Source organism: Eleginops maclovinus, chromosome 2, assembly GCF_036324505.1.
Source record: "Eleginops maclovinus isolate JMC-PN-2008 ecotype Puerto Natales chromosome 2, JC_Emac_rtc_rv5, whole genome shotgun sequence".
Classification (NCBI taxonomy): Eukaryota; Metazoa; Chordata; class Actinopteri; order Perciformes; family Eleginopidae; genus Eleginops; species Eleginops maclovinus.
In genome coordinates this window covers 13,311,972-13,372,919 of record NC_086350.1, presented here as the reverse complement: position 1 = coordinate 13,372,919, position 60,948 = coordinate 13,311,972, and the positions used below count along the sequence as shown (strand labels likewise).

The 60,948-nt window shown below is 40.1% G+C and overlaps 1 protein-coding gene across 6 annotated transcripts; it reads left to right on the top strand.

Moving 5' to 3' along the window:
* Positions 1-368: 368 nt before the first annotated feature.
* Positions 369-59,401, top strand: mef2aa (myocyte enhancer factor 2aa). 6 transcript variants are annotated; one of them, XM_063899160.1, is made up of 11 exons: positions 3,220-3,365; positions 5,824-5,952; positions 20,275-20,488; positions 27,638-27,841; positions 41,911-42,045; positions 43,455-43,668; positions 52,152-52,336; positions 53,739-53,762; positions 55,174-55,303; positions 55,461-55,584; positions 55,780-59,401. In XM_063899160.1, exons 3-11 carry the CDS (start codon positions 20,435-20,437, stop codon positions 56,114-56,116), a joined length of 1,407 nt encoding a protein of 468 aa, XP_063755230.1. In that variant the 5' UTR covers positions 3,220-3,365; positions 5,824-5,952; positions 20,275-20,434; the 3' UTR covers positions 56,117-59,401. The 6 variants fall into 6 exon arrangements, with proteins under 6 accessions (XP_063755220.1, XP_063755230.1, XP_063755214.1 ...); XM_063899150.1 differs by lacking the exons at positions 3,220-3,365; positions 5,824-5,952 and adding an exon at positions 369-607; XM_063899144.1 differs by lacking the exon at positions 5,824-5,952.
* The last annotated feature ends 1,547 nt before the right edge of the window (positions 59,402-60,948 follow it).

Genomic DNA, 60,948 nt, shown 5'->3' with positions numbered 1-60,948 from the left:
TTTTTCCACATGGTTTAAAAAACAAACAACCTCACATGGACATCTAATAAATGTAGTTAAAAATATTTTAAAACATGCCAATTCCAAGAAGAACCACACATAAATATTTAGGTATTATTTCTTTAAAACTTTTTGCTATTTTGTAGAAAATTACACTTTTACATTCCTCCAGGCCGTCTGTGGGAGGAAGGAAAAATCTTCAACACCTTCTGGAGTTATGACTGACAGCTGTGGCTGGTCCAGAGAGCCCTGAGCCAAGCCCTGTCACATAACGCATGCCCGACATGTCTATGTCCATCTGGGGTCCTACCTTTCAAACCACTGCCCCCCCCCCCCCCTGCTCTCTGCCTGCAGAGAGACCAGGGGACAAGAGGAGGAACAGCGTGTGAAGACGGCCTCTTAGGGCTCTGAGGGAAGCATCCAAAGCCAGCTGGTCTGGCTTTGAGGTAAATCAATGGGCAGAGGGAAACAAAGGCAGCAGAAAGAAGAGGAAGTGTTGTAGACAGAAAGAAGGGAAAACATAAAGATAGCCAAAACTTGTAGGGTGGAGAAGTGGCGATTGGAACAGCAGGTTCTGTGAAGGTGTTTGTGCAACAACGTCAAACAGGTGAGACACAGGTGTCAGGACAGACTTGTGCATGATGTAAATGTGATGCCAACTAACACTGATGTAATTGTAGGAGAGACTCAGTTAAAAAACAACTGAATTTAAAGCAAAATTGTATCTCTTGTATGATTGTGGATTTGATAAATGTTCTTACTCTACAAATTATGTTATTTTTGTATTCTTGCTGACATTGTTGTTATTTGGTGCTCTCATCACTTTGGGAAGATGGGAGGAATGAATGTTGACAGAAAAGTTCAGCTAAAAGAGATGCTGAGAACAATTTGGATCCACCCTGTTGTCTGTTGACAACAGCCTGAACTCACTAACAAAGGTTGCACAGCAGAAACTTTACTGATTGAAAACACTCCAAGAAACCAGCTGGGGGCTACTTCTTTACTTGTCGTGACTGTCATTTCATGCAATGCAGGGGAAAGAGCAGAATAAAACACAAAACAGTTGTTATATTAAAATAATTTTCATCTTACAGTATTCAACATTTTTTGGTTCATTTTTGGTAGTTCATTTCTACCGCACTTTTAGGTGACAAGGGTTTTTTTTTTGCCAAGGAATTTAATTTGAGCCCTTCCCATTTAATGGAGGAAATTCATTCGCCATAATTGTAACACAATATAATTACCATATACATTACATATAGGATTTTGAAAATGATATTCTCAATGAAAGGTTGCTAAATCTTTAATATTTTACTTGTGAAGACATCATAAACTACAACTTACATACATAGGCAACACATCTTTATTATGTGGTACTTTAAATGGGCATGCATGTGTGATGCATACAGGACTTTAGTAGATTTACTTGTAATGTTCAGTTATCTTCAGGAGATTATTAAGTGAGTCTTATGACTCAACTAGTTAAAAACTAAAACACTTTAAAACCAAACGCTGGTGTTTTTTTTCCTTTCTTTTGGAACCTGAGTTTAAAAAGAAGAACATACGTGGAGGCTTAGGCAAACTGCAGGAAGAGTCATTTAACCTGAACCTTGCATTGCAAAGAGCCATGGGCAGAGTCTTGCAGACTAAATGTGAAAAAATGTGGTTGTGAATTGGGCATTTCATAAGTATTGAGGTTAAAGTCATTAAGGACAGTTGAGACTCCTTGGCCTAGAGCCCTGAGGAAACAGTTGATATGAGGAAGACCAGACACAGCTTTTTCCTCTGGGACTATGACTAACTGGTGAAAAAGGTAGCACAATACACTAGGGGCCAGACTATACTAGACTAATACAAATGAGCTACACACAACAGCAGCCATGCTTGTGAAAACCCTGTCCCTTCATTAGTGAGCATGCGATAAAACAGGATGCCATTAGAGGAGGATGTCAAAAATAATCACACACTTTTTTTTATTTAGCTGGACAAATCATGGATTCTGTTTACAGGGACACTAGATTGCTTTGAATTGTATTTCTAAATAACAGTAAGAAATGTGGGTATACTTCACTAAAAAATAAAAGTCCTGCATTTAAAATGTTACTCCAGTAAACCTAAGAATTATCTGCAAACTGTACTTGAACTATCAAAAACAAAAAACCCATAATGAAGACATATAACTGAGAGAATGTATTGTCGTTCATAATATGTTTTGATCATTATTGCTTATCAGTAGTATATTTGTAGACATTTATTTGTATATGAATATACACAACCTTAATCTTCAGTAACTAGTCATTAGAGAAGAGTAAAATATGTCCCTATAAAATGGAGGTATAAAGTATTTTAAAAACTATGTATTTGAGTGTGTGTGATGTTTTACTTTCCAACACTGCTTTCCCCCCCCCCCCCAGTTGAAAAAGGTAGCCATATTAACTGGATTTGGCTTAAAACTGCTACATTTCTTTATGTTATGTGCCCATGTATATAGTTTCTCTCCTTAAACCTCGCCACACTTTGGCTAATGACTTAATAAATACATATTTAAAACAGTAGATGATAATTGTGCTCAATTTATATCGCACCTGCTTCCAAACGCCAGTAAAAACAGCCGCACACCACACCTCCTGTGATCCTGCTCGTACACGTGACATGCCCATATACGAGTCCACCAGGTCCCTCCTCCTCCTCCTCTAATTGGCTGATCAACAGACGCTGCCCATTCCCATTGGCTGCAGGGAGTGCCCTTTACACCAAATTCCATTGCTGTTGTCTTAGAGATATGACGTCAAATGTACCGAATGTGATGAGGCCAAGCCGAGTAACTTGGGAAAATAGTCAAAATATAAAGCCGTTCTTGAAGAAAAACAGATTTTACTTCAGTAATTATGTTCTCTCATTTAGAAAGTTGTACATTTGTTAGTGTCCTTAAGCTGGTCTGTTTTATGCTTTAACTGACTAACTTTAAAGACCGAGTAAGACAACATTCAAACAACAGCAATAACATTGAAAAAAAAATCATTAGTTAAGACAGTTATTATCAGAAAGTTACAACACAATACGTGTGAAACAACATTTAGTGGATTTACAGACACTTTTAATACTTTTTCTAACGTTTTGCGGCTGTTTGTGCGTGTGAGTGCGTGTGTGTGTTTGTGTGTGAGAGAGAGAGAGAGGGAGAGAGGGAGGCAGTTCGTCAGAAAAGGGGAGGAGTCTCTCGCTGACAAGAGGGAGACAGGCTTTTCTGAGTTTGTCAGCTCCCCCTAAAATAGCAGTCAGCGTGTAAATGTGAACTGAAATTACGTTTATCCACTGGAGCCACCGATATAGAGTGTCTATACACGGCGACTGACTTGGGAGTAAAGGTGAGTAACGGAAATAGAAACAATGTTGCGGAGTGTGGCGGCGATACAGTAAGTGAGAGTAGAAAAGCGCAAGAGGGAGACGTAGAGAGGATTTGGGAAACGGAGACGAGAACTGTAGATATCTAGTTGTCTGTTTATCTGTCTGCCCCTGGGTACGCACATAATTCAACATTCACACTTTAAAACCAGTGTCGTGTCACTTAAAATCAGTCATGTTGAATCATCAGTAAGGTTTTGATGCCGTGAATCGTCCATGTGTGTGTTTAAAGGGTGCAGCCAGACGCGCGCTGATGATATCAGTCATTGCGAGAAACTTTTACAGGATTCAACGTCAACAACATTGCGCCAGGAACAAGTCTTTCTGTAGGTGCTTATTCGTGTACTAAGAGTCTTAAAACACTCAGTGGCAGTTAATCCTGGGATCGAAAGTTTGAAATGTCAAACTGTAGTTTGTAAAACAGGCGCATCGCTTGGGAAACAGTAATCAATGTGTATATAATAACACAGTTGAGCCATGACAACAACAGCAGACAGTTAACAGTGAATAACCCGATAGAAGTGCTGTTCTGATACAACGTTTTGCTAGGTTTGAATATAATTACAACTTTAAAAAAAAAAAACATACTTGACGACGGCAGCGTACTTACTTTAAAATACAGATAATTATTTTTGGTGTTTGCTTTTTGGCGCTAAAGCATGCCAGTTTTGATAATGAGCCTAATTGTGGTACTGAAATCTAGATGGTGCAGGTCACTAGTGCACGGTGACATGACTAGACATGCTAAATGCAATACATGTTGTTATAGGTGTTGTCTGTATATTTGCAGCAGAAACTGTGTCTGTTACACACTCAATTCAACAAGAGGACACTTTTTGCAAAACACAAGTAGCTGAATTACAGCAAGCCTAAACTCAGTTTATTTTGGCACTTTAACATGAACTACAGTAATTGAGGTCCTTGTACCTCATGGTATATTTCCTGATGATAAGTAGAGCACTTTTAGGTTAGTCATTACTTCATTTAGGAGAGGTTGTGGGTGTTAAAGCTAACATGTTTAGAGGTAATTGTTGTATTCAAAGACCTCTTTAAGATCCTACTTTTTTATTATTTAAAGTGATTGTATTTCACATACATATTTTGATCAGTTTGGTAGATGAGCTTGTGTGAGAGGATCTTAGCTGTCTGGTGGTTCTTTGAATCTGTGTGACATTAACCCCATGCCAGAGTGGGCAATGGCCAACAGTAACCTGACCTTCTCAAATTATTTTTCTAGTCTATACCTACACCGGCACATCTCATTAATATTGTAAAGAAGGAATAGATATGTATTTAGTTGTAGCAGAATATACCATGAGCTGAAATTGTGCTCTATTAAATCCTCCTTACAACTAAATATATTAGATCTTGCTTGGTTGAAATCCATCATATTTTGTAAATCAGCAAATTCCTACTACGTATAAGTATCCTTAGAAGCTATCTATTTGTTGTATTGTTTTCTCTAATATTACTAAACCTTAACATTTAAATTCTTAACGTATGTCCCCTCAGTTACCAGAATGGACCAATGACACGTTTTTTTTTATTGTTTAAGTATTTCTTTAGGGACATGAGTTGTTGCAGCAGTATTGAAACATACTTTTTCACTGTCCATTTAATGTTACTGCTGTACTTACGGCGTGTGCATTACCATACCAGCTGGTTGCCAGTGATTTCTAAAGCAAAGCAGTAAAGCACCCTTCAATCTGCAGTCATTAGCTTGTGTGCTGCCCCAGGCCTCGCCAGTAATGGGCCTTGTTGCTCATGATCCACATCACGTGAGCTCTTATGTCTAATGTGTGGATGAGGGATCCTTTCAACGCTGCTGAAATGAATATCATTTTAACAATTTATATTGTGTATTAGTCAAAGGAACGCATATGATGTCTGTGAAGGCACAGATAGAGCTATCACAAATATCTCCCTCATGCATGTGGTGAACTAACCTCAGAGACCCCATATGTTTTACCTTTTCCATTACGCAAAACACACACATGGTTGGATAATATGCCCGTTAGATTCCAGCCTGTGTCATTTAGTTGTAGTAAATAAAATAGATATTCCACGATTACTTCCACTGTTGAATGTTTTAGCCTTGTTACATGTTATGTTTGTGTGCCCCTGCATGTCTCTGCAAATGTGAGTAAGTGCGTGTTAGCGTCTTCACACAAGTTGTCAGTAGAAAGGGAGAAATGAGAGGTGGTGACGGTGTGAGGAACGGGCAGCTGCAGCATCTTTTACTGCACTCCTCATCCCACTTCAATCTCAGTGTCTCAGCTTCTCCTTCCAGGAGAAATGTGGAGTGTGTGGGCGAGTCGGATCTGCAATTAACGCTGGTTGTCAGAAAGAGAATGCTGGCGTTTACACGATGCCTCTGAATCACTGAGTGAAAGTCTTTCTCCTCCACTCTCCTCCTCCCAGGACATTTTTTTCCAAGGAGGATAAAAACACCAACAAGCTGAAAGCCAAGGATGTACTGAGGGAAAAATACGAGGCAGAAGCTGAGCATTCTTGGTCCAATAAAGAGGATAGTGTTTCTTTGATTGTTCGGTAAGCCAAGATATTTGGTTATACTGCAACTCTAGCTTTGAAAATATAGCAATTGTAGTCACAGTTGTTTTAGATTTGGTTTCTATATGTAAAAAGGTTTTGGCTAATTTTAAATATATATTTTTTACATTGAAGTGGCATTAAAACTGGGCTGGTTGTTATTTAAATGCTTTAAAGTTCAAATCTTAAAGATTCTTTCTTTGGTGACACCTATGGTGGTAAGCAGTAATTACAGGTTATATTTTATATCTTACTTCTTGTATCTTGATGTTTGTTCGTCCATAGTTACCGTTTACTCGCAACGCTAGCAGAGCCTGGAAAAAAAAACGTTGCTCACACAGTGAGTTCCAGAGTGTTGCGTTAGCTCCATTTATCCTATTTGCCGGACTCGCCACTGCATTGCACTATATGATGAAAACGTGTCACTAACTGTGCAGATTATGATTTTTCTCAGGAAGGTCGCAGACACACCTGGTTCGTAATGCAATAAGTGTTAGGGTTTTTATTGGAGGGCAAGAGGCTTAATCACCATTCTGTCACGTTGTGCCTCAACAGAAATATATTTAAATGAAAATCGTTAAAACAATTTTTTAAGTAGATGTCTGGCAAAGACTGTGTACATTAAGTCATGTTTTGGTTGTTGAAATTGGCTACAATAAGGGACTGAAACATCAGAAAGTTTGCTGACAAATGCATTGGATGATTGAAGACACCTTTTTTCTCTCAAATTAATAACTAGTTGATTAAAAAACTGCAGTTTTTTAAATATATTTTTAAAGACAACTTTAAAGATTGGAAAATCTCAAAAACAGTGTAACTATTCTGTGTCTCTTTGACCAACAAAAGCTCCTTAGTAATATGATTCATTGTTTATTGGAGCGCTCTCATCAATATGGAGATTCCAGCGTTTTCCTGTGAGACCTGGAGGTTGGATGCAGAATCTTGAGCCTGGCAGATAATGTGTTAGAGTGCAGTTAACTGTGTACCGTCCCCTGTACTGAAGACTCAAGAGAAAAGGCTTTTACAAAGAAATACTTGGCTGTTGGTGTACAGAAAACCAACTATCAGACATGTTTTATTTAAAACAAAAACTATACATCATTTGATTTCAATTTAAGAGTTTTACAAAATATATATAAATATTTTATTCTTTGTACGTTAGGCCTATGCTTTATAGATCACTGTTTGCCTTTGGATAGCACTGTGTGTGTGTGTGTGTGTGTGTGTGTGTGTGTGTGTGTGTGTGTGTGTGTGTGTGTGTGTGTGTGTGTGTGTGTGTGTGTGTGTGTGTGTGTGTGTGTGTGTGTGTGTGTGTTGCCTGTTTTACACAAGATCTTCATGTGCTGTGATCATGAGTCTTTGTTCCGGGTGGGAACCAGCCCTCGGGTGTCAGACAACGTCATCTTGCTAAATCCTACTTGTCGTTTGACATGGAGGGGTTAATTCAAAGTTAATGGAATATTCATTTAAACTTTAAAATACAGTGCAAATAATGTAATAGTTTTAAAATATAATTGTGTAAAATGTTGTACTCAAAGGATATTAGGAATAGTAGTAAATCACTTGGTAATCACTTAACTAATTAATTAACATTTTTTACTTTCCAAATATTTATAACGGATAAAAGCAGTTAATGCAATAGAAAATATGGCTATTAGATTTCACAACTGAATATTGGTGTCTGTCAGAATAATCTCCAGTGTTGTTTAAGCCCTCTAATAGCCTGAGGTAAGCTCAGAGGGTGAATGTGTTACTCACTGAGGCACTGTTTGTATAGCAAGACAGAGAGCAGTGACCTTTCAACTGTCCTGCCCTTGACTGAGACCTCTGCTGGTAAGCCACCCTGTTTGGCTCACTCAGCACATGTGCTGCTGAGCAGGGCAGAGCAGCTTAAGTCCGCACCGTCTTTTCCTGTCACTGCTGCTCTTCCAAATCAGGTCTGACTGGAGGTCTCTTCACCTCTTCAACCTGGACCACACAGGAGAAGCAGCAGGAAGTTCGTAAAGCAGAGCAGTTCTCTAAAGCCGCTGCTGGTCTGCTTTCGCCACTATTATCCTAGTCTCTCTCTCACTGCACTGGTGAATGACTGCGACTTTCAATACAAGCAATAGAATAATCATTCTGGTTTATTTTATTCTAATTATTTATTTTTAGTCTATATTTGTGAAGAACAGTACATCATTTCTTCTGATTTACATTGGCCGCTGACTTCTGTGTTTAGTTTTGACAGGACTTATTCTCTAATGAGCAGAAATGGCACATGCACACTATGTGGTTTGGGCAGGATAGACTGTGGAAGCATGCAGTGGAGAAAAGGTGATGACGACTTTGAAAAATTAAGTCATGTAGCACCTTTCTGAGATGCCTCATCTTGCCTCTGGCTTTTAGAGTGCAAGAGCAACCACAGCATTGCACTGTGCACCATCTCAAAACACATACAGGGCAGATAACTTGAATGTGTGTCCTGTGGTCTGGTAAGTCACACATTTTAGGTTTGTTATTGTTGTCTACATGAAATAGACATGTGTCTGCATGAAACAAAATTATAGTGATTGACTGTGATGCTTAATACTGTAGTGATTTTATAGTAAAACGTGTAAGAAGCAAAACTGATAGTTGAAAGGAAGTTAAGAAAGACATCTCTTTGCTGAGTTGCTTTTTAACTGAATTTTAATGAGACTCTGAAAAAAAACATAAATCAAAGGAATATATTATAATCTAATTTACTAGATCAAAAGATCTCCCATGATTGCTAATATACCCCACTGTATTGAATTCCTGATGTTCTACTGTAGATCTTAAAAAGCATCGCTCACTTGAGATTTAACTTCTCAGGCATTGTATACAGTCGATTAAGTAGAAGCATCAGGAACAAACAATCGAATTATGTGCAAAGTAAACTTTCTTCAAAGTCTGGTAAGCTCTGTGTGATGAAACTGTTTACACTGTCGTTACCAAGCACTAAAATAGGCGTTTGGAACATTTAATGTAGCCTCATTTTTACTGCCCATTATAGGAAGACGTGTAGTCAATAGAAAAAGTGTTTATCAATGGCTGGTGTAGTAAATACAGCTGTGAGACCTTGGGTGTCATATCTCCTACTACCAGCACGGAGACTAAAAGTCCAGTAGCTGCTGGAAGGAAGATCTCCTGCAGCTGGGCGGCCCTGTGGCCCCCCGAGCCGCAGGAAGGAGGTCTGGTCTGCAATATCGTTGTTTTTCTGTTTGTCTGAGAAGTCTGAACAAGGACAGCTGGGGGGGATGTGATTCCTCCCATTATTCTGCAGCACACAGCAGCCATATGAACAGGGAAGGGAAGTGACCCAGCCCCCTCCCCTCTCTGGAAGCTGCCCCGGCCCACCGCAGGGCTGTGACTTGCAGTTCAAAGTTGTCTTCCTCTCTGCTGTTAGGGCTTAGCTCTGGCAGCATGATAGCGCCTCATGCGAGTTATCTGGTAGCTGGAGCACAAGTTTTCAAACTATTTTACATAACACCAAGGTGCAGTTTGTCGGTTTTATTTTGTATATGCAGCTTTAGGATGACTTTTTGAATTTGCGCCCTTTAGGGGAATTGTAGGCCTGGTCAGGTATCACTTTTACAAGCCATGCTGTCATCTTCATGCTTGTGCACTTCAAACAGCATAATAAACATTGCTCTTCTTTACCCTTCAAATGGTCACACTCCCAAAATCTCTGGCAATCGATGTTTTCAAATGTTATTTTTTTATATTCAGTCATTTAAAATAACAACGGCATCATAGAAGCACCTCCAGTCTCCATATCCCCGCTCTCTGTAGTGTGACTGTGATTGTGAGTGAGGTGTTGAGTCTGCCCGCTGTTTGTGCGTCTGCCCGTCTGTCCTCTCCCTTTCTCCCAGTCCACTTTCCATCTGTGTGCTGTGGGCTGCAAATGTAGTAGAAAATGGTGTAGTGTTTCCACCAGTGATCTGTGGCCAGCCTGTATTCATGTCAGACTTTGTTGTTCTTGATTTTGTTTCCCTCCGCCCCGCAACCTCTGTTGCTGATCAAACTGCCAGAGGTCTTCACGATGTATATAAGGGTTGAGATGGAGTAGGGGGGCTCCATCACGAGTCACTGGCTCTGGGACTCACCACCAGAGGCTATGAGCAAACAGTTTGACTGAGAAGGTTCCTTGAGAGGCATGCAGCAGAAGGGCCTGGGGTCGCTCTCCTCTCTCTCTGTCTTTCTCTTTCCTCTCTTTCTCTCTCCTGTCTGACTCTCTCTCTCTATCACACTGTTTGCACAGTGTTCATGTGACAGCTAGAACACATCATCTGATTCGGGAGAAACTCTGGGCTATAGCTGCAGAAATGCCCCTTCGATTATTTGCTCAATGCTGTTCATTGTTGTCAATACCTTTTTGAAATTGGAAAGACAAGCGAAAGAAATGTATCAGATTGAAGTCAGTTTTCCAACTTCTATCAGTGATAAAGATATTGTGCACATTTTGGGTCCCATCCACCCTGTAAAACCAAAGGGTTTTCAGGAACAGTCTGCTACTGAAAACACTGATTAAAAACATCATGATTCAACTTGTTGAAATTGAAAACAGTTTCCAGTGTGACAGTAAAGAAACCCAAAAACATTACAACACGTTTTTTTTTAATACTTTCTAGCCAGTATGTGTCAGACAGTATTTTCAGAAATGAATCAGTATTAGTTATTTTAAATGCTTTACATGAAATGAAATGTATGAAAAACAGGTAGGTGTGCGATCAGTAATAGAGTAATTCTATAAAATGAATTTGTAAAAAAAAAAAAAAAAAATCAATGCTACTTCAGCAGGCCCCTTTCCCTGTTGTTATGACTCATGGCCATCCTCACTGCTCAGATTGCATAAACCTTTTATGTAATGGAACACTGTGGGAAAGAGGCATCGAGTGGAAGATAAAAATGGGGGGAGAAAATCAAATATTTATTCCGATCTTTTTAAATGTTTTTCCATTAAAAGTAGACATTCTGTGAGGGCTGACAGTAACTGTAATCCTAAACAATAGTGACTACATGGATGTGCACCAACAACTGTTTTCCTTCCATAGTGCTCAATATTTGTTTAGTGAAATCTGCCTGCTGATCATCAAGCACTGGGGAAGAGTTGAATATCTGGAATCTCGGAGTCTAATCTACATCCACAATGTTTTCAAAGATGTGTTGAGATCGGTTAAATGTGCTGCTGCTGAGACACATTATGCATGACGTCCCTAATATCCTTACACTGTGGATTCCCCCTGGAGGAAGATCTTGGTTCATCTTTGCTGTTTACCATTTCTGAGTGCGGTTTGTGCAACATCAAAAGGCTGCCATGGCACTTAACTCAGCTTGCAGGCTTCCTGGGAGGGGGGGGGAGGACTAATGCTCCCTATGGTGTTGGCATTACTATTGTTCCCTTGCGAGAAGTCCATCTGATGATAGACAACCATGCAAATGGACACATGCCATCGCATCACATCAGACCACAGCGCCACACTGTAACGCAATGCAAATGTATAAACCTCTAGGACCATGCACGCATTTGTTTTATTTCTGTGTGTGTGTGTGTGTGTGTTTGTGTGTGAGTCTCTGTTAGAAAAGCAGAAGTTCAAAAATCCTCTTTTAGATATTTGCTCCATGAGTTTACAGCAAATTATCTCATGAAACAAAAGTAATGAAATAATGAAACTTGAGATTCAGATTTGTAACATATCCCCCATAAGGAGCACTGATGCTGCACCATGTCAAGACATTGACTTGTTAAATTGACATACTGTCATAAGGAATGCAAGTGATGGAGGGCTTTTGCTCAGAGACATAGTTTGTTAAACCAATGGCTTTAATAGGAAGTGAGTAGCTATCTATTAGTTTGTCAATTGGGTTTTACGAATATAGCATGACACGCTGAATATTGGCTGATTAGAAGTTATTGCTCAGGTTGAGAAGGTTAACTCAATAGAGGAGTTTCTCAATTTGCTGCTATGGGAAATATTGGAGCCTTGTTAGTTTGAAGTCTAATAGCACACTAGATTGTGATTATCTTGTCTCGCCTTGACATCTGTTTCAAAGTTTCAACGTTTCTGAGGCACAGAGCTAAGCATTCAAGCTTTCAAGCCTTTTACAACAGTTTATTTTTTTTCTGAAGCTGTTTATTATTTTGTTCAGTCTGAGTCTAAGGCTTAATACAACATTTTTCTTTCAACCCATTTTCCAAGTTGCAACTTTTCCTAATCCCGGGAACTAAAAATGACATATGCTTTTGCTCTTTTGTGCGAAATACAAAAGGAATTGAACCCAATAAGTTGATTCTAAAACAATGCAAACCAATATAAATAATATGCTGTGAAATTTATGTGATGGAGGAAATATGTCATTTCTGGCTCCAACCATTTTGGATTAGAAACAAGATATGAAACTGTTAAAAAATAATGTATCACCTTGGGATCACCGATATATCTTTTCATCCAAATAGATGAAGAATCTTTAATAATTGTTGAAATACCTTCAGAACTTAAGTGTTGTTAAACAACCTACAGGTCTGCACAGATTGCTGGGTAATTATTTTTGGAAATGTTTGGATGCTTAGCTCTGTTGCTCAAATGTAACAGTAATACTAGAGGCTCAAACTACGGCAAGTTTGGCACTATAACTGTACCGTAATACTGCAACATGATTTTTTTAGTTGTCAAGCACATTCATTTTTAATGAGAGACAATTCATCACCCTATCCTTGCATTAAGGAAGTTCTCATCATATTCTTTGTTCTTAAAAGTTTTACTCAAATATGCATCAAGGGATTTACCTTCAGCAGGAGAGTAGCTTTTCGACATGAAATGGATATAACTGTTAGGAGAGGGTCATCTCTTTATCCTTGAGAAACTGAGAATCCATTCATTGGCTGGGCTCGAGAACCTGACTGACGCAAATGGATCATTGGGAATAGAAGTGTCCCAGCAGTAATTATGTTACAACGCCGCTGCCGCACACTACCACTGAGGTGGGATGGGATGGGCGCGGGTGCTTCTTTTAGTCTTGTTTCCCTTACATCTTTCCACATAGTTAACACAGTCATACTGTCCTCTCTCTGTCTGACTCTCCCTCACTTCCTCTCTTGTTTTCTTTCTGTACACACACCAGCTATCAAACCCAAACACACACACAAGAGACGTGCCGTGGAAAGTTTCTGACTAACGTTTATCCAGCTCTGTTGAGCAGAATATCTCCTCCCTCTGTTGGGTGGCTGTTAAAGTAATGGAAAAGTTAGGAGCTGATCATGTCACCTATTTGTCACTTTTGTCATGGATTCCCGCTGCCTGTGCCCCGAAGCTAAAGCAAAAGAGTATGTTTCATTTTTCTTCCTGGTATCCAGGGCTCTGTGGCACTAAGTCAGTTAAAAAAGAGACATGAAATTAATGTAATGTCAATGGCGTTTTTTCTCGTGAAACCCCAAGGCACTTAGTCAAAGTCACCTTGCATAGTCCTCCTGACAGTACTGTGAGAGTGAGATGGAGGATGTCTGTCTGGTAATGCTGTCAGCACATGGTGTCCTTTGGTTATTGGTTGTTATATTCACTCATTGTCATTCAGACTTTTTAGATTGGATACATGTCTCAGGTATTTATCTGAAGAGCTACATCATTTCTATTCAATAGCCTGTGATGTGGCCCACAGTAAAACATTTTCTCAGTGAGAGTGGGTCCATCCTGAGGGGTTTTCTTTCCTTTTGATGTCATTTTGGAGGTGATAAGTAGCTTTCTGTCTCCTGGTCCCCGTCTTACAGCACCATCCCCCAGCCCAAGCAAGGTGCTAGCAGCATGGAGGATTGTTTGAACTTGCATCGATCCAATGTGGGATTACAGCTGGGTCATTGGAGAGTTGGGCTGAGCCACCAGTCATCAGGGCAGATTAACCACTCGCTGTCTGCTTGGCTGCAGTTTGGGTGCAGGCTCTCACTGCTGTCTTTGTCACTGTCCCCACTGTGCAGGTCACTGTCTCCTTTTGAACAATGCATTTTTTTATATACCTCAATTGAGTTAGGCTCAGACTGATTTAATATTCAGAGGAAAAATATTGTTTAATGAAATAACAGCAAAGATGCTTGACAACCTTCTTACATGGCTTTAAATCAGTAAGCAGTTTATGAATCATTTGCCAGTCTTTATTTTATAATCCTAACATTTTGGCCTGCAGGTTTTTCTTTTGTGCGCACCACGTGTACGTGTTAGATTTTCCTTCAACACCTGCAGGGTATTCCTATCATAACCATTTTACCCATTTCTCTAAATGGTTTTTCAATTGTTCTCTGGTATGAAACGTGTCACCCCAAGCAATGCTTTCAAAGAAAGGGGTAGAGCTGTAGAAAGTCCATATTTTGCAGACTGCCCCACCTCTATCTACATTTCTCAAAGCCTCCTTTTTCACTTTTCTGTTCGCATGCCCTTGCAATAGGTCTTATTAATTATATCTCATTAGTTGCCTTGGAAACTGAGGTGAGGGAATGTATAACATGAGTTCAAAGAAAGAGAGAAAGAAAGCAAGAAATCATAGGAAAATGCCTGAAAAGAGAAAGAAAGAAAGAAGAAGAAAGAAGGGGGAGGGTTGAAACGAGGGTATGGAGAAAGTGGTTGTTGAGGGATCAGCCGTGTGTCAGATTAGCATCAGGAGACATTAACACTAGTGATGCTGCTGGGGCCACAATCCTGCCTTTCACTGCTGGAAAGGGAGATAAGCGCGCTCTCACAAAAGGGAAGAGGGAGAGAGAGTGAGAGGGCTGGCTTGCCTCCATTCCCCTCAGGCCAACAGCCCCATTTACAGGTACAGCACCTCCTGATGAAAGCGAGAACAAAGAGGTGGATGTTCATTTCCTACTGCGCTGGTGTCAAGGATCCATTGAAACAAATCGGTAAAACTGTGGATTTAGGGCCGCTCCGCTTTATGTCTCCAGTCCGCCAGAAGCTAATCACAACTGAGCCAGTGTGTTGACACTTTGAGTTTGATACACTTAAGAACGTTGTCATGGATTATTATACAGAATCCCCATATCAATGCACATCAGATTACTGCGCGAAGCTGTTGCATTCTATCTGAAATGTAGTTCTGTCAAAATCATGTTGTTTTATGCATATGTACTAGTATTGTGAGGGCTGTGATTCATTCTTATGTAACCGGTGGAGTGTTTGAATAACAAGGAAAGGTCTCTGCCTACTAATTGTAAAGCGAGTGGCTGAGAGCGCGCACGTCGTCCAGTCTGTGTAATGATCCTTCCAGTAAACATAATAAGCACACAGAGTGAAGCCACAGGAGATGAGCCTCTGTTGTTGTTTAGTCTCAGACTCACAGTCAGAACCGTAATAACGGGTAGGATCAGAGGGGAAGGGTGTCCCCAAGGTGGTCCCTCCCTTTCTTCCTCCTCTCCATCTACGACCGGCTCCCTCTGACTCCCCCGCAGAGGGCATGTAGAGGGGTCCTGAATAACAGGAAGTGGAGGGGCAGGAAGTTGAGTCTTGTCTGCCACGGCCTGTGGTAGGATACTGAGGCTAATGCTGCCTTACACAGGAAACACAACTGTCACGGCTATGCTCGAGACCGGCCTTTGTCCATTATCTTCAAAGAAGTGGAGGCATGATTTTTCCATATAGAGGATACTTTATGGGTAACACCAGTATGAATGAACTCTTGAATAAGCTTTAATGAATTCATTCAAGATGTAGATTACAATGGTGAAGAAGGTGATGTGTTTGTATTAACCTACATTACAAACATGCACAAGAACACTGGCCTTATTTTTGTTCATTAGACATACTCTGCAACATACATCTTCTACGTAATCTTATGGTAGCTTTTATATAGGACAACAGTTGAGGGAGTAATGCCTCAACTTTGTGTGGAGTGAACTCAGCCTCACAAGTAGCGAGGGAGGAGGATGTGCTGGATCCAGTAATTACTCTGGGAATTGAGCATGTTTTATTGATTGTGAAAGGGCCAGGCCTGTCACCAACACTCCCAGTGTCTCCATGGTCTGTCTTTAGGGAGGAGGGGGTAGACTGGACCACCTGTCACTTGACCAGTCTTACACCTCGTCAGGGAGGATCAAATCAGCTCTGGTCAGAAACGGTCATAATGCTTCATACAGCGTGCATATGTATTTAACAGAAGCTACAGTAAGGCATGTTCTGTTAGACATGTCATATTGACTTTGTGTCAAGCTGTGGTCGTTCCTATGGCGAACAAATACGCATTGATTTATGTGATACAAATGGATAGTAAGCAACTTTGAGAAGTGCTTGACTGGTTAATATCAAAGTGGTCCAGGTGATCATATCAAGGTCTTTTAAAAGAGATGCAAAGAGATGCTGAAAAAAAGGGCTGCTTTGTGTATGTACACACTAGTGTTTGAACAGATTCCCCCTTGACACCAATCCCAATCCCATACATGTGTTGTTTAGAAGGTTTATGACATTTTTACATCAAATATTCCCCTAGTATGATTACACGGGGCTCCATCCGTTTTTCCAGATCAAAATCAATGTGCAGCTCATCCATCAATTGTTTTTTTATGTGAGTCTCTGAAGGGTTTGTGCTAAGAAGTTGTAACGTTGGTTATGTTTCTTGAGCTTTCTTAAAGATGTAATAGATGTTTTGCTTAATCTAGTGTAAGCATGTTAGTTTACTGCTGTAAATTATTGCTGTGCATAACTCTGTACACTGTCAATGACTGAAGCTGTTTTTTATGCCTATCATTATGAGCCAAATTATATGATTTATTGGCTGTACAAATCTACTGAGGTAGCTCGCCCCTGCTACCAGGCTCAGTTGTCCCCTTTTATTTTCTCTTGTCTCGGCACCAGCAAAAAGCCTTGGCTTTAATAATATTAATAATAATAGATTTCATTTATATGGCGCTTTTCAAGGGACCCGAGGCCGCTTTACATGAGGTAAGGTAAAACAACAAAACAAACAAACAAAGTAAGTTTATGTTTGTTTTTTAAAATATTTTTTAGTAAATTCCCTTCTCGTGAACTCCACAATTCAAGAATACATTCCACATATTATAACAATTTAATACAAATGATAAAAAAGACAGGTCAACCTCACTGTGTCAAAAGTAAGGAACAGAAGCGGAGATTGTGACTATATTTACAATTTGGTCAGGTATTGAATTGGTGACACTCATCGTGGAGATCTTAAACCGTAGTGGTTGTATGCATCTTCTGTGTTGCTAAGATCAAGATGTGTTTGAAGCATTCACATTTCAAAATGTCTATCTTCGCAGCCAAGCATGTTTTTTAACACATTTGGACCCCAAGGTACTTGTTTGTTTCCACCCCGTTCTTCTCCTTGGATGTGGGCTTCCTGTTCCTCTCATAGTCCACCACAAGCTCATAGGTTTTGCTAATATTGAGCTTCAGGTGATTTTCGTTGCACCATGTGACAAAGCTCTCTATCAGTCCTCTGTATTCCTCTGTAAAAAAATAGTCTCTAAGTGAAGACAGCATTTTTCTCTCTGGAATTATACATATCAAAAAGTGATAACTCTCCTTTTGCCAAAAATACACTTAACACATTTTATTACATTTCTTAAAAGTCTACACTGTATACATTTGAAAAGTCTGGACAGTCAAACTGAAACTTGACTTGTTGGCAGTGGCATACAACTCAAGGCGGTAATTGTAGCTATGTTTATCTCTTCGTCTCTGCTTCTTACACATGTACGTGCGTGCGCACACACACACACACACACACAAAGCACATGACTCTGTCCCCTCCTAACACTCGAGAAGTCAGAGTGTCACGCACAAACATGTACTCTGCTACAGTGCAGGCATTGTTCTGCTTTGTAATCTGACCATCTTCTGACATGTCTATCTGGGTAATGGGGCCGGCTGAACATTTTCCACTTAGTTCTAAAGATCTAAATGTCTTTATTTGAAGTAACGTGGAGTATGTTGTGAAATGATCAACTGCAGCATTAGATGGAGTGATCATTCATATCCCGCAAATGAGTTTGTTTTTTAGCAAGACTTTCTAGCTATCTACGCACTTTTGATGAATGTGGACACGAAGTTGGGAGTGCGGCACACCTGCAGTCGTCATTTTGGATCTGTGTAAGAAAAATGTCATCACACAGTGTATTATGTTTCTAGGCTTGAACTGTCCTGCTGTGACAGCTTCTCAGCTTACAGAGATGGAAGGATGTGTTTATACATGCGTATGTGTGAGTTTGTGATTTTTTCCAAACTGTAGTTTCACACTTTGGTTACATAGATAAACACATTCACATACAGAATTTACTGTGGTTAATTCAGACCAGCCTCAACAGATGATTACAGATAAGGCCAGCTCAGATAAGCTCCTCTAAACCATAGCCAAAACTGTAAGAAGGCACACAAATAAAACTGTAGAATACTGTAAAGTATTGCATTGAAATTCAAAGGCAACAAACTTTCTCCGACTATCAATAACAGCAGAGTGTATAAACTGTCTTAACAACAACTGATCACATACAGTACACACACAAACATAAAGCAAGAATAATATTATCTCCCTTCCTCTACTACTACTCTATAAAATACACAACAGTGGTCAATTGTCGGTCAAAAGTTTATTAAATGCCTACTTAGACTTTTTTTAAACTTAATTGTAAACCAAAACGTGGTTATTTCACTGTCATGTAATCTGGTGTTATAAATCTCCATTATTTAAAATGAAAGAAAGAAAAAATCTCAAATTGCTGGAGAATTTCGGATTGCGGTCATTAAATTACATATTTAAATATACACAGTTAATTCACCAGAATAAATCCCATTTCAGTAAATAATCTATGTTTTAGTATTATTAAAAAACAATAAAAAGTTATGAAATTATCACTTTTTGCACTGTTATTCTGTTCAGTTTAGCTCAGGTAGGTCATAGTTGAACACCCCCGATCTCCCTCTTCCTCGAAACTCATTATCAGTTTGTGTGCGTGTGTATGTGTGATATAGTGAATGAACAAGAACATAGTCACTCTCCATGGCCTGTTGTGATGTGGTTTGGGGAAATTCTTTGTGCGGGTTCAGGCAATTTCTTTCCTGGCTCAGACAGCCGTGCGTGGGTAGTTAGCGAGGTGATCTCAGTCAGGTTTGCCTACAGCGGAGCCCCGATTCAGACAGCCAGACACCATAATGCCAGTCCATCTGTAACCCACAATGACTGTGTGCCACTGGAACTGGTCATTTTCATTTTCACTGCCAATTCGGCCCCTGGCGTCCTCTCCTCACAACTGCTGACTGCATGTAATGGTCTGAGTTGTTAACCTTTCCACATTCTTTTTCATAGGGGAAATGTAGTTGTTTAGACATTTTATATTTGCTGGGTGTAAGTGATGGATGCCCCTCTAGGGAGTGGGCTATATCTCTTCTTTCAGACAGGACAGAGTTTATATTTTCTCTGGGGAACAGTGCGATCTGAACCACTGGCCAGGTTACATGCTCATGTGGGAATATAAGCCCCACCCCCTATGACTTCTACAGCTCAGGAGATTGCAGCAACTGCCACCCCAGACTAGGTGCTCTCTCGATCATCTTAGACCAAAGCTGGCATCAGGATGGGTCAGCACAGACAGAGCAACGAAATGTTGTTCTGTTTCTGCAGACAGGAAAATATAGACAAACTAGCTCTCCTAAGGTGGACATATCTTTTATAAAACTCTATCAAAACATGTCTCTACAATAAAATTGAAGCAGCCTGCAGCAGTTTAGGTTTTCTTAGCAGAGAGAATGAACACAAAGGGTATACATGTTTCGATGCCAACTCTGTAGAAGCGCTTTGTAGGTTTGTTTGAATTAAAGTGTCGGATAAATTAAATGTTATATAAAAAATATATATATATGAAATCAGTAATGTGGAAATAATTGGTTACGTGGCAAAAAGCAAATAATATAACAGCTAGAACAATCGCGTAAATTCAGAAATTACATAGCCTTTCGAATGACCGAATTACTCATCGTTAATGGTTCCAACCAGCGGTATTTTAATCTGTCATAGGCTCCATTGCCATTACTGTGAAACTATTGTGAATGTGTAAAAACACATTAGAGTTCAGTGCACCTAGTCAGTGACTGTTGTGTAGCTGCTGCCATGTAAGTGTGAGGTTGTCTTTCATTGACTTCAGCTGTGGTTCAACAGCAGCAGCAGATAAGGGTACACCATGTGGGTCTCATACTTTCTGAATGTGCTTGAGAACAGAAAGCAGAGCCCTCCGGTGCTTTGAAGTGCTTAAGGACACATTACTGAGTGTCAAATTAACTTTGTGCCCCCCTCTCTCTCTCTCTCTCTCTTTCTGTCTCCTTGCAGATTGTGGTGCAGCCTGTTGAGGCTTTGCGAAGGCAGAAGAAAGAGTGTTGTGTATACAAGAAGAGAGACCGTTGCACAATGTGCTAAAAGAGAAGCAGAAGAAATCGTGTTGTTTTTCTGATATTGTTGAGGTGTCAGAGAGACCGGAAAGGACACAGCCATGGGGCGGAAGAAGATACAGATTGCCAGGATCATGGATGAGAGGAACAGGCAGGTAAGTGTCAGAATCCATCTATCCATCTATCCATACATCTATGTATTTATATTAGGTGCAGATCGCAAGTTTTATCACTATTCAATATTAAAATGATTGTTTGGACTACAATAGGCTTGCGAGGAAGGTCCTAAAGATGATGAGGTGTATCAATGTTTTCACTTTGCATTGATGTAATTGTATTTGAACACTCCTAATACCTATGTGCTATCGATCTATCTCCATTTAAAAAAATACAGTTAATGTACAGTGTTATAAATATCATAAGCATTTTCCCTTATGTCTAACCTTTTTTTTAAATATATATATATATATATATACTACTGTATCCTTACTTTGTGTCTCAGAACACAGTCTTCTCGCTACCTGCTTGAAGGTTACAGTCTTCTTCACTTTCCTTCCCACCTCGGACCAGAGTTCAGCAGCTGTCATGGTGCGCATGGATCTAAACAGACAAACCTCCCTCCCTAATGTCCCAGCGAGCTGAAGAGGGACCATGACATTTCTTTGTCAGTGCGGTCATATTTACAGACATGATTCCCCTGCCACCCTGCAATTTCAGCTAGAGAAGTTGATGAGGCAGCAGGAGCGCTGGGCTGCAGCGGGGGCCTCATGGCGTGGGAGTGAACTGAGGCTAGCGAGGAACACAGCGGGCCGCCTGTGGCCTCCCCACACTGTAGGGCTTGTCCCCTGGCCTGGCAGTATGGCTGGCCCCTTCGCTGTAGCCCTATGTGTTTGCAGCTGTTTGGTAGTAATTAGGAGCAGCCACTGCACTACAGCACCCTCTCATTTGCAGGGTGGGTCAGCAGGACACACAGCACCCTTCTCTGCTTCAGCTACACTGGTCCCAGCTAGCCGCAGAAAGGGAGAGAGCTGGAATTCTGTCTGCTCATGTTAAATATAAACTGCTAAACACTGTAGAAAACAACCAAGGTCTGTTTGGAACAAGAATAACAGCCTTGGATATGTATAGCAGGAAGGCTGTGTCCATTGCTTTTTTTCTCTTTGATTTAGGAGCTAAGTTGAGGTAGCTTGAGCACAGTTTTTGATGAATTACACCAATTAATGAAGATACATAAGTTTCCCATAGCCAAGTAGAACACATGAGGTTATCCTCAAAATATAATTTGCGTTTCTTCACAGGTGGAGCAACTTTGTGCTGTGCACACAGAAATGTAACAGAGCTACAGTGGTGCTTCATTTCCTGGGGGTATTAACATGAAACGGGTACTAGCCAATCGTTTCTCTGATCGTGTCTCTGTCTGTTACTGTGAGGCTAGCAGTTCAGCCAAGTGCAAAACAAAAATCCACACTGTGGGCCAATTATAAGTATAACACCTGGCTCTGGTTAGATCCAAGCAGGAATCACCCCCGGCTCATTGCTGGTATCTACACTGTATGCAATGACCTGTGACATCAGGGAAAAAAGAAAGAGAAGAAAATGACATGAAAACAGGTTGTCAAATGTGCGCTAGGCCAGCAGATTAACCCTTCAGAAGATGCTTTTTTATATTGCACGTATGGAGGGAGTGAGGGAAGACATTTAGCTGCATTGTTTCAGAGAAAACTGAAGCTGCAGAGAGAGTGGTTGCTCATTGTTAATGTGTCTCCCAAAGACGAGTGTTTGCATCACATTTGAAATGGTTCACTGTATATTTTGTAAGAAAGTTTATCAGCAGAATGCAGGCATTTCAGCTTTTGCATTTAGTTGATTTTTAGCTGGCTCGGCAGAGAAATCTGCTGTGATAATAGGCCGCTGTACTAAAATAAAGCTTTGGTAGAAATTGATGTATACGTGTGTATTTCTCTATTTCTCCCCCCTGTGGGCCATGAAACTCACAATGCCATCTCCCCAGAGTGTGCTCTTAACCAAGGGGGAATACCCATTAGCATACGGCCCCATCGGTCGGGAGACAATTTGAATCTTTGTCTACGCCTCTCTGCTGCTAGCTATCCATACTCAAGCGTTCAAATTAAAGAAGACCTTAAGTGGGCTAATTAGATATTATTGCTATACAAAATGTTTTGAGGGGCTGCGGCCCCCTTTCAATATCATGCAAGTGCTTTAGGAGGGCTGTTAACCTTTCAGGATTTATGACACATAGTGTGGCTAAGGCTGGGAAAGGTTTGTAATTGCGCAGTATATCAGGAATTGTGAGTGCAGAGTTGAGGCAGGCTGTGAACTTAGCTGATATTTTGCTTCAAGTCATTACCTAGAGTGTATAACGACAACACAGTTTTATAATTCAGAGAAATTAAGTGTAATGTGAAAAAGTGATAAGTAAGATAATTAAAAATGATACAGTTATGCATACCTCAAGTGAAAGTGGGACCTTTTTGTGCAGCTTTATATGTCCCTACTCTGGCCTTGCAGAGGCGTACAGGATGAGACGCGAAGGCAGCAGAGGTCCTGTCATGCATACTGTAGGATGGTAAGAGCCAGTTCCTGAGCCATTCACTGCATAAGTGATGGTCTTACATTACACAGAAGCACAGTCATCAGCCAGCTGACACGCTGATTACAAATGAATGCTAGATAACAACCATACGACAGCAACGCCCTGGTTCATTCTCCTCATTTACAGTATTCACAGCAAGTATTACAGTTTGAGTCACAGACTCGCATGCATTTCTTAAACACTATTATCTAACATTCACATTTTAATAATACCCACACAAACAATGCTTTACAGTAAAATAATATGTCACATTTGGCCCTTGAAAATAAATCTGTTGTATGCTGTGTAGGCAGGTTTAAAACGTACAAACCACAGAAAATAGCAACAGCAGAGCCGGTGGCATTCAATGTGTATTTTCAGGATCTTTCACCTAGTTCTCAGAGCAGCTGTCATGGTGTGCATGAACTGCAGGAGGGGTGATGGTGGATAAGCGAGGGTACACATTAGTGCTGTAGGTTGGTGTAAGGAGCCTGGTGTAGCCCAGCGAGCAGTGTCTTGTGACATCCTATGAATGCCATTAAGCAGGCTCACTGGGGGTAATTGCCCAAGTCATTAAAAGTTTGATGATTTTGCTGATGGGTGGAGGGTTGCCTGCCCTTGCTGTGGCTCATTTTGGAATGTAACTCTGGCACTTCAGATGCCTGTAGGCACAAAGTAGCTCTCTCTCTCTTACACTTTCTCTCCAGGGAGCAACACAGCACACAACTCCAATTCTTCAGCATTCACCAATTCCTGAAGTTCTGAGCGGCCATCATTATTTTTTTGACAGGTGAAGAAGTTGTTGATAGACTATGGACAGAACAGAGGGACACTGTCACATTTGACAGCTTATGTATATGTTATAATTGCTCCAGATGGAATGTAGTTTCCATAAAAACTGAAAGAAGCAAAGAAACAAAACATGAAGTCTGGTGATGGTGATTGTTCTTTTAGTTCCTGTTGGGGTACACCTTGTAATGCATCCCTGAAATGTCCACGAGTGTTTATTTACCCTGTAAGCACAACACAGCACACTGTCTCCTTTGGCAATAACAGTTTCAATACATTTAACAATCCATTTGCCTTTAAACAGGATCATTCTGGTTATTGATCAGAGCAATTTCTAAGAGACCTACTCACGTTTAGCATGTTTTAGCTTGTCACCTTCTCCTATGAAAGCACGGCTACTGTAGGTTTCAAGGTCAGTCCCACCCAGTAAACGAAGCATTGCGCCCTCAGTTGCCCACATGGTGATCCTGGGGCTGTCCTCTCTCCCAGTGAGAGTTGATGCAGGCAGACAGTCGTCGGTGGCCCTGGATGGTCTCCCAGGCCGGCACACTCCGGCACCACGTAGCCAGGGCAGCAGCCACAGGGCCTGGGTCACTCTGCCAGCTGGTGCCAGACCTCTCTGACTCTCAAGCCCACTCTCATGTCTGCCACGGGGGCCATCAGAGGTGACATGAGGTTTTAATAAGGCCGCTAGCTCATCACCCCTCTGAAGGTGTTAGTGACTCAGTCAGCTCCTGCCATGCTCCAGTCACAGCTGCACTCTGAGTCCCAGATGTCTTGTTTGTCATCTTGGCACCTCTGCCTGAGGACAGACATTGATAGACCTTTTGATTGACACATCAACTTTATGTGGATGTTTATGTCAGTCTTTTGTTGTGGCATATGTTCTTATATACCATATCTCTGTGACAGAGTATGTCTGAGGATAGAGGAAAAAAATATTAGAACAAAGCTAATTTAGATTCATTTGTTTCAAGAATTATACATATTAATAGATGATTACATCTTTGAAAGTAATAATATTCACTTGTGATTTTTTTAGTTTAGTTTCTCCAGACAAAGATAGGGAATAGCAGTTTCAGCACTTTTTTACAGAAATATCTTAAACAATGCATCTTAAAATGATTTTATAGAGCCCAGATAGCTTGCAGGTAAACCTTAAAGTATAAAAAGTATGCATTTAATTACCAAGCTCAATTAAACCTCAGTAAAAACTGGTTGTGGGGCACTTGGGAAGAAGTTTGAAATGCCGAAAAAGTGAGTGCAGAATTACCACCTCATCTTGACATAGTGAGAGCTTCTTAAAAGGTCAGGGTTTTCAGCTAAATGCTAATAGTTGTTGATCGGTCTGGTATTGTATGAGCTGTTGTAATGACCTTATCAAAAGCAGAGAAAGTTGGAATAACTCCAGTTTATTGAAAGTTTAAGTGGCCTCTCTTCTCTCTAGCCCTGGCAAAAAGCTTTGCAACACACTGAGGCTCATCCTGTCATTGTGAATACATGAATTATTCAGGGGGCCAGACAACATGTGCACCACATCTTACTATATGATCTACCCAAATGTTTCAAACCACATTGACAGTCTTTGTGGGTGCCTTTGACCTGGTGAACCATAAGAAATCTTCGCCAGTAAACCTCCCACTTGACCTCAAGGATGTCTGTGGTTTTTACTGTCTCACCAGTCACCCAAAAAAAGATGTGGGTGGATGGAGGTTAAAGTTGTGTATCTTGGTCTTTCTGCACGGAGCTGTTTTGTGTCAAGACTTGGTAAATTAGGCTGGACATATCATATCATAAGGAGGAAAAAAGGGCCGAAATAGCTTCAATAATTCTCTATTAAAGGGAACTGTGTAGTACAAAAGAATAATGTGATCGTCACCTTTTATGTCGTTGTGAGCAGCAGCTGGCTTTTGTAGAGGTACTGTGTTTGGGGCTGGGGCATGGACCTAGTCTCAGTGCTGCAGCTGAGGTTGAAATGAAGCGATGCCTGGGTCAGCAGCCCTGCACTCAGCACTCTGCCATGCATCCAGGTGGAACAAAGTCCTCGCTCAGCGTCTCATCCGTGGCTTCCTGCTGAAAGATGACATCTCCATGGCTTAACAGCCACATTCATCTGCTAAAGAGCATGCAATTTGTTAATCATTTTCCCACATGAGAGTACCTGCTTTCATGTACTAGAGCAGGCAGGCAAATGAGTGGGAAAGAAGCCCTGGTTTCTGGTCAGACGACACAAGTATCAGCTGGTTAGGCTACTGCTGTAAGAGGGTAAAAAATGACCTGAGATTGCTCACATCATATCCCCTTATCTACCTTCATGATGGGATCCTTTTGAGAGAAGCATCCATAACCAAAACCAATAGATGTTTTTTTTTCTGTCCACCAAACTCACTCAAAGTCTTTATACGGTATGTCTGCCATTTGCAAGTAAACATGTTATTTGGTTCAGCTTGAATTCAAACCTTGTAATTTCAAGAAGATTCATTTAGGGATTTGGTTTGATCATATCATGCATTGGTGTATTCAATGAAAAATAACACAAAGATAGGCCCCCCATTTCTAGAGAGAGTATAATGTTCATGTGTAATTACCTGTAGTGTGGAAGATTTGAAATTCATTCATCACAGTTCGATTGACCCCACAGCCTGAGCTTTACATATGCAGCACATAGGATTATCCTGCATTATACCAGTTAAAATGAGGTTATAGCCGTAAGCTCTGTCCAATTAAAGTTGAACAAAGCCACCTCATCTGCTCAACTCCTCTCTTAGTAGGTCAGCGAAACTGATGGAGAATACAGACACATGCTCTTCTCTGTGGCTCCGAGCGCAGCTTTCCCTACAACATTCACAAGCCACGTTGTATAATGTGACAAAACCCCTGTGTTAAAGAAAAGCATACATTTCCAGCCCTGATTTCAAATATACACACTTTAAAAGTATTTTCTGCAAAAAATTCGAACCAAAGCATGAACGATGTTTTTTAACTTGAGAAATGACTGTAGTGTACTGCAAAGAGCCGTTGTAACATAATGACATGCGTGTGTGTGGGTCTGAAGCGACCACAGAGAGAGAGTTGCAGAGATACAGGACATAAAGTCACTTTGCAGAGAGAGTTGCGTTACCATTGGAGTGATGTATGACCTGAAGTCCCATCTGAGGGCTCATGTTACAAGGCTTATGCTGCACTACGGAGATAGCTTTCCGTATATGGAGTCAGGGGCTACAGTAATGTATGGACCCCGGTTGTTGCCAAAGCTCTGACTCAGCTCGCTGACTCGTGCCTCTAACCCTGACCTCTGTCCTGATAACTAGACATTTCAGCCATGTACTATGTCATTGTATTCATTCCTAAAGGAGGAATGGTCTTGTTAACTGTCACCTTGGTTACAGTAATATTGTTGTAATGTAATGAGACAATCCTTTTTTAGTTTTCTTCACTTAGCCTATACAGACCTTTTCAAATTTGAAAGAACTCTTTTTTCAGAAATGTTCTCCACATTTGAAAGGTATATTTTTTATAGTAAAGACAGTATAACAGCAAGTTGCAACAACAACATGCAATGGTGGAAGTACTTTTACTGCATTACTGTTAGTATATTTAAGTACCTGTAGTTGTAGTACTTTCATTTTGTGCTACCTTTTACTTAGTGGCTTACTTTCACTTTGTGGTATTGCTATTTTAGTAAAGTAAAAAATGTACCTACTGTACAACTCTAACACTTTTGCCACTGTAAATTGTCCAATAAACATGGAATTTGAAAGCAAACTACTTACAGTAACAATCCTAAATAAACATATACACTTGTGCAAATTGCATGTAGATGTAGACATTTTGGTTTCGCTCACTTGACTTTGATCTCCTTTTTAATTGAGGACAGTTTTCCTTTGTAATTCATGGGTTTGTTTTTCTGTGTGCTCTTCAGGTTACCTTCACAAAGAGGAAGTTTGGCCTGATGAAAAAGGCCTATGAGCTCAGCGTACTCTGTGACTGTGAGATAGCCCTCATCATTTTCAACAGCTCTAACAAACTGTTCCAGTATGCCAGCACAGACATGGACAAAGTGTTGCTGAAATACACAGAGTACAACGAGCCCCACGAGAGCAGAACCAACTCTGACATTGTCGAGGTGAGTGAGCGCCGCCTTCTCACTTTGTGTGGATAAACGTCTTTAAAATCTTGCAGTTTTCTTATTTTGTATTCTTTATGGTTGTTCTACAGAACATATCTTATGTTCAGTTTTAGGCTTAATTTATTATGTTTGTTCTTTATGCAGACTTTAAAATATATATTCTGCGACAAAGGCTGAAAACTCTATAAATGCTCCAGAGGTTATGTTTTACACAAACAAGAATGAGGAACAAGTAACAGTTTCCTTCTCACCATTGAGATAGGGCACAGGAGGTCTGCTCTCCCTGATAACTTCAGCTTCTCTGGTGCCCATCAACTGACGTGGAAAACCTATCTCACATGCACACAGTAGCTACTGACCACCATTTTCTAACCCTGTTTCCCATAGATACTGTACCTGTAAGTCTCAGTTCTCTGACTCCTCCTCATCACAGACCATTAGCGTATATTGCTGCAGTGAAAACACAGTGTTTAGTACATTCCACGCTGCTCCATAAAACTCAACAAGCACTTGGGTTTCCTGGCAGCTCCTGCATGCCCGGCGACTATCGGAAGACTAAACCACTTGTTATGCCAGTTTACAAAACTGTCAGCCAAAAGTGAAGAAGCCAAAGTAAATGAGAATGATTAGAGATACATCCTCTATCAAACATCTTTCATAGGCACATGTGTGGTTTCTCAGCCTATTCAAGCTCTGCTTTAAGAGGCTGGTATCTTCATTCCGACTCAATGAATGGATATACAATATATGTTAATGCCTATTGATCAAATCCCAGTACTGCTAATATATGGTTGCCCATTCATTGTTGTAGAGTGCTTTAAAAAAAATACACTTAGATTTGTTTTTCTGTACAAAGGATACTTTTAATTAGACAATGCGCTCTGCCTCCTCTCAAACCTCTGTTGTTTTTACTGCCACCTGCCCACTAAAACATACAGCATTTTTATTACTGATGCCCAATTAAGAGACATTAATGGTTTAAATGGGTGAGAGTGAAACATTTCAAGAATCCTAGCTTTAGAAAAGACTTTCACTTGGAAGAATTAGAGAAATTACATGCAGCATAAAGGAGTCAGCTGTGGCCCATTATCTTTTATTCATGCTGCTGCTGCTTGTGAATTACCTGCTTGGCAGAGCTGCAGAAGAGTGCTCTGGCATCCAGCAGACTCATGCAGTCACTCCTCCATCAGGGGCCCTCAGAGCAGAGCAGGGGCTCACCTGCATGAAAAATACATGGATACATTCCTTTCTTACGTAACTGTCACCACACTTTTGTTTTTGCCGTGACTCTGGAAGCTGTCTTATTTTAAACGATTAAAAGCAACAACATCTCATAACCCTGATGGGGTTATTCACTGTAAGTTGGGTTATTCTCTTGGTATGTCACATAGTATCTGTAGCCTACCGGTGTATGTTTATGTTGTCAGCGTGGTGTAATTGCAATGTACATTGTGCATAGTATAGCACCACTGCTGATTTCCCACTTAGCCCTTCTGGCTACATTTAAGGAAGCTGCCCCACTACACAAAAGATGAGAACAAACCCCTTTGTCCCTGTTCACTCGGCCAGCATCTTTGCAGATATGTTCAGATCTCCCTCTGCCTGCTGGCTACGCGGTCAAGGTTCAGAAGTGAGGAAGCAGAGCAGAAGTAACCAACCCAGTCCACTTCACAGCATCACCACACAACCCCGCTATTCACTTGGCCAGAGAGCCAGTGTCAGAGGTGGTTGATAATCTGTGAAGGCTATGATTTGATCATATTTTAGGAATATATCTGTCCTGAGTGCAATATGTTTTTTAGCCTTTGCTCTTGTCCACAGCTGCACAGATTGTTGTACACTACATGGATGAGCCTCTGTGTTGATGGCAAGAGTCCACCCCTCCATGATTATCTAGTGAAATGGGCCTCACATGAGGACACTTACGCAGGACACTTATCTAAATGTCTTAATTGTGTTAAACCAATCTTTGCCATGCAAACAATCATGTGCTCATTTGTTCCTGGTTTTTGAGGCCAGAAAAACGCTCTCTCGCTCTTCATTGGGAAGCTTTTTCCGTGTGAGAAACTAAATCAAAGGTCACATTCCTGCTCAGTAGTACCATCTGTAGATAAAGGCTGAGCTGTGCAGTGTGGGAGAACAGTCGCCATGTTTTCCACAGATGGACGCATGCCTGGGCCACAGTTTGATAACCCAGTGGAGGGCTATGGACTTTGTCTCAAACTTGGCTCGCGGACTGTTTGCGTCTGCATGTGTTGATGGTCTTAACCTTACCAGCACTGCAGGCAACATGTGAGCTGTTGTGATGTGAACCTGTGTGTAATTTTTCCGACAGTATGGTATGGTATATGGTGTATGGTAAAGGGGAATGTCATTGTTTGAGTTTTTGTTAGATGTTCTTATTTGCATAGGAACATTAATATTGTAAGATAACACAGTGCTCACTCCTTGTTGCCACCCAGATTCAGAAATGTGTCTTCTCTTGTAATTCAGAAGCGTAACACACTCCGGTCTCAAGATCATACTCAAGACATGAAGTAATTTCTTCTTGGAAACAAACATGGTTTTCAATATGGTTGTGTTATTGTAAACTGAGCAGCGTTATCACGACTGAAGGTTTAATGGTGTTGTTCCTATTGTGTTTCTTATTGAATTCTGTTCATGCCACAAATCCAAATGCTGCCGTTAGTCATTAGATTAATCTAATAATATTTACTCTTCCTCCCCTCTCCGCTAGTTGAGCTAATGAGATTTTGCTCATGGTCTGCTATTACCTCACACCGTTCACCGTACACAGAGCGATACTGTGTCTGCAGCAGAAACCTTGAAATCAGAAAGCAACTTCACAAGCTTTATTCAGCATTTATCTGTCGTCTCTTTGAGCAATTCAGCATAATTAAGGTATATAGTGTAGATTAGTATTGATCCGGTTTGCAGGTATTAAGTCAACACTTAACTGTAATCTTATAAAGTCAGGGCTGTAAATAGGCTTTAACCTTATTTGAGAATTACATTTGGGTCAAATACAGATGGCTTGTTATTGTAAATAACTGGACTGCACCATATGCAAAACTTCTCTTTTTTCATATCTTTTACCCTGATGATTTGTGGAAGTAAACAACCTAAGTTCATTCATAGGGAAATTCAGCTTATCTCCCTCATATCAAAGCATGGCGGCCATTGTTAATATGAAAAACAGACAATTCCCTCTCTATTTATGAAGGAACGCCTCTCTCACAAGATCTCTACAGTGAAGGGAAATGAGCATAAAATTGTCAGGTAATTTCCACTAGGCTTCGTCTCATGATCTCTATCTGTTGTTATGAATGGGGCTGTATTAATCGTTCAATAGGACATGTAAATTTTGACCATTACAGAAAGTCAAGCCCTCTGTTTTCATATTAAGCTATTTTGTTTATGAATTTCAAGACTGCCCTTTGCAGATTTCAAGTTGACCAAAGCTTCACCACAAATAAGGGTTGAATTTGTCAAAGTTCTTCATATTCTAATATTTATGAATTTGTGTACTGATGGAGAAATTCATGCCGCTGTACTTCAAGAGTGCATTTTTGATGACTTACAGCTAAAAGAGGAATACATCTCCTACCTCGTTATGGAATGAACCGCTTGCAGTGCTTTGGGCTGAATGGGCACCAGGAGTTTCAACAGGGGATGTTTATGTTGTCAATCAAAGGCTGAGCAGTGATTAAGACTCATTTCTATTTTAATGAATGCAAATTGGCACATCTGCTATGGTGGGCTAGCTGTCCAGACTCTTCAATTAGCATGATTGATCAATTATCCTCCTGCTGGTGGCTCACTGCAAATGGAGGCTGGGAAGAGAGATGAAAGAGCATGTGAAGAAAAATGAACAGAAAACTGTCCAAAATTGAATAAATCAGATGTTTTATTTGATTAAGAGAATAATGGAATTTCATTTCAACCATGAAGGAACATACATTCCTTTAAAAATAAAACAGGATAGCCATAGTATATTTATAAAACTATAATCTTATTGTTGTTTTATTTTAATTCACAAAGATACGTACTTCCAAGTTTGTAGATAGAGGTGATATTTCTTCTATTAACACAGGTAAATACATTCATTACTGCAACTGACTATGTTTTTGATCAAATCTGGCTCTGAATCTGTAAACATTTACTTTTTTATATTTTTGTCTAAGCATTCCCATTGTGATACATAAACATGAAAAAAAACAACACAATTTGCTTTTTAAATAATGCGTCTGATTCTCCATCAGCAACATTTGTGATCAAATATTCCTGTGAGAAATGAGCTACAGCCATGCAAATATTAAGTAGATCAGTACTCAACTCCAAAGTCTTTAGAGGATAGTGTGGTGCGTTTCTTGTTTATGTTTTTTCCAAACAGTAAGCATAGATCATTGAATATCAAAGCACACTGGTGAGTCTGCGCTGAGTAGCAGAGTGTGTATTTATAATTGTGGCTCAGAAACAGGGCGGTCAAATGAGGTTGCGGCTGGCACACAGGGAAACTGTCACTTCCACCATGTTCTCTAATGCAATAGACATTATTACAGCAAAGCAGCTAGTAGAGATATGGAGGCAGTGAAACACATTTAGTATGAAACTTGCCAACACATTGACACATTGTTCGTATATGAGCAATAGAAATATCTACCAAAATGGATTTGGTTATTTAAATTAAATAGTAAAGTAATTGTATTTTTATTTACCCATCAAGCTGTTTGTTATTCTAACAGTTCCTCTATTTCAGGTGATGGTTTTTGCAGTTTTCAAATCATTCTGCTGTAACACAACAGTGCACCAGATATTAGTCTTCTCTATTTTTGCAGACCAACTATCTGTGACATTTTTCAACATGTTCATCAGTCCCACATCATTCTACATGTTTTCCAACCATCATTGGGAAACAATTGACCTGCTAACACTAACACTAGACAGCACACGCAAACAGATTTATTTATCATTGATCACGCTCAGTTAAAAAGTAGTATTTCTTTAAAAAGTTGAATACATTGTTGTGAGGGACAGTTATGATGGGATTTAATGCTGGTAAAATCATCATTGTGCATAGTTCCAAAAAACTGAATTAGGTTGAACATTTTGCAGCAGTTTTAAATAGTGAAGCAGTCCATTGGCCCTTGTTTGGAATTGAGTGCTCTTTTCGTGAACTTTTTATCGTGTTTTTTTGTCCTTGAATTTTTTGCTTGCTTAAAAATATCCGATTTATCAGTTCATATTTTACATCTACAGGATTGGTGTTTGTGCTAACCATTACGTTAAATGTCTTGAGTAGAGATCCTCAATATTGGCTGGATAAGTACAGGAATAACACTCAAGTTATTGTTACTGAATTTGCGCCAAACTGTAGTTTTGTTAATGATATGGACACCAGTGAATGTTGAGAGTCTTAATGCTGTCTCTGCAGCAGTTTGGTGCCTCTGATGCTATTTTCTGATGTCTTTCTTTGGTTTATTCTGTAGAAACTGACGATGCTTTTGACAGAAAACTAAATGACATAACTTCCTTTGCGACATGCTTGTGTTCCCAGTGCTTCATTTTCTCTTCTTTCTCTATAAACCAGTGAACCGCTATTTCTAGAAACATGGAATAGAAAACAAATTAAACATTTTTATGTGATACGGATCACACTCATTGTTGTATGTGGAATTATCCATGATTTCTTATTGTCTGACCAGCCAAATTGCTCATTTTTTGCATATAATTATCTACATCATTATCTATCATTTGACGGGCTATTTACAGGGGCGAAGAAAGGGAAACCAGCTGTTTATACGAGACAACAAAATATGAAGTTAGAGCTCCTTTTTAATATTTCAATACAATATCAGATACAAAATCTTTTAAATAGCTGGTCTCTTCTTCATAAGGAGGATGGAGTCTGTATCATATTAAAGATCTAAGTTAGGAAAAATCCAACTATTTCAAAAGTTTAAAATAAATACATATATTGGTTTGGTGACTTTACTGTCAAGTCTTTATCACCACCTCCAGCTCCTATCCATTATTTATCTACATCAGTGTCTCTCTTCACTGTGCCATTATTATATATGACTATATTCTCCTTTTTGATATTTCACCGTAGAGCCCTCAGCAGCAGTGATGAGAAATCCCTTTTAAGCTAAATCAAATGTCATTGCTGTTGACATAGACTTATTGGGTTGATGTTGATTTTTCAGGTCTTTTCAATATACTGTATGTGATATTTTCTGCCAGCCCGTTTTCAATATTATAAAAAAATGTGTACTTTTGGCCTCCTGTGATTTATTGGAGTGATATTAAAATTATTTTCTATATTTTTATTTTGAGTCTAGGTAGGTTACACAATGCTGCGGATTTTAATATGTATGATGGCATTACTGAACCTTAAGCTAAGCTAAAGCTCAAGTATTTTATTTAAAATAATGGATGTGTTTGTTCTCCTGCTTTCTCATTATGAAAAGTTTCTGCTTTATCTTATGTATACATATTGCTACATAAACACTAAGCCGATCAGTCAATCGTTTTTTTTTCAGGGAGACGACAGGGCCTTATTGTGTGTGTCTGTACTCCCACTACCACCTCTTCACAGGAGCTCTGTGCAACTTCCTATTTCCTGTGCGCATAGTGTTTTGTACACCTGAAAGCAGTCGTGTAACCTTTGGGCCTGTGTCTTGAGTGTTAGCTTGTGTTTTTAGTCAAAACAAACACTGGCTGTCCATACAACAGCAGGGTCTATGTTCAGACTACTCTATTAGGACAAGTTAAAAATAAATACAACAAAAAGTTTGACTGAAAACAGAGAGCCACATAATACTTCATTACATGCTTTTTTATATATACATTTAGGAACCTGGTGTTGTAAATTCTTTAGGCAATTTAAATTGTAATACTTTTCCTCTTGACATACAGCATCACATCTTAACATCTCTTATCTTATCAAACATCATTACTGGTGAGAGCTGTCTGAAAAGTCTTCTCTCGCCTCGGCGAGTAAAGCAATATTAATGGTTCTGTTTTGAGCTTCATGCTGGGTTTCAAAGTGCCCCTTTTTGTAGGACAAGGACTCCTTTTCCTCTGGGCTTTTAGTGAAAAAGGGTCACCAGCCCTCTTTTGTAGTTTTCTGAGCGTAATGAAACAGTTGTGGTAATGTTAATGCAAGTATTTCACAAACTGTCCTCTAGTACGGAACAGATACACAGTAAGTATTTCCTGATGGTCAAGAAATTACCTTTAACATTTTAAAAAGTAGTTGATAATTGGAAATACGCTTGCCATAATCAGCACTTTCCCTGCTCTTTATATGGTATGTTTCCTTAAGGGGTATTCAACAGTTATCCTTTGAATTGCTGAATGGTTTTCTCTATTATCAAGTAATGGTTTCTTCTCCTTTTAAACCCATCATGTATTACCTCACCGTTGTATTCTGTCTCCAATGTGGGATGCTTGTTACCAGGTTACCACTAAGAGTTTTGCTTTTAGCACATGTCGTACTTCATCGACGTCAGAGCTCTTTTCCACTCTCTCAACAACATTGCGTATGTCTCATTTCAAATCAAAGGTCCCTTAGAGCAAATAACAAAAAGAGATACTATAACAAAAGACCACAGCCATGGTGCCTTCTACTAAACATTAGTTTCCCCTGACACATGAGTACATTTGCTGTTTCTCAAAATCAAAATCTGTCTTTAAAATGTCACAAAGAAATATGTGCTTGTACTGTTTGTGGTTGTACTACATTCAAAGTACAATGCATCAGCTTTCACAGAAAAGAAGATGTCCGAAGCATCACTCGTCTGCTATTATTCATATTAACAGAAAAAAAACACATTTTAAATCCTCTTCTCAATATTTTGCAGTTCACATTTTGATAACCTTTTCATGTTGGGATTCATTTAAAATGTGTCATTGCTGTTCTCTTTCTTGTCCAATTGCTGTAATATTTGTTTTTATTCCTGAAAGTAATGCGGGTGTACTGTATTTATAGTATGGCCTGCTAAACATGAGATGCAGGGTGTAACACAAAAAGCAATGCAATGAAATTATTAGATTATTGTAACAGCTAATTAAATACCCTTCGGAAGTAATAACGTGTTGGACGGCATGTACCAATGCACTTTCTAAAACTCAGCTCCAACCACATACCTGTCATAAACTGTAGTTTGAACCACATGAAATAGGTCAGACATTGAGCTGACCTAATTTGGTTTGATCTAGTTCGTAGCAACAGTGATACTGGTTATGTTAAAGATCATTAGAAGCTTGTGCCATGAGTCCCCCCCTCTGTGTTCTTCAATGACCTTGCGGGCTGAGCGGCTGAAACGAGACCTTGCTATCGTGCACAGCGGCTACTGTGAGTTAGCTTGTGCAACAATCAGCTTGCCCTTGTGCCCCCCTCCTCCCACTGAGCGTGCTGTGCGGCCAACCCCTCCAGCCCAGGGGCGAGGACAGAGCAAAGCCTGCTGGGATTAGGGGGGTGGGGGAACTGGGGGTAAGCTGGCACCGTGCCACCTTCCCCTGACTGCCTGGCCTGACTGGGGGCAAAGAGGGAGGCTGCTGTGTCTCAGATTGATGAGGACAGGTCTGTGGTCTGGGTATAGAGTGTTGCAGAACAGACGTCCTGCTGGCACATCCTGCCCTCTCTGCCGCACGCCCCCCAGCCCTCCGTACTCGCCTTATCGGAACTCCTAATTGTCCTTATGAATATTTTAGAGGCGAGCAGGAATGGGAGTTCAGGGTTGGGGGTATGGTTTCAAGGGCCCTGACAGCTAATGATCCACTCAATGACCAGAGAGAGAGAAAGAGAGAGAGTGGAAGACAGAGAGACAGGGAGCAGAAATGGTTGGAAAGATGTTAATGAAGTTAATGTTTCTGTATGGATTGCTCCTCCTTTTGATCAGTTTTGTGGTACCTTTTTCTTTATGTGGAGTGGGAACAGAGACTGTGCTCTTGTTCTTTCTTATCTGTAGATAATGATAACATTGGTTTGCCTTTATCTTCAATTTGTAGTTGAATTCCCTCTTTGAGACGGTTCCCTTTCTAACTGTGGCAGGTAATAACTTTGTCACATCAGTCATTCACCACTGTGTCAGTGCACATAGCTCTGCTCATTGCAAAGCATTTGCCTCTTAATCAGTAATATGGATTGGGTATGAACTGTATATGCAATATAAAATATGATCAGTTTGTCCTTATATTTATCACTCGCTGGTTTAGATTCAGTGAGCATGACTCACTTTGGAGAATATTTCTACTCTACTTTGAGCTCTCAGTTCATTGTGGTCCGTCCAGTGCCATGTGTGATTGAATCTCACAATGTAAATACAGCTAGAAGACAATAATATCCAAATAAAATACAGACGGTCAAGTTGCTGCCACCCGCAGCTCTTCCTGTCCACTGTGTAACCAGACAATGGAGTGAGCCACAGGAAGGACATGAATCCAGCCTCATATCCTCATATCAGTCACTAATGTGTAATGGTCATCAGATTAAACAAGATATGTCTGGGAATTACAGATGTCTCCTTATAGCCCCTTACTCCAAACTCACAATAAGTGGTGGGAAACGGTGAAAGAGAAGATGGCTTTCTACATTACTGTAACCTACGGTAGTGCTGGGCCATGGCATGCAGTGAGTGCCTAAAGATCTACCAAAAGAGGCTTTCATTCCCCTCAAGTGAAGACTACATCACCACAGGGGAAAAGTGAACATGATGGTAGAGAAAGTCCCTTAAGATGTTATATAAGAGCAGAAATATTCCTCAACAGATAAAAGCCTTCCTATCAGCCGCCTCCCCATGCTGATTTCCTAGTGCATTCACACTCAAAGAAGCCCTTTGATAAGCACATTAGATGGAACGGCCTGGACACAATGGTGATGTCATGAGGATTAGCACGCTACCTTGCTTAGTGTAGCGACTGGCACAAGGGCCAATTCAGAGCACTGCAGGGCGAAGGACTGGGAGGCCAAGCTGAAATGAGATGAGGAAGGGCTGCAGCACAACCAGTGGTTAAAACACAGCCTCTATGTACTTTACGGACGACTGGAATAAACATTACATGTATTAAACATTTATGTTACTCTCTGAGCATTTTGTGTAATTTTCCTGCTGTTTCGCCGTTACATCACAAACTGTCTTGCTGTTAAAGGGGCCTGTAATCAGAGTAATCATAGGTCAGATGGTGCTCTTTAGTGAGAGCTACTGTAAGTGAAAGCTGTTGTGATTCAGGCACAATGGAAGAAACAGCCTCTTCATGCTCTCCTTTCAGCCATCTCCCCCACAATTTTGAAGTTCAGCTTTTATACAGAACCACTATCTTTCTCCTTTCACCCTGCCTTCTATTCACGTACAGTACTGTACAGTACATGAATAAGTTAAATGCAGAAAGCTCTCTTGACACAAGAGAGAACATCAAAGTGAAACTGTTTTCCAAGACTCGCAGCAGCACAGTACGCAGTTTGGGCCCATTTCACTGAAAGTACTTCTCAAGAAACAGGTGATGTAGGTGGCTTATGCAATGATTTTAGACTTATTTTTATTCCAACGAATAGTGCTTAAATGTTCCAATACAAAAGGTGAATATAGTGCCTAAAAGTAAATGTAAGGACAGAATTGAGCAGCTAAAAAAAAATTCATTGATTTTAATAGCAGTGATTAATGTCAAAAAAGTAATTCACATTGATGTTAAATCAGAGTGGCATGCTAGGTTGCTTTTCGCAGCACACTATAGCCTTGTGTTCTGAACATATAGTGCAAATCTGGAGAGGCAATTACTGAGCTGAATGCTCCCCATGGTTACAGCTAGGTTAATAGTCAGGCCTCAGGTGGAGATGAAGGATAGATGTTTTCTTCAGTATAAGGAAGACTCAAGGCCTCCTGCAATGGAAAATGTTTTTTAAAAAGAAGTTCAAGTATCAGACAAGCAAACTGACAGACACACACACACACACACACACACACACACACACACACACACACACACACACACACACACACACACACACACACACACACACACACACACACACACACACACACACACACACACACACAAGCACACCCAGACAATGGTGCCCAGTTGGTTTGACGTCAGCCACTCACTGTCTCATTTTTACTTGAAGAGCCAAATTTCTATCAATACAGGTTTGGGCTGCTGTGAGAAAATAGCAGCTGGCCTCGTTCCCTCTCATCTTTGTGAGCCTCTCAGGACACTCTGAATAGATTACACAAGTTCCCTTGTCCATACTCCTTCGAGCCCTCCTCTCGCAACAAACAGCACATATCTTTCATTAGAAATGCTACTGAAAATCCCAAACTCAGCTGTATTTGCATCCAGCCAACTTTTCTTTCCAAGTTAAAAATCCAACAACTTGATTCAACTTTGAAAAAAGGCAATTTGAAGCGGCTTTATGTCAAGCTATTCAAAATGCAAAAAGAAGTTATCTTTTCGTTCTTGCATCCTGATTGTCTCGTAAGTTTTCCGCTTTTTCTAGGTCAGAACACTGTAGTGTCTGGAGCAGTCTGGAGCATTGACATGTAAGAGCAAAGTTGATCTGGGGTTGGGTGGCCTTCAGGGCTCCATGTGGTCCCTTCTACGGCCATATCTCTGCGCGGCTGCCTCTGATTGGCTGTGTGGGGAGCCAGGTCTTGACAGGTGTTTGAAAGAGAGACACCTGTTTGGCCATGTGCTGATTTAGTGATCCATTTACTGAAAGCAGTGGGCAGTGTCTGTGGGAAACCCAAAACATGCCAAGTCATTTGACAAAGTATTAGAACCATGTATTCCCAAGCCTTTAATGTTATATACATTAGAACGCCATAGTGATAAATACCTCTTAATATACAACAAATAAACCTTCACTGTATCTTTTTGAAGATGATATGTATTGTAGTGATGTGTAATGGAACAGATCTGATTGCTGCCTGGCCTTGTCTGCTGCTATCTGGTTCCCGCTCACCCACTGTGCTGCAACCCCTCCCTAAATGGCTTGGGCCAGTGGGTGCGGCGTACTGTAGGCTGGCCAGGCTTGTTGTGAAAGTAGAGCAGCCCTGTCCGACTCACGCAGCCGTGCCCGACCAGCCCAACCAAGATATTCCCATAATGAGCAGGTTGGAACCAAAATTTGCAGGTTGAGATCAGATCTTTGGCTCGCTGATGGAGAAAGTGGATAGTTTAACCCCAGTAAACACAGGCCTTTCAGGACCCTAACTAAAGAGGGTTCGTTCAGTAAACAGGAAATGAAGCAGCAAGGCGTTTTCGTAGAATGAGAAGAATGCCACTGCTCTGTACCGCACCAAACCGTAATGCATCTGTGGTACAGTGCTGGCCATTCATTATCCAGAGAACGTTTCTCTCGTCTTCCTCTCTCTATCTTTTTCTCTTTTTCTCTCTCTCTGTTTCCCTTCAGCATTGTGGACACTTGTGTTTGAAGAAATGTGGGGGCTTTTCTGAACTTCCTTATTTCTGCGCACATCGTCTAATTCCTGTAGACACACATTATCTTTGTGACCCCATGTACTTCCCTTAAAAACATGTGAATGCTATTGTGTTAAGTGAGCAATGAAGGATTAAGCATCATCTGGTTTTAATGAGCAATGATATTATGCAGGACTCTCATAAAGCCTTAGTTTAGGTTTTAGGAAATGTAACTTACACTGAGGTTGTGGTGAGCAGCACGGGGTTAGCCGCATTGTCTGCACAGACCTAAACGTACTGTCACATCGCTGTCAGAGGATGTAGCAGCTGTAGAACCCCCCCCCTCCGCACACACAGATTGCACATATGCACCACACACACTCCACTCGTCACTCTTTCACACACACATTTTCCACTGTCTTGGTTGAAGCGCAGAAACAGAGAGTAAGGTCTCATTAGTGGGTAGGTTCCTCTCCTCTTGCTCACACTCTGACCCCCGAATCCACAGGAGTCAGGGACCTTCCTGTAGACAAGAGGCCTTCGTGGCAGCCCACAGACAGGGCAGGGCGCTGTTCTGGAACTGCAGTAGGCTGATAGAGGCACCTCGAGAGCCACACATAAATCATGTTTTGATGTACACTGTCTTGATATCACATGCTGTCACATGCTGTCAGCAAGTCTTGTTAACACCGCTATTCAGAGCTGTGATGAGGAGCAGAAAGCAGCCTCTAAGAAAGTGAGCAAAAGCGACAACGTTGCATTTATTTGTTTAGTTATATGATGTGTTTTTCTTAAAGTAAGAATAGAGTCTTTATAACAACACCACACACCACCCTATGCACTTATGAACGCTTTGCTTTTACAATAATTGCCCAATTTCATGCTCAAATAAGCATCTTTGACCACATTTGATTATCCATTTTATTCTCCACATGCATTATGTTTGATAAGATTCCACGAGTGACAACCATACTGAATTACAGACTGGGGCAGTCTTAAAGTGCTCGGCTGTAGGATCTTCTTATGCAGGGGTTTCTTCCAGCTGGGTGGCTTATGATAACTGAAACATGATGAAAAATGCAAAGACACAGAGACACAAGAGAAGGAAGAACAGAGAGGGATGGGGACAGGAGGGGGAAGAAGGAGAGAGAGATAGAGGAAAAGGGGGGAGGATAATATTTTGTTTCTCTGAACACTTTTGAAGGGTGAAAGGATATTTCAGTTTACCCTTGGTGCAGAGTATTGAACTACATTTTAACCTTGCATTTGTATATCAGCTGTTTATGGTCGAATGTAACACAAGGAAGAAATGAAAGGACAATGTACAGTAGATGTTTAATTTAGTTTGATATAGACTTTTTCAGTAGATATGTGTATGTATATAAGGTAAGCAAATACACTACAGTACAATATTGTTTCTTGAAATTGTGCAATTTCCTTTCAGAAATTGAGAAACAAAGGCCATAATGACTGTGCTAGTCCTGATCCTGAAGACTGTTTTGGGCACAGCCCCCTCATGGACGACCATTTCGGCAAACTAAACGAAGAGAGTGATTTAATGTACAAGCGCTGTGGTGTAAGTACTTCCTTTGTCCCCTGCTGTTTTGTGTTGATTCCTGTCTTTATGTTGATGTTCACTACAGGCGCTAAACAAGAAAGAACACAGAGGTTGTGATAGCCCGGACCCCGATGCCTCATATGTCCTCACTCCTCACACAGAAGAAAAGTATAAAAAAATTAATGAGGAGTTTGATAATATGATGAGAAATCATAAAATCGTAAGTACTGTAAATGCAACGTTTTTGCTTGGCTTTGTGGCACAAAGGAATTTCACTCTTTTTTTCATTTAACATTTAAATTTTTCCTCTTTTTGTTACCCCCAGAACCTCTGTCAACTTCTTTCAGAACTACTCTAGCTTAATATTAATGCCCCTTCACTGGGTGTGCATTTGTTTCTTATGTTGATTTGTTTGCAACTGATATTTTGGCACACCCTGATAAGATCACATTTCATGTGAACAGGTGAAATGTTGCATGCTTCTGCTGGAAAGATTACACCCTAGTATCATGGTCATGTTATCATAAATCAAACAGCAGTTGCTATTTAAACACATTGGGAATGTACAGTTAATACTTAATTGCATATTGTGAGTTTTTATCATAAGGTTTTGCAGGTGCTTTGATATAAGGTCAGGTTTCTTTTACATCTCAAACCTGATTTATATTTGTATAAGTGACAGACATAAACACAAACAAACTAAAAAACGTTTATAGTCCCTTGATAATGTAATGTTTGTAATTCCCCCCCTATAATCCTTCTATTACCTCTCTTCAGATGCGTTCTAGCACAAAATAAATCTTACTTCTGAATGGCTCCAGCATAAAAGTGTTCCCAGAGCACACTAACACTACACTATCATTTAGCATCTTCCCTCTCCTTCATCAAGTACCACACTGGCTCACACTCTAAATTACCACAAATCTTTTGTGATCTTATCATGCGTGACAATATTAGAACTGTGCAAGAACATAGTGCTTACTAAGCAGTCGTTTTCTCTATTTTCCTGACATGAAGAGCATCACATTGCCATTAACAAACTAATGATAACACCCGACCGGCTCACTGGATAATGCTATGATCAAACGTTCTCACCGCCACCTGTCATTCTCACTTAAGCTTTGCACAGTCAGCACTTTTTGGGTAAATGCAAGTGAGTCACGATTCGTGTAGTTGTGAATCCCTGCCACCCCTCTCTGCTGTGCTGAGAAACACGTAACACAGTGGTGTTTCAAAAGGTGAAAGTACGTCTGTAGTGCTGACTGCTGCAATGCCAAAGTGATCACCTGAGCGCATGTTTTTTTTGTGTTTTTTTCTGTGTGTTGTGTAATACTGAATACTTATGTGTATACTTTATGTATAATGTTAATACAAATAAACTTTTGTGATGATCATATGGTGTAACCCAATAGCCCTCGTGTTGGGTATGAAGTGTCTTAAAACATTGTGTGATTAAGAAACAGTCAAGTTTAAAATGCACAGTACATCCTTGTTTATTAAAGCTATCCCTCATGGCAGCTCTCTGTTAATGATGCCATGACAATCACTGACCCTTCAGACTCATCATTAGAGTTGGTCTTGAGTGTGTTTATGTGTAAACCTCTGCGTGTGTTTGTCTCCCTCTTGTAGCCCACAGCATTGCCTCAGCAGAACTTCTCCATGCATGTGGCAGTGCCTGTGTCCAATCCTAATGCCATGTACCAGTCAGGAGGGACTCTGGGCAGCCAGGCGCTGGCGGCAGCCGCGGCCTCTCTCAGTGACAGTGGGATGCTGTCCCCTCCTCAGGCCTCTCTGCACAGGAATTTGGGTTCCAGTGGAGGACCTCAGAGGCCCACCAGTGCAGGTTAGTAGACAACAACCCCAGTTAATTGGTCAAAGTTTGTGCACAAAGGATGCAGAACACTCAGAGTAGGATATATTTAGTTTATTAAAGCCCCTTTGTGTGATTACAGTATATATTTGTTATAATTCTGCTGGCATAGATTTTTTGTTGTTGGAACAATTTGACTGTTCTGAAGAGAAACTGATGAAAGTCATTAGCCTAGGTTAGCATACACACGAAAAGCAGGGGGAAACAGCTAGCCTGGTTGTCACCAAACTAAAACAACAACTAATTAATAATAATCCACATTATATCTTGTTTGTTTGAAACCAGAAATCATAAAAATGGGCTTTCAAGGGAAACATGCTGTACTGTTCTTAACTATTTCTGGATGCACTACAGATAATATGTGTGTCTAGCACTTCTCCCAGAGTATATGCTGGTCTCATGGTAACTTCACATCAATGGTAAAACTACTGGACAGCCAAGAAATAAAGATAGAATGTAAACCACAATGCATTAAAGGTGTTGCATAGCAGAAGTTGTTTCCTCTTGCTTCAACTCAGTATGCAAAGGTAACGGCTTCTTCCTCTGGTTGTATCATTATTATATTTTTTTCAAGATGGAATTGGATGCACGTGGCCTCAGGTCAAGCAGTAATGTAACTCTGCACCATTTAACCAATGTTTGTGTCATGTATATGTGTTTAAAATCAAACTTATACTGTATCAGCATAGTGGGAAAAAAAGTCAGTGTACACAACACTTTGAATGAGAGGCTTGACAAATTCATTCCAGATGGCGTTCGCAAGATGCAGCTACACTGCACACGATAGTGGTACAGGCAACAAGGTGTGAAATACCTCATTCAAAATGAACCACATACCAGAATTGGACAACACCTAGTCATAGACAGGGGGTTTACATATTGATTGTGTTTTACGATAACTACTCGTTCCTGATTATTCACTGCTTTATTTGAATTGTTTGTTATGATTCGTATCAGATCAGCCTTAAAAATAAATACCCCGGCCCATAGAAGTGGATGTAGCCACTGTGACATCACCCAGAAATGGGGATTTTGGAAACGATAGTGAAGTAAGGCAAATGTTACACCTCTATCCTTTTTAATCACAATGTAGTCATCCCATAACCATACCCTACTTAATCATGTGTTTTACTCTAAAGGGGAACTGGGTTTACAACCGTCTATAGCATGACTTTTTATTTTGGGAGGAAAAACATTTTTCACCATGTGTTTTAGGAGCTTAGGGGTCCTTGATATTAAATCCATTAAAAAAAATGCCCCCCCCCCCCCACACACCCCTCAACCAGGTGTTGGTTTGTTACCTCAGGGCAACAATGTGCTACGAGGGTATTGAAACAACAAGGATTTCTATAATTCAGAAGAAATAGTAAAAACAACTCTATATGAATTCAAAAGGTTTTATTTGAGAAAAATAACCAAAACTGGCTACAACTTCTAACAGGAACACATTTTAAAATATAACAAATAACATTTCATTCATACATTTCATATTAACTAACGTGTGTGTGTGTGTGTGTGTGTGTGTGTGTGTGTGTGTGTGTGTGTGTGTGTGTGTGCGTGTGTGTGTGTGTGTGTGTGTATATTAACCAACCCAAATCAGTTAGTTTCTGATTTCATTTCTTGCACTTGGCTTGGGGTGTGCCTGTGCACCCTGGTACCTTGCATCTCCCCTTCTTTTCATCCATTATTATCCAGTGGGCCGTGGCATCCAGGCGAACATCAGGGACTGGAATTGGAGTTGCTGGTCCTTTTCTTCTCTTCTCCTCATACTCACCAGCAATTGTGAAACCTCTCTTGCGTTCTGGACTCTTTCCACTCTTTTGCAGACCTTCAGAAATGTATGATTTGAAGGTATACAGCCTCATTTGCTCCACAATCTCTTCTGTAAAGCAGCCAGGCAGTCACAATGATCATGTCTATGACATGAAACACCAGCCGGTGATACCATTTCTTGGATCTGAATTTGTTCCGGTACAGTGCAATCAGTGAGTCAAGCAGATCAACCCGAACCATATTTTTGTTGTATTCCTTTACAACAGCAGGGCGGGGGACTTTCATGATACGCTTTTGCTTGCGATCCCATCTTTCAACTTCGTTGACAGGGTGCGCTCCAGCGTAATCACTCAGAAGGCTAACTGTGCGGTTATCATACCACTTCACAACATGCAATGTGGTTTGGGGACGTGATTTCATCACTTCTCAATACACTCTGCCATTCTGGGTAAGGATTGTATGATGGATTGTGGACTGTTCTCCACCGAGGTAGGCTTGGATTACCAACTTCGGCTACATCCTCATGTTCCTCTTCATTGACAGACTCAGTGTCATTTTGAATAGAGATTTGTTCTCCTAATAGAACACAGGAAGCACAAATAGAAACACACATTTGAATGTGTTGCCTCACAAAGTCTAGTATTCACCATAGTTATCTGACATCAGGCTTTGATCTTTGAACACGACTGTCGATCGTTAACTAAATCAACCCAAGTTAGCATTGGGAGGCGCACCAAAGTTTCAGTCACAGTCAACATTTCTCTGAATTTTCTAGTTTACATTTTTCCTTCTGCTAATATGCTTGCCAAATAAACACACAAACACACTAGTACTCTGCTTAATGATACTGAATGACCCCTGACCTAACAATTTTCAAACTTGATTCAGGGATACACTCTTCCTGACTATCTTGACCTTCACTGTCCTCACTGTCACTCCCATCAAGCTCACTGTCCTCACTGTCAGACGGAATACCCCTAACAGCCTGATTGTGTCCCTTCTGCCCATAAAAGGTTTTGGTGTCCATTTCCTGTAAATATCAGTAGATAGTAAAGTAAAAACATTGACTAGGTTTATCATTGTACAGCTGAGCACATTTGCACTCTTGCATGATACTGCCTGGAAAAAAGTGGTCTAATGCCCTGAGGCAACGAACATAAAAACATAGTTTTAGCAAATTAATAAATACATAATAAGTCTTTAAACAATCAAATATACTTCTTTATGTATTCATGCACATGCATATATTTTTTATTTAAAGTTGTATACATTTTTAATATGTTAAAAAGTGAAATTTATCTTACCAAGTGGTGTCCCATGTAGCTTTGCTTGCAGAAAGGACTGCTCCAACCCCAGACAAAATGCCACACCCACATCATTCCCTCATTTTATTGGACATGTCTGGTGACATTGTATATATTTTAAAATATTTAAATATTTAAAGGGCCAGTGTGAGGTTGAAAAAAGTGGTTTGTTGACTGAGGGCAACAGTATGCTATAGTTACAGAAGACTGGCAACGAGCGATTGTACTACATCTAATACAACATTTTTACTCAGATTATAAATCAAATTACTAGTCGAGTTATTTTCTTATGGACTTCTATAAATCGGGCTTCTTTTTGCAACTAGTGGAGTTGTCCCCAGCAGGCAATTAGAAAAAATACAGGTTTAGGGCAATTCTTCATTGGCTTCACTTTTCAGACCCATCTTTTATAAAGTCTGTGTCCCAGGCTCATGTGGAAGACCTGCTTTTGTGTGATGGATATTGATGCATCTACTTGGTAGAGTTTTAATGAGAGGATCCAGTGGTTGATTTTCAAAAATATAATAATGTATTGTTGCAGGTGCTTCTTCATAGTGCAATTCTGCATTCATCACTTCAAACTGTATAAACATAACAAAACACCATGCTGAATACAGCTGGATGTTGCTCTTTTTAATCATATATTGAAAATGTCCCCACCATGAGGACACTGGCGAGAGCACATGACTCCCTTTCATGTCTGGTCTGGCATCTCCATCACATGCTCTGCTAGCTTGCAGAAGAATACAGATGGTTAATCATATCACTCTGTGCATCTCATTAGGTGGCATGCTGGATACCACAGACCTTTCAGTGCCAAGTGGTGTGGGCTCCGGCCCAGCGGGTAAGTCCTCCCGGAGAGATTCATTAGCTCTCTGTAGCTCTGCCCAATTGGCCTCCTGCTTAGCACGCGAGCTGGATAGTTGCATATCCATCTGTGATTGCTTCAAGACGGTTGTCACTGTCATTGACTGATAGTGCCTTTGACCGACTATATTTTCACTGCACGCAAAGGCAATACAAGTGTTGTTCCTCTCAACAGAGGAAATGTATGATATGCTTGTTAAATGCATGTGTGAGTAATGGCTCAGCAGCATTCACACAGTGTGGTGTTGGAGTGAGTAAAACCAATTGAGGCAATTAGCTGTCCGACTGACTTTGGCAGGTACATAAACACAGCGTGTCCTTTAAACTTATCACCTCTATGTAGCCCTCCCTCATCCTGTTTCCTTCCCTCTATTGACAGGTGCATCTGTTTTGCCCGACTACTCAGGCAGCCCTTATAAGGCATGAGCGGGTCTGTAAGATGCCTAGACCAGCATAACCCTTTAGGTATTCGGGCCATGACATCCCACTAAGTCCTCGGTACACAATGACCGGACAGCTTGTCATGGCTGCAATGTGCTGTATGAGAGGCGAAGGCAGGTGGAGTTTAACTCTTTCCCTGTCACTAAGCTCGCTGCACTCTATATAGTATTTCTAACAAAATGCAATATAGAGTTTCAAAATTGAACAATATTTAATGTTCATAGCAAGGGGACAACCCCTAGAATATAGGCTTACAATGGGGTATTTGGCTTGGTATTGATAAGAAGGTATGCATAGCACTTTGGATCAGTTTACAACATTTCAAAGAGGGTGCTGGGTATAAGTTTAGGGTGTGGTACCAGGTCGGGTAGAGTCAGGATCCTCTGCCAGGGGGCGTCAGCGTTTGGCACTGAGTGAGCATGCTGCAGCTGTTGTTTGTACCAAGAGTGTAGAACAGCAGAGAGTACAGGGTGAAGAAACCTCTCCAAGCCCTGCTGTCAGATGACCATTCCTGACATAGCTCTGATTTTTCACAAGTAGCAGCTATGACCACAGCAGAAACCTTTCAAAGTGGCCAGATGGATTTCTGTGATATCTTTCTCTTCTTCTACAGTATCACCATAAAGAGAATGTTTAGGGCAAAACAACCCTGGATTTTGGTAAAAGGGATCCCCTATTGGGATTTAGAAGAGTTATTCTATACGAATTAGGTGAATATGAAAATAGCCTGACTTGAAGAACACACATGTTGATAAAAGAGGTTTTCTCTAGTAAACAAACATAATTAAAGCCATCTGTTATTGTTTTTGTCTAGCCTTTGGTTGAACAAAATGATTCTACAGCTACTGCGCCTTGAAAAACAATCTATTTCTGGTGAGCATGAAAAATAAAAGTTGTTGTGAATGGAAAGGACTTAAGACTGTCTACAAGCTGTACACATTCCTTCAATAATCTGGGAGCATTACAAGCTATTGAAACACAATTCCATTGCACATTTGTTTGCTCTTCAGATAATACTGAGTAATGGATGAAATGATAGAATAGACAAATGAAGCTGCACCCAGATTGTTCTGGTGCAAATGTTGATTGTGATGAATTAAGTGTGATTAAATGAAAAACATCCAGTCAAAATTACAGAGTAATGTTTTAAAAAACTAAAAGAACAAGAACAATTATTTACGTGGTTGCAATGTGAATTTTGGCTTAACTATTCACCTTCTGCTCATAGTTCTGAGACACAACAATACAACTGCATGGAATCTATTATTGGAAAGTTGTTTTTGGAGACCTTGATTCACATCTATTATTCCTTCTAATTTATCAAGACATTTTCTCTTTGCCTGAACCTCACGCACGTGGGATGTTGGGCACAAGTCTCTCTGTTTTATTTCCCTGGGCTTCAAATGAAAACTGAATATCTCAGTTGTAAACACAAGGCCTTATGTAAGTCCCCTTCCCAGACCGTGTTAATAATTCAGGACAATGAACAGAAACCAAACAGCTTTCCACATGCACAGGTTTCAGTCAGAGATGATTTATTGGCCAAACCAAGCCATTACAGAAGTCTGACTATGGAGTGAGGGAAGACTTTAGAAAGAACCCCTGAAATGTCCCTGCTTGAAGTCTGGGCCTTAACTTGCGACTGTTTACCTTGGCTAAAAAATATCTTTGTGGTCAGAGTACTTGTTCAGACTTGTTCGTGTTCTTGGCATTTATGTGATGCAAGTGTGGGAATTATTCATCATCAGACATTTGAAGTCATAATCAGAGGAAGTTAAGAAATGCAATTCAGGTTGGTTAACCCAACATTAAATAAGGCAGCGAACACCACACTTCTCTCTGTCTTTGCCTGATGATGCACTGGAATTGTGTCAACTTGTTATCATACAGTACCAGCTTATGTTGGTATAGTGAACAAAGAAATCTTGAAATGTTAACAGAAACAGAGCACCCTTTTTTCAGTCATATATTTTATACCCATATGTTTTTGTAATTTACAACAACAGCAACAGCTTTTCTTATTGGATTAATACTTTAGACATGCGCTTTTTATACTTCCATTTTCCTTTCAATAAACAATGCTCGTAGGAAGCTGACAAAAATGTATTTTATTGAATAAATAAATAGCCAGGAAGCAACTATTGTCTAAATGATACATAAAACAGAGAAGGGAAAAAAAGCCCCTTTTCAGGGTAACTCAAAGCCTGTAACATCTCTTGGCAATAAAGTATATGTTAATTTCAGATACAAATACAAAGTAATAGGGATGTGTTACAGGAATGTGTCTGTCGTTATGTTTTTGTTGTTGATATACAATAGTGTCTTTAAGTGGAATGGGCCAAATATTACCGACAACTTGATGCCTTTTTCTTTTTTAACCCTTTGTTAATGCTATAAGTTTAAACTGTGTTTTTTTCTGCTATGACCCTCAGTACTATTTCTGCAGAATCTCTGTTACAAGTACACTATCCCAGCTCACAGATGTTTTATCAGAACAACTTAACTTCCAAAGCTGCAACAAATTCCTTTGCATGAAAGTCTATTTGCACTAATATATAATTCCCAGTGAATGACATCTTCACTGCTTTTAATCAGGTTTGCTATTTTTAGGGCCTTGGACATTTACTCTGCTAATTCTGTAAACATTGTGTTCTTGCTGCAGCCAAGTGTTATACGATCAAAGCCAGAGCAGACAACGATAGCTGCTTGTATATACTGTTGATTCAGCTGTAAGATACAATTGACTGCTTCATAACTGTTTATTTGACCCTGCATTGTTGCTGTCCTTATCTGTGGTCAGAGGGGCTATTGTTCCATTATGTTCATACACAAGAGCCTGCTCATTGTGCACACACTATGTTCACTGGGATACACCGAACACAATAGAGTCAACATGTTAAAGTGTTACTGATCTGTTGATGCAGTGCTAAACACCATTTATTCTTTCTTCCCCCTTTCACAGGATTCCCACATGTATTTATAGTAAATGTTTATGGTTGATAATTTTGCTCAGATGATATCAATTTAATTTATTTTCCAGTATACTTAACACATTGCTTTTGTTCACTTATTTTTTCACGAAATGTCAGTGTTTTTGTAATCTACAACATCTATGTTGTTCAAATGAGTCATACAGTTTGTTGCATTTTATAAAAAGGTACTGAAAGTCAAACAAATATGTAAAATGTATTGTTTTTTTTTAAATAATACAAATACTAGATGCCACCACAGACGTTTTTTGAAATTAAATATTTTTCTTTGTTATTTATTAATTTCTCAAATTTGTGAGCATTGTCGCAAATATGCTTAGACACATAGAAGCAGATTTTCTTTGTGCAAGTATTCTGGAGATACATTTTATATGATTTAAGAATTAGCCAAATGCAGAGTATTAAAAAAATGTATATTTATACAGTATATACCATGAATCTTTGTACATCTAAGGGTTACAACATGTAAAACATATGGTGTATGGTACAGTGTGAACCTTTTTATTACTTTGAATACATCTCTAGGAGAATTTCTTGTGTACACAACAAAGATCATTTTAACTATTTGCAGGGGATGGTTGTCTAGCGATAGTGTGGGGATGAAAAAAGGAAATGACTAATGACAATGACATGCCACCAACAGTTAGGTGTGAATGTGGAAGGAAGATTGTAAGACTTTGCTTTTGTTTGTGTGCACTATGTGAAAAAACAACATCAAGAGATCTTTTACTGTTTTTTTATTCAACTGTAATGGCTTCATCTATTTCTTTTAAGCAGTCACAGTACATTTGTCAGTGAACTGCTCCTCATCCCGAGATGAAGAAAGAATTGACTTTGATGTAATCATTCACAATAAAAATAAAAGGCTCATCAATTTTGAAATGGACATTTTATTTTTGTAAATGTGCAGGATAATTATCCATGTCTATTAAAACTTCCCAGAGGGTTGGAAACACTTAACGCTGCGTGCTGCAGCAGGCTGCGAAACAGCGCTGTGTGAGAGGCTCCTTGATGACTGGGAGTGTTGTCAGTCACAGTCTGTGGTTTGATGATGTGTTTCTGTTGCTGTGTACCTCTGCAGGGAACGGTTTTGGTAACCCCAGGGGCTCTCCGGGCATCCACAGCACGCCCAGCGGCAATGGCCTGGGTAAAGTCATGCCCACCAAGTCTCCACCACCCCCCGGAGGGAACATGGGAATGGGAGGCCGTAAGCCAGACCTTAGGGTTGTTATCCCTCCGTCTAGCAAAGGGATGATGCCCCCACTGGTGAGTACAGAACACTCTACTGCACACAAGTATCACCAGCTAAAGGGTCTTTAAGTACCTCTGCTGCAGGGCAGAACACAGCTTTTGCTCATCCAGACTTTCATAGAAGAATGTTGCTGGGATTTTGCCACAACAATTTTTTGACATAATCACATCGATATAGCATGCAAAAGACTGGGTTTATCTGCCAATTGGGACTCATTGTGCAGCGTTATTCTTGTGCTGCATACTCCCTCTATTAACATATGGGCAGAGCCAAGAATCTGCAGCCCAGGTGTCATAACTCGCACTCAATTATTCACATTTAAGAGGCTTTCTCTAACTATATTAATGAAGGTGCAGAGCTCTCTGACCACAGCGAACACCTGAGGCTAAACTAAATTTTCCTGGTCATAAATCAACATGCAGCAAAAAATATAACATGAGGGATTTTTTCAGACTGTGGCCAGCAAACATACTATTTCCAACATTGCGGGTTGCTGATGTTGTCAGCAACAGGAGCCACTCCAGGAAGATGATTGTGTTTGGTAAATAAACCAACGGTTACTGTGGGTGCTCCTCCTTTTGCAGAACGTAGCCTGGAGCAGTTTTTAAACAACTGTGTGTTACCATGTCTGCATGTGGAATCAGTTCAGCAGGACAGGTAGTGTTGTAAGAGGTCTGAAACAGGTTAGGCGGTGGTGGGAGGAAGGCTCTGTTGGAGTGGTAGAGGCTGTGGCAGGTCTGCAGACAGCCTGTCATTAGGCCATAATGGTATTAAATTAATCACATCTCAGTGTGACAGAGTGTAGATGAAGACTTAATCAGGGGCCCAGGGTGTGAGCCAGATAATATCTTGTCGCCCTTGTCGTGTCTTCCTGCCGCTATTGATTGAGTGTGGGTATTAAGACAGACCCGGCCTGGTCGCAGTATGTCCCACAGCACAAAGAAGATGGAAGATGGGCTTCTGGTTGCTCTCTCAGGAAAGGGAGGATTTGAAATACTCTGCTAAGTATCATACAGTCATTGTTGTGAAGTAACTTCATGTTATTTCTAATGACTATGAAATGATTGCAGTTTCATATTCAGAAATATAATAGTGTCAGTCAATATCCATAACAATTTTACACTCTCTGTTCTTAAGATTGTTCGGAATTGTTCTTCTTCTTCTTATCACCAGATCAAGACAGGTAAATTCTGGCCAGTGCTTTGGAAAGTGTGGTTAAGTTTAGAATAAAACGGCGGACTATAGACATAAATGTGGGATTTCACAATGAATGCAGAAGTCATCCACTCTTTTATATTCCGTAATGTCCCTTTTACTGTAAAATCTAGATAGCTGGTGCTATTTTCCAGAGCGATCTACAGTTGCTCTGTTTTTTCCTGTAACCTCGCCTCTCTTCTTCTCTCCTGTTGAGGGCAGTCGGAGGAGGAGGAAATGGATTTGGTGAGTTTTGACAAATGCCTGGGTAAATGGCTGATATTTGAACATGCTTCGTGAAATCACACAAGCAAGACTAGATGAATGCAGTGCTCAAAAAGGAGATTGGCCCTCTGAACTGCCAGAAAAAATACATTTAAAACTGCATGTTTTGGGTCGGCCTGTGAAAATTGCCTCAGCCTGTTAAATTGGCTCCCCTATTGCCAACACGTCAATGTTAGTCACTACCAGGAGTGTGAGAGAGAGAAAAGGAAAGGGAAAGCGTGGCGCAAATAATGTTAAAATTTTTTTAGCAACAATTATAGTGTAGCAACAATCTGGAGGGTTATAAGTGTTGGGTAACAAACCAAAATCATTTCATATTTTTTCTAAGGAAAGGAAGATTACATCATTTTAAATGACATCATGCTGTGAGATACTTAGGGTTTGGTGAAGTCATCTGGCTGGAGAATGTTGGAACAATGCAAGGAAGCCATCAACTCGATCCTGATGCAATGCAGCTTCAAACGTAACCGCTGGCAGCTGCACATTGTACCCTGACGATTTGTTACAGTATTGTTCTAAGCTATGTCTGCATTTGATTAGTGGAGTTGGACTGTGTGCATCTGTAGCTCACAGCGTAGTTTGCTGCATGACCACACCGTGCTGTGTAGGTGTGTTTGAGTGGACTGCATGTCGGTCACTGCACTTAAAACAAACACTGGAGCTCTACTGTACGTCACTCTGGAAGAATGATTTTTTCTGCCTCTCAGTTAAGAGAAGTTTGTTTGATTGTGTAACTAATCAATTGACTAACTTCCTTTGCCTCACTCTTAATGTGTAGTCACAAGGCAATAGAGATGCTGTGGACGGTTGCTCACGCTTTAACAGCATCCTTTTTCATGTCTAACAAACTTGATTTCATTAAAAGATCGTAGGAAATGGGTCATAATTAGTTTTGCCTGTAGCTGCATGTTGATTCCTGATGGGATAAATACAGTAAATATTTTTGATTAATGATTTTTTAAATTATTTTATGGTAAAGCCCATGGGGACCTTTTAATTATTTTTTTTTAAAGTCACAAGTTTACCTGCAATTTGTTGCACACATATATTTAATAAACTATCTGAAAGACTATAAGGAAATCCCTGTTCACAACGTCAAATGTGTATCTTTTGCTGACATATTTGGAAAAATATGGTTAATAATAAATCAGAAAGATCAGACATCCACAAAGCTATACCACCATCTAGTGGTCACACTTGGTATTACCCCCATAACCTTATACACCACAATATTTATATTTACAAAGGCTCTAGATTAAATGTCTTCGATGACAATAACATATCTCCATTGCTTAGTTTAAGAGTTAGGAGTTTTTAGAGGTAGAATTTTGGCTTATGCTTTTTTTTTTTTGTGTGTTTTTGTGTTCTGTAGAACAACCAGAGGATAAGCAGCTCCCAGTCCAACCAGCAGCTGGCAACTCCGGTGGTGTCTGTCACCACCCCCAGCTTACCCCCTCAGGGCCTGGTCTACTCGGGCATGCCCACCTCCTACAACCCTGCTGGTGAGTCCGTCCTGGCTCTCCTCTCAGGCTGGAAAGAACGGGCTCACCCGCACTGTTTGCACAACACACTGTTGGTTCTTGCTCTTTTCACAGCGGCACATGGTATTGTATCTGAAATGAGTTCTCACTGTGTGTGTGGCTGCTTTTGTTTTCACAGAGTTCTCCCTGAGCAGTGCGGAGCTCTCCTCCCTACAGGGCTTCAGCTCTCCTGGGCTCTCACTGGGCTCCATGTCGGCATGGCAACAGCATCAACTGGGCCAGGCAGCTCTTAATTCTTTGGTGTGAGTAACATAACACACGTCCAAACAAAGGCACACTCTCCAGACGCCCTCGCATAAATGCAACACCCACTGTGCTCTGTGATATCGTGCTGAATCACACATCTACATATTCCTGGCTCTTCACAGTGCTGTGCCTCACATTTGTTGTCTCATTTTTATTCTGAACACAAAATGTCACGCTTATCTTCTCTGCAGTGGTGGAGGTCACCTACCTCACGGCTCCAACCTCTCTATCAACACCAGCCAGAGCTTGAACATCAAATCCGAGCCCATTTCGCCGCCACGCGAGCGTGTCCCCCCATCTGGCTTTCCCCCTCAGCAGCCACAGCAAGGGTCCAGCCGACAGGAAGTCCTGGGACGTTCACCCGCCGACAGCCTCAGCTCCTCCTGTAGCTCTTATGACGGCAGCGACCGTGAGGATCACCGGCCAGACTTCCACTCCCCACTGGGACTGGGCAGGCCCCCTGCTGGCTCCGAGGACAGGGAGGGCCCCTCGGTCAAGCGCCTGCGCATGGACACATGGGTGACATAAAGAGCCCCTATTACGCCTCCAGTCACCAGCCAGTCAGAGAGCGGGAGGGGTTAGACATGGAGATAAAAGAAAGAGCAAGGGTCCTAGTGCTATTATTATGATACTATTATTCAACTCCTTTCAATTTGTAAGACTGAGTGGCAAATGTTATAAAATGTGTCAGGACATATCTGAAGTAAATTCACAAAGTGATACAGAAGAATTTAAAACCATCTCAGTTAGCTGGACTGAATTTTATGCACAGGCAGGTGATTACAGGTACTTGTGCAATTCAGATGATTTTGCAAAAGGAAGATGTTCAAAAGAAAATTGTTAAACAATAGGCGGTAGATTATTGTAAGCACTGGTCTAGTCAGACACTTACATGTAGTTGCTGTATTGCTGTTGTGCTCGCAAGTTGCAAACAATCAGAGAAAGTTGTGTTGCTTTCAGTCTAGGGACCCTTACATATGATGTTCACTGCAAGAACTATCGTTTAAAATCATGCTGTAACCAGAGAAGACCTTTATCTCAGTGGCCTCTTGTAATTTATTGATTCAGTCGATAAGGAGACAAGAGAGCACGAGTTAATTAAGACTATCCAGGACTTTTCACCACACAGTTAACAATTGCAACAGTTGAGACAACCTTAGTTAATAAACGAAACAGTACCGTTGGAGGTAAATACAAAAGAGCATCAAAATGAATCGCAATAATGTTAAACTATTCATTTTAAAATTTTTAAAGAGTAGGGTATATAAATGTGCAATTAAGATAATGCGAACCTGTCCAGTTGAACTGGTGCGAAAGTCAACACATTTGTGTAACAGTTCATCAGTAATATAAGCCAAAGCTGTTCTTTTGGGTCGTTTTGTACAGTTGCTACGGTTTCCGAACAATTCACTCAAACACACCGTTTCTTTCATCACAGTTTTATTTTTTATTGTGCTTTATTGCAAACAGTGTAAAGTCGTGTAAACAAGATCTTGAATTGATATCTAAAGCCATGAACATTTGCTGTTCTGTTTGTAAAATGGATAATTTGAGCCAAACCTTTTCTTTTGTTGTGTAAATAGCGACTTTAATATATATCACCAGGGTGTGAGTACGTGCTGAATGTACTGTATGATCACCGTTTTCAAGAAAAAGTATATTTTTGTGGATTACAGCCAAGTTTACAAGAGTAGACCCTTAAGAAGTAGATCATTCACTGGTCAATATTTGCTATTATGTTCCTTTTACTGTAATTTCCTCTAAATTGAATTATCAACATAACCTCCTGTGTGTTTTGGTTCCAGATGGCCAATTGTTTTCTTTCTCTCTTTATTAGTGATGACTGTTTGTCCTAAAGACATTGTTGTAACAATGCTGTGAGATTGAAGTTCCACTATTTTCAAATTTGTAAAAGGATAATCACAAGGCTAGGGGAAATTGTTTTTTGTTTTTTTCCCCTTCTATTGTAGTTGTATACCAGCAGCTGCTGAATACACTGCCAACATTCAAACCCAAGGTCCCTGCCCCACATACAAGAATAATCTATTGTTATTGCATGTAGCTCAACAGTAAGTCCTCCCATCTCCCAAGCCCTTTCCACTATCCTGTTATTGGCTAAAGCAGAAGACATAAACATGGCAGAAGTGGCTATTGAACTCCACCCAAAAGTGATTTGCCTGTGCTCATATGTGGTTGTAAATATTGCAGTCAGTCATGATTATGTAAAAAAATCCTTGTGTGTTTCCCTAATTGGCCCCAGAAATTGTACCTTTTATCAATGCCCTATTACTAGTAAGACTACTTTAGGCATAGGAACCTTAGGAGCCAGAAGAGTAAAAATCTGAAGTCATTGAAGTCATTTTATGCAGAAGTGTTTTGATGCTGACCGTGACAGAGAGGGGGAAAAGGGGCTGTGACATGTTTTCTTCTCCATCATCACAGACACAAATAATACAGCAGCTAATGATAACAAGAACAACGCCATTGACTCCAATCTCACTGCTGGATTGCACACATTCATATAAGAAGTTTGCTGTATGCGAAAAGCATCACTCTGCATTCACCGTGACATATCTTGTGTGTGTATCTGCGGTCTCTCCGCCCCATCATCAGCTCCATGGTAGTTCTCAATACAAAAAAGTACTGATCTATGCAGTTTTAGCCCCAATTCACACGACATACAGATTATGATGTCATTACAGGTGGCATTTAGTCCACAAAGCATCAGGAAGAAGCGCATTTAAAGATTGACTGTTAGCCTCTTATCCTGAAGTGCCACAGCAGGACTACCAGTTACATATAATACATTTTATTAAATGATCGATTTGGATTACACGGGGCAATCTCTTCATGTTCATTTACATTGGTAGATATACATTTCATAATGTATAGTAATCCATAATGTAATCTAGTTTAACAAAGCAGGTGAAAATAGCAATAATAAATGACCACAACAAAAATAGTCTGCCTGTCTCGGCAGCACCACCTCGTAGTTGAGCACATACTTTAGCACTTGATAACATATCAGGGAATTTTGTAGTTTGTCTAACTATATGCACAGTGAGGAAATGCCTTATCCCAAAGACAATGATATATATCATTTTTATTTTATTATCTCTCTGTAAAAAAAAAACCACACACAATGCAGATATCATTCAAACTTGACCAGACCTGCCTCTTCTTAGAAAAGACCCACACAAGAAAATGCACAGTGAATGCATCGTGATACACTTTGCTCTTTTGGTCCATTTCCAAATTGTGCACAACTAATGAATGTGAAAAGAGAGGCTAATCAATGAACCTTTGTAGAAGACTTTCTTCACTTTGCTGTGTAAGAGTACACTGCTTCGCTTCATGGCTTTTATAAACAGAACTACGTGTTTGGTAAGTGTTTGTAGTTGATCGTTCACTTAACAAAAGAAGCTGTTTTCGGTTTGAATGCTCAGACCGTTTGGCGGCACAAGCTGGACTTTGTTGCCAATAATGAAATTATTTGTTTCAAAATCGAAAGAGATTTTAAGTTAATATACATTTTTCTTTCCCTTGAATGTGTTATTTTATTTTCATCATACAATAAATATTCAAGTGAACTTTTTCTTAAACAATTAAGATACTATGCTAGATATTGTTGTACAAAATTTGTATTCTTCACAAAAGTACAAATATTGGCTTTTAATGTGTAATTTAGGTTATCTCTCTTATTCTGTATAAAATGAAGTAAACAACTCTTACATAGAATTTGTTCTCCTGTGAAGTTCCAAACAGTACCAACTGTCAACTTTATTAAACACCTCAGTGTATGCTCAGTCTGAACTCAATGTCTATTCATCTTTGAATCTTGCCAAGATTGCATCTTATCACTGCATGCATCAGCTGGTACACTGAGGCCGCCTCCATGGTCTAACATACAGTGATACCAACTGCACGCAAAGGTGTTTATCCCACTGACTTCATGTTTCTGAATTTGAATCTCTATGTTTATTGCACTTATTGTAAATCGCTTTGGATAAAAGCATCAGCTAAATGAAATGTAATGTAATGTAAAAACATTCTCTGACACATTATTTGAACAATTTGACACATGCTTAATAAAGGCTGCATGCAGTATGGCAGCCAGTGGTGGGAGAGGTTATCAGATCTTAAAGTAGTGTTAAATCCTTTCACTGCAAGCACAAGTCCAGCATTTGGAATCTTAATTTATTATAATTAAATAAACAAAACAAATAAGCCCCTTTTTCATGTTGTAGATGGTTACGGTAGAGATAACTTTAAATAATGCACATGGTTTGATGCTCCACTACATTAATGTAATATTTTCAGTTACTTTGCAGATTTGGATTAATGATGTGATTTTAAAAACACCAGCTTTGATAACACTTAAATGCATCAATAATTGTAATAAAACAAACTGTATATTATTCTCAAATGGGCCATATTGAGTACTTTTGCTGCTTTAAGTATATTTTGATGTTTATACTTTTGAACTTTTACTTGAGTTACATTTTGATTGCAGGACGTTTACTTGTGATGGAGTATAGCTACACTGATATTTCTACTTTTACCCAAGTACAACATCTGAGTGCTTCTTCACCTCTGTTTGTTGCTTCAGCTGATTCTGTCATAACTTTAGTACTGGTGAATCGGTATTTGTGCTATGGATACTTACACAGATCAAACATGAAGTGTTTCACATCCAACCGTTTTACAAGGGGACCTCGTGTATTTCCACATTATCTCCAGCAGGAGGGACTGTAACACAGCATTACACAGAACAATGGTTGCTGGTCTTCATCGTTAGCTGAGTTAAGGTAAGTTGGTTAACAACGAAGCAAACACATCACAACAACTAGCCTACGACATGAACCATAACACAGGTTACTAAGCTAACAGCACACTTTAACTTCACTATCCTTTGGTTGAGTAACGTAGACACAGTAGGGTAAAGCAAAATATGTTGAAAATAAAGGTGAGGAACATCGTGAATGTTTATTAACATAATGCTTTGCTAACTTGTGGAAACCGGATAGTTACCACTAACAACGTAGTTCAATCCTTTTAACGCTTGATGTTAAAGTAGGCACCTTGTGTTTGCGTTATCCTCAGGTGAACCTTGACTTATTAACTAGGCTTACAGTGATATCATATTAAACTGTTCACTTGTGTTTTGCTCAGAAGATGTACGTTTTGTTAATAATTTTATCGGAAAAACAAAACATTCCAAACATGAAGTCAATGGATAGTTATAAACTGCATAGATGAGTTATTGGGGCGATATATTGAATAGGATCCCCTCAGGACCCGAACACTTATAAAGAGGAATACAAAACTAAAACAGTAAACAATCAATTTAATTCATTAAG

Coding starts and splice junctions, on each gene's coding strand:
- mef2aa (XM_063899150.1), top strand. CDS start 20,435: ATGGGGCGGAAGAAGATACAGATTGCCAGGATCATGGATGAGAGGAAC. Junction 20,489..27,637: donor TGGATGAGAGGAACAGGCAG/GTAAGTGTCAGA, acceptor TGTGCTCTTCAG/GTTACCTTCACAAAGAGGAA. Junction 55,585..55,779: donor GCAGCTCTTAATTCTTTGGT/GTGAGTAACATA, acceptor TCTTCTCTGCAG/TGGTGGAGGTCACCTACCTC.